This window comes from Muntiacus reevesi, chromosome 8 (assembly GCF_963930625.1).
Source record: "Muntiacus reevesi chromosome 8, mMunRee1.1, whole genome shotgun sequence".
Lineage (NCBI taxonomy): Eukaryota > Metazoa > Chordata > Mammalia > Artiodactyla > Cervidae > Muntiacus > Muntiacus reevesi.
Genome location: NC_089256.1, coordinates 59,143,692 through 59,215,780, shown reverse-complemented (window position 1 = coordinate 59,215,780; position 72,089 = coordinate 59,143,692). Strand labels below are relative to the sequence as shown.

Sequence of the window (72,089 nt, the reverse complement as noted above, 5' to 3'; positions counted from 1 at the left end):
AAACTGCATTTCTAATAAATTGCCAGATGATGCTAATGTAGCTCATCTGAAATCCACATTTTTGAGAACCACTGATGCGGAAGCATTTGGTAAAACCTTTTTGGTATACTTATAAAAAATTTAAAAAATGATTAGACTCTAATAACTGGTAACTTTTACCTTTGTCAAGTTAAATTGTTTTCAATCTTTTATTTTCAACAATTGAAAGAGAGCCCAATAGAGCTGTTAGTTGATAGATAATTTCTGATAAAAGATCAGTGTGTGAATTTTGGCATAGAATTTGGAAAGACTTTCAAGAATGGAATGGCATTTTCTATTAAAACCACCACAACAACACATAGACACAACCCCTTTCATTCCTCAGTACTTGTTTAAGTGACCAAGGTGTATTAGTTAGGGTAAGTGAAACTGCTATTACAAATAGACTCAAACATGGTTCAAACATCATCACTGCTATTTCTTAGTTGGCAGGAGTTCTGCAGGTGGTGAATCAGAGACCCTGGCTTCTCCCACCTTGTGCCTCCATCATCCTACACTATCTTATCATCATCTACATCCAACTGGAATAGTGCATGGAGGAAGTACATATGCTTTCTTAATAGCCCTAGTCCAGAACTTGTTGTTGTTTAGTCGTTAAGTCAAGTCTGACTCTTTGAGACCCCCATGGACTGTAGCCCACCAGGCTCCTCTATCCATGGGATTTCCCAGACAAGAATACTGGAGTGGGTTGCCATTTCCTCCTCCAGGGGATCTTCCCGACCCAGGGATCAAACCTGCATCTCCTGCATTGCTGATGGGTTCTTTACTGCTGAGCCACCAGGGAAGCCCAGTCCAGAAATAGCACACATTATTTCCCCTGAGAAAGAACTAAGTAACATGACCACTATATCTATCTGGATCCACTCAAGAGAGAAGCCACAAAGTAATTGGAATAGGAAGAGTTTATTAACTGACAGGAGATTGAAATAACAAGAGACTGGTCATTCAAAAGTAAACAAATAGCAGATAAAGAGCAGATACTATTCATAGAGCTGAGATGGAGTGCCCAAGGAAGGGACCCTCCTTCTTCTCCACCCCCGGGGCTGAGTCACACTTGTTGGAGAGGTGTATTTGAAATCACACTCAGGTTCAATGATTTGTGAGAAGGCCTCAAAGAACTCAGAAAGGCTATTGTACTCTGGGTTATGGTTTATGAGAGTAAAAGGATATAGATTAAAATCAGCAAGGCAAAAGGCACTAGGCAGAGACCAAGGAAGATCCTGTTGTAAGCTTCCACTTGTCCTGTTCCAGGGGAGTCATATGGACAGCATTTAATTCTCCCAGCAATGATGTGTGAATAGATTTATGAAGTACTGCCAATGACAGAAGCTCCCCTGAGCCTTGCTGTCTAAGGCTTACTGCCCACATGGGCGACCTTGGTTACTCATTCTCCAGAGGCCAATTGATACTGTGTAGTCCAAGTCTTCCCCCTACTGCCCCACCATAAGTCACATTGTTAGCACCAAACACCAGTAAGGCCCAACGTCCTAGGTAAATGGAGTTACCCTTCTCAAGCAGAATATTCCAAGGGCTTAGATATTATCTTCCAGAAGCCAAGCAAAAGTGAAACTTTTTTTTGGAATGCGCAGGGTTCAGACAATGTAAAACTGCAATAGAGGTCATGGCTATGGCTCACCAAAAGGCAGAGAAATGCCTGACTGGTGGAAATCTACTTTTGCACTATGCTATCTAACTGCCTGGGAGGGAATGATGCCAAAGGAGCTGCTGGTTCCTGGGTACTGCTGACTACTGTGTATTGCAGGACCCCTCACAGGCACTGGAGAAGCTCTGAGCATGGCAGGAGTCAGAGGCACTCTGCTGCAAAATCACCCAAGAGAAGTGGTGCCATAGAAAGCTGCTGGAAGCTGGCTACTATGGCCTGCAGCAGCTGGACACTGGGGAAGCTTGATCATGTCAGGAGGCTGCACACAGGAACTAGGAATTAAACCCTCTTCTCCTTTAATGTCACACCGGTGCCCTCTGTCGACAGAGATTCAGTGCCAGCTAACAAAGGAAAGATGTTTAAAGGGCCCAGATCTGTTTCACAGAGCAAACAAAAAGGATAAATTTGAGCTGAGAGGTAATACATTGATAACTGGCCCAGGCCACTACAAGGGATGCTGGGAAATGTAGTCCAGCCACTTGTCTGCCTGCAATCTCATTACCAAGGAAGAAGAAAACTTGTTTTGCTGGACAGCTAGCACTTTCTGTCACATGATATTTCTTAGCACTTACTTAAAATTTAAAATTAGGAACAGAACCGATGCTAAACCCTGTCTCATTCTTGAAGAAATGGAAAAAACAGTAATACTTCTATCCCAATGAGATCACTGAGTTTTTCTTTTCTGACACATTTTTACTTTTTATGTTTCATAATTGCATATCAGATTTGGCTATATATTTATGCTATTTTGATCAATTATGAACTAATAATTGTAGTAATCACTCTATATAGCATAATTTTTAAACTTGTAAAGCCTTAATACCAAAGGGAATTATTTAAAATAATGTGTCGTATACAAGGTATTTGTGTGCTCAGTCGCTCAGTTTTGTCCAACTTTTTGTGACCCCCTGGACTGTAGCCTATCAGGCTCCTCTGTCCACGGAATGTCCCAGGCAAGAATACTGGAGTGGGTTGCCATTTCCTTCTCCAGGGGATCGGATCTTCCTGACCCAGGGATTGAACCTGTGTTCAGTTCAGTCACTCAGTTGTATCTGACTCTTTGTGACCCCATTGACTGCAGCATGACAGGCTTCCCTGTCCATCACCAACTCCCGGAGCTTGCTCAAACTCATGTCCATTGAGTCGGTGATGCCATCCAACCATCTCATCCTCTGTCGTCCCCTTCTCCTCCTGCCTTCAATCTTTCCAAGCATCAGGGTCTTGTCCAATGAGTCAGCTCTTTGCATCAGGTGGCCAAGGTATTGGAGCTTCAGCTTCAACATCAGTCCTTCCAATGAACATTCAGGACTGGTTTCCTTTAGGAAGGACTGGTTGGATCTCCTTGAAGTCCAAGGGACTCTCAAGAGTCTTCTCCAACACCACAGTTCAAAAGCATCAATTTTTGGTGCCCAGCTTTCTTTATAGTCCACATAGTCTCACATATATACATGACTACTGGAAAAACCATAGCCTTGACTAGATAGACCTTTGCTGGCAAAGTAATGCCTCTACTTTTTAATATGTTGTCTAGGTTGGTCATAACTTTCCTTCCAAGGAGTATGCGTCTTTAATTTCATGGCTGCAGTCACCATCTGCAGTGAATTTGGAGCCCCCAAAAATAAAGTCAGCCACTGTTTCCCCATCTATTTGCCATGAAGTGATGGGACTGGATGCCATGATCTTAGTTTTCTGAATGTTGAGCTTTAAGCCAACTTTTTCACTCTCCTCTTTCACTTTCATCAAGAGGCTCTTTAGTTCTTCTTCACTTTCTGCCATAAGCGTGGTGTCATCTGCTTATCTGAGGTTATTGATATTTCTCCCGGCAATCTTGATTCCAATTTGTGCTTCATCCAGCTCAGCGTTTCTCATGATGTACTCTGCATATAAGTTAAATAAGCAGGGTGACAATATATAGCCTTGATGTACTCCTTTTCCTATTTGGAACCAGGCTGTTGGTTCTATGTCCAGTTCTAACTGTTGCTTCCTGAGCTGCATACAGATTTCTCAAGAGGCGGGTCAGGTGGTCTGATATTCCCATCTCTTTCAGAATTTTCCACAGTTTATTGTGATCCACACAGTCAAAGGCTTTGGAATACTCAATAAAGCAAAAATAGATGTTTTTCTGGAACTCTATTGCTTTTTCGATGATCCAGCGGATGTTGGCAATTTGATCTCTGGTTCCTCTGCCTTTTCTAAAACCAGCTTGAACATCTGGAAGTTCATGGTTCACATACTGTTGAAGCCTGGCTTGGAGAATTTTGAGCATTACTTTACTAGCGTGTGAGATGAGTGCAATTGTGTGGTAGTTTTAGCATTCTTTGGGGTTGCCTTTCTTAGGGATTTGAATGAAAACTGACCTTTTCCAGTTCTGTGGCCACTGCTGAGTTCTCCAAATTTGTTGGCTTATAGAGTGCAGCACTTTTACAGCATTATCTTTTAGGATTTGAAATAGCTCAACTGGAATTCCATCACCTCCACTAGCTTTGTTCATAGTGATGCTTCCTAAGGCCCACTTGACTTCACATTCCAGGATGTCTGGCTCTAGGTGAGTGATTGCACCATCATGATTATTTGGGTCGTGAAGATCTTTTTTGTACAGTTCTTCTGTGTATTCTTGCCACCTCTTCTTAATATCTTCTGCTTCTGCTAGGCCCATACAATTTCTGTCCTTTATTGTGCTCATCTTTGCATGAAATGTTCCCTTGGTATCTTTAATTTTCTTGAAGAGATCTATAGTCTTTCCCATTCTATTGTTTTCCTCTATTTCTTTGCTCTGATCACTGAGGAAGGCTTTCTTGTCTCTCCGGGCTATTCTTTGGAACTCTGCATTCAAATGGGTATATCTTTCCTTTTCTCCTTTGCTTTTGGCTTCTCTTCTTTTCACAGCTATTTGTACGGCCTCCTCAGACAGCCATTTTGCTTTTTTGCATTTCTTTTTCTAGGGGATGGTCTTGCTCCCTGTCTCCTGTACAATCTTTCCTTTTCTCCTTTGCTTTTGGCTTCTCTTCTTTTCACAGCTATTTGTACGGCCTCCTCAGACAGCCATTTTGCTTTTTTGCATTTCTTTTTCTAGGGGATGGTCTTGCTCCCTGTCTCCTGTACAATGTCATGAACCTCCGTCCATAATTCATCAGGCACTCTATCAGATTTAGTCCCTTAAATCTATTTCTCACTTCCACTGTATAATTGTTAGGGATTTGATTTAGGTCATACCTGAATGGTCTATTGATTTTCTTTCTTTCTTTTTTTTTTTTAATTTTTATTTATTTTTTTTTATTTTTCAGTGGGTTTTGTCATACATTGATGTGAATCAGCCATAGAGTTACACGAATTCCCCATCCCGGTCTCCCATCCCACCTCCCTCTCCACCCGATTCCTCTGGATCTTCCCAGCCCAACAGGTCCGAGCACTTGACTCATGCCTCCCACCTGGGCTGGTGGTCTGTTTCACCACAGATAATATACATGCTGTTCTTTCAAAACATCCCACCCTCACCTTCTCCCACAGAGTTCAAAAGTCTGTTCTGTACTTCTGCATCTCTTCTTCTGCCCTGCATATAGGGCCATTGTTACCATCTTTCTAAATTTCGTATATATGTGTTAGTATACTGTAATGTTCTTTATGTTTCTGGCTCACCTCACTCTGTATAATGGGCTCCAGTTTCATCCATCTCATTAGAACTGATTCAAATGAATTCTTTTTAACGGCTGAGTAATATTCCATGGTGTATATGTACCACAGCTTCCTTATCCATTCATCTGCTGATGGGCATCTAGGTTGTTTCCATGTCCTGGCTATTATAAACAGTGCTGCGATGAACATTGGGGTGCACGTGTCTCTTTCAGATCTGGATTCCTCAGTGTGTATGCCCAGAAGTGGTATTGCTGGATCATATGGCAGTTCTATTTCCAGTTTTTTAAGAAATCTCCACACTGTTTTCCATAGTGGCTGTACTAGTTTGCATTCCCACCAACAGTGTAAGAGGGTTCCCTTTTCTCCACACCCTCTCCAGCATTTATTGCTTGTAGACTTTTGGATAGCAGCCATCCTGACTGGCGTGTAATGGTACCTCATTGTGGTTTTGATTTGCATTTCTCTGATAATGAGTGATGTGGAGCATCTTTTCATGTGTTTGTTAGCCATCTGAATGTCTTCTTTGGAGAAATGTCTGTTTAGTTCTTTGGCCCATTTTTTGATTGGGTCATTTATTTTTCTGGAATTGAGCTTCAGGAGTTGCTTGTAGGTCTATTGATTTTCTCTACTTTCTTCAATTTAAGTCTGAATTTGGCAATAAGGAATTCATGATCTAAACCACAGTCAGCTCCTGGTCTTGTTTTTGCTGACTGTATAGAGCTTCTCCATCTTTGGCTGCAAAGAATATAATCAATCTGATGACCATCTGGTGATGTCCATGTGTAGAGTCTTCTCATGTTGTTGGAAGAGGGTGTTTGCTATTCTCTTGGCAGAACTCTATTAGCCTTCGCCCTGCTCCATTCTCTACTCCAAGGCCAAATTTGCCTGTTACTCCAGGTGTTTCTTGACTTCCTACTTTTGCCTTCCAGTCCCCTATAATGAAAAGGACATCTTTTTTTGGGTGTTAATTCTAGAAGGTCTTGTAGGTCTTCATAGAACCATTCAACATCAGCTTTTTCAGCATTACTGGTCGGGACATAGACTTGGATTACCATGATATTGAATTGTTTCCCTTGAAAACAAAGAGAGATCATCCTGTCATTTTTGAGACTGCATCCAAGTACTGCATTTCAGACTCTTTTCTTGACTATGATGGCTACTCCATTTCTTGTAAGGGATTCTTGTCCACAGTAGCAGATATAATGGTCATCTGAGTTAAATTCATCCATTCCAGTCCATTTTAGTTCACTGATTCCTAAAATGTTGATGTTCACTCTTGACTTCTCCTGTTTTATCACTTCCAATTTGCCTTGATTCATGGACCTAACACTCCAGGTTCCTATGCAATATTGCTCTTTATAGCATCGGACGTTGCTTTCATCACCAGTCACATCCACAACTGGGTGTTGTTTTTGCTTTGGTTCCATCCCTTCATTCTTTCTGGTGTTATTTCTCCACTGATCTCCAGTAGCATATTGGGCACCTACCGACCTGGGGAGTTTATCTTTCAGTGTCCTATCTTTTTGCCTTTTCATACTGTTCATGGGGTTCTCAAGGCAGGAATACTGAAGTGGTTTGCCATTCCCTTCTCCAGTGGACCACATTTTGTCAGAACTTTCCACTATGACCCATCCGTCTTGGGTGGCCCTACACAGCATGGTTCATAGTTTCATTGAGTTATACAAGGCTGTGGTTAAATGCAAATAATTACACTTCAGAATGTCAGAATTTACAATATACTGGAAATTATGTACTTTCAATTTTTAATAACATGATGAAAAATTTAAATGTTAACTTAATGCTAAAGGCTACCATGCTTTTCAAAATTCTTTTGTAGAATGTATAAACAAAAATATAAAAACTACTAATCTAATTCACTCGGCTTGGTACCCGATATATAATAGGTATTCAATAAGTAGCATTTGAATAAATAATGAATAGATAGGAATGGAAAATAGATGTGTAAATGTAAATAATGCCCAGTGTAGACAAAGGTTGTGAGAACCAAGTAGTCTTCTACTGATACAGATACAAATTAATACTTTTTTTTTTTGGTGAACCTTTTGCAGTACATATGAAAATCCTTAAACTGTCTCTACCCTTTGCCCAAACGATCCACCTAAGAAATTATCCTGAAAGTCATAAATGAATAAAGATACACCTTATAGTGTTAACTTGTTCAACAGATGTTTTTAAATCACCTACGTTGGAGAGAAAGTAGCAAAACTGTATGGTCCTGCCTTCATGAAATTTGTAGCCTATTGGGGAAGACAATTAACTAATCTTTCATATAAGTGAATAATTAAGAATTGTGAGATGTGCTGTGAAAAAAAGATAATGAGTGCTGGAAAGCATATAATGGGAGAAAAGAACACATCTAGGAAGGCAAGGAAATTAAACTTATTCAGTTGTTTTCAGGATTAGCTGATTGCCTGCCTCTGGGGAGACCTCAGAATTGAGATTAAAGTATGTGTGGAGATTAAGTTAGGTGGAGGTTAGGGATGGATGCAGAGGCAGTGTGACTTCCCAGGTGTGTCAGTGGTAAAGAATCTGCCTGCTAATGCAGGAAACGTGGGTTTGATCCCCAGGTCAGGAAAATCCCCTTGAGGAGGAAATGTAGCTTGGTAGGCTGCAGTCCATGGGGTCGCAGAGGACTGAGCATGCAGAGATAGTGTAAAATTTCAGGTCCAGGGAACAGTTTGCATCAAGGCTGGAGCAAGAAGGAGCAAGGTACAGAAGAAGGCTGGGGCTCTGGAGCATAGAACCTAAGGGAGTGAATTATGTAGGGTGAAGCTGAAGAGGTAGGCAAGGACTTGTCTTGTAAGGCCAAGTTAAGGATTTTGGTTTTATCCCAAGAAATGACTACAGATATTTTTCTGGGGGGGGGGGGCGGAAATTAGCATAAAATAAAATGCCCACCCATCCCTTGCTACCACTTATGCCTTGCTGCGTTACTACAACTAAGAATATCACGGTTCATTCTTTCTTTTTAATTGCTGAGTAGTATTTTGTGGTATGGATACCCTCCTGTTGGTGGACATTTGGGTTATTTTGGTAGCTAATGGGAATAAAGCTTACACAAACGTTCTTGCAGAGGTCTTTTTGTGAATACATGTTTATCTCTCTCTTGCATAAATACTTTAGATTGAAATTGCTGAATCATAGAGTAGATGCGTGTTTACTTTGATAAGAAACTGCCAAACATTGAAGTGCTACCATGCCACGTGGCTTTCGAGGAGGCACTGAATCTTTCAGTACCTAGACCTTCCCATCTGTAGAATGGGGTCAATGCCACTTACCTCACAGGGGTGTGTTGTGAAGACGTAGAAGAACAGTGTCAAATGTTTTTAATACTTGGGTAAGAGAGGTGCATAGATGAAACCAGTGCTCCATGAGTTACACAAAAATGGATATCTGGTTCTCTGTCCCAGATACCAGAAATGTGTGTTCAAAAAAGCATTTTACCAACTCAAAACATTACTTGTTTCTAGAAAAAAAGGAATTATCAAACAGATATTCAGAGTGGCTGTACCATTTCACAGTCCTACCAACATTGCATACTTGCCAACATTTCATGTGGTTAGTCTTTTTAAATTTTAGGTATTCCAGTGGGTGTCATTAAAGTTTCAAGAAATGTAATGAGTTGGGCTAAAAAAAAATCACTCAGACTACAATATGGAGAAGGGTGGGAATGGGGTAAGAGTAGATGTGGTAAGACCTGTTAAGGGGTGACAGCAAAAGTGCAGGTGAGAGATGATGGTAAATTGATTATGATAATGATGATGGAGGTAGATTTGAGAAATATTTATTAATAGAAGATAAAATTAATAGGAGTTGGCTGCTAATTGGGAACACTAGGAAAAGCTCAAATTATTATTTTTTGTTAATTTGATTTTGAGGGATGGACACCACTTGGCTTGATTTTGGATGTGTATTTGTGGTGCCTTAATCTCCAATAAAGGGGATTGCTTAAATATGTCGTATGACTTGTGAACTTAGGGATAGTATGTGGCCAGGAATTACAGGAGAATATTTCATGATGTGGAAAGATGTTTAAAATATATGGTTAAAAATAAATTTCAAACTATGTATAATATATGGTATAGCCACATTTTCCATTTGAATAACATTACAGAGAAAAGCCTTCTGAAAAGATGTAAAGTGTTAGCTATGGTCTCCATGTTGAGTTTTCAGAGTAGTTTTAAATTTGGGCTATGGTGTTTTTTTTTCTTCTGTTTTTCTACAAGGAACATATGCTAATTGTGTAATATGAAAAAAGTTATTTAAAAAAAACACTTAACATTTCAGAAAAAGAAATTTAAGAGCACAAAACAAGAATAGAGTCCCATTGGGATGGGAAAGGTGTTGGTAACAGCATCTTCATCTCTTCTCTCTTATCCTCAAATGGCTCACCCTATACCTTCTGGGCAGGATACTGGCCAGGATTCCTAAGCCTCTCAGATTTTGAGAGTTTGAGAATGGAAGGGCTTAGTGAGAGGGACTGGGCTGAACTCAAACCCAGGATTCTGGAATCCACGGAGCTTTTTTTAATTCTGCCCCCAACGGAGACTAAATGCAAACCTCCTTTGGCTCTCTAGTAGCATCAATCAGCTCTCTATTATCTCTCTTACTCCATAGAAATGGCCTGTGCAAGTCACCCATGACCTCCGTGTTGTCAACTCAGTCTCCATCTTCACCCTGCCTGACACATCGGAAGCACCTGCTGTAGTTGATCTCCTGCCCCCTGGAAATACCCTCCTGGTTATCCCTACTTCACCAGCCACTCTTCTGCAGTCTCTTCTGATGGTTCTTCGTTTCCCCGACCTCTTAGTCTTGGAGTGTCTGTGGGCTTTCTTTTTCCTATCTAGACTTATTGCCTTAGTGGTCTCATCCAGTCTCAGTTTTAAACACTCTCTCACGTAATGATGGCACTTAATTTCTCTTTCCAGTCTGGATATCTCCCCTGGACTCCAGACTTGTATATCCAAAGTTGACATTCCCATTTGGATTTCTGATAGGCATCTCAAAGTTATTATGTCCAAATCAGAGTGCCTCTTCTTCCCCTGTTCCCACCCTCCATTTGTCCTCCTCAGGCTTTTCTATCTCAGTGAATGGCACCTCATACTTGTGCTCAGGCCCAAAACTTTGGAGTCATAACTGACTCCGTTCTTCCTCTCACTCTACATATTTGAAACCTATTGGCTCTATCTTAAAAATAAATCCAGATTATGACCTCCATGTTCTGTGGTCCAGAACATCATCTCGCCCCACCTGGATTATTGCAACAGCCTACTCCTTGGTCTCGCTTACTTCTTCACTCTCCTGCAATTGATTTCAACTTAGCAGCCAGTGATCCTTTAAAATATAAATCAGATCATGTCACTTCTCTGCTCAAAATCTCTTAACAGCTAAACATTAACAGAGTAAATGCCAGAGTCCTAAAAAAACCTATAGGACCCCAGATGATACCCACACCCCCAGTTACTTTTTCGACTTTCTTACTGTGCTCTGTCTCACTCCTTCTGACCCTGTTTCACAGGCCTTACTATTCCATAAATAGTCCAAGCATGTTTAAAGTTTCGGGGTTTTGCTCTTCCCTCTGTCTACATGCTTTTCCTTCAGATAACCATCTGGCTCTTTATTTATTGTCAAGTCTTCGTTCAACTGTGAGGTCTTCCATGATCTTCCTATTTAAAATTGCAAACCACCCCCCATCCCCGCCACTCATCACATCCCTTCTCTGCTTAATTTCTTTCCATAAGTTACTCAACATTATCTAAAAAATGCTATCAGTTATTTGTCTTGTTTTTTTTGCTTCCTTCCCCAGATGTAAGATCCTTGAGAGCACAGATTTCTATTTTTCCCCCCTTCAGTAATCCTAGAGCAGTTCCTAGCATAGAATAGACACTATGTATTGGATGGTGGTGGTTTAGTCGCTAAGTTGTGTCTGACTCTTGCAACCCCCTGGACTGTAACCTGTCAGGCTCCTCTGTCCATGGGATTCTCCAGGCAAGAATATTGGAGTGGGTTGCCATTTCCTTCTCCAAAGTATTCTACTTTCAGGTGGACAAATGTTTCCCCACTAGCCTGTGAGCTATTTAGGGGGGTGGGGGGTTTCACTGGGTAGTCCCTACCCACTGGGTGGTCCCTGCACAATAGACACTTGATATATGTTTATTAATGGAATAATGGAAGCAAAGGATCACCCACCCACCTTAATTATGACGAAACGAGGACATACAAGTGTTCAATGTCACAGACCTTGATGCCTGCTCCAGGCCTCCTCAGCCCACCGGAGTTACTGCACCCTCATCACTGCTCACCACACTGAATACTTGCTCTTCTTCCCTTCCTGTAGGAAGTATATTGAAGGGGTGGCCTCCATGGGGATGACCCTTAACCAGTAAGGGCAGGAGTTGGTGGGTAAATGTCCCAGCCTCCTCAGCCTCTGGTATGTGGTCTGAATAAGACGATGCTAGTAGTGCTGCAATAGGAACTAGCAAGTAGAGCACTTAAACATTTACAAGGTCAAGAGCAGGGATTTATTTGAACATGTCATCCTTTATTTTCCATATTCACAAGTGCCTGGCATCTAGTAGGTGTTCAGGGGATGCTTAAGGAATGAACAAACATATGCCTTTAATGGTGAGGCTGAGCAACCTTCAGGGTTTGTTCAAAGATGAGGTATCTGTTAAATCTGCCAACACACACACACCCATCCCCCCAACCCCCAACCCCTGCTTTGAGTTCTTAAGGAACTCCTTTCTCCTTTACCTCCTAAGGGATCTGGGAAGTAGCAATTCATCAGGGGCCTCACTGATGTAGGAGGTTGGGCCAGGATGGCCCTCTGAGATCATCTAGTCAAACCCAATCAATCTGTGAGCTGGAAACAGAACCCCCATGTTCCGCCTCCCAGTGTCTAGCTCTCTTTTCATAGTAGCCACTGAGAACATTTTAAGAACATAATTTTGGAGGCTAACAGCCATGGATATTTTCAGATTTAATTTCAGCAAAGTGTTACCATTTAAGAAAGCCTGCCAGAAAGATAACACAGATGGAAATATACTGTGTAAACTGTGAAGTGCTATCCAAAGGTTAGTTATCTGAGGTCCACTGCCAAGGTCAACAAGACCTGGGTGTAGGGCCAGTTCTCAAATCGGAGGAGCAAAACAAAAGTTGGTCATTCAAGGGGCCCCTTCCAAATGGGACACTGGTGTCTTTGCTGGGACCAGAAGGACACAGGGACTTGTCTTTCACCCCCACAGCACAAGCATAACACACTCTTGCTGAGTAAGATGGATGCTTATGTATGTGTTAAAACAGATGATGATGGTTTTCTGATCTTTTCCCTTTTTCTTGTGCTTTAGAAGCCATACACTAAGCTCCAGCCACCTGCACCACTGGGCAATGGACCGACTCTCCAAGATTTCCAACTGTCTGTGTGCGTGAGTGTTTTTCTCTCACATTAGTTTACATTGGTTCCAGCTGCACTAGAATTTAGATGCTGTGCATACCCTGGCTCTCAAAACCACATTCTTTTGCCCTCACACTACTTCTCTGTCATCTAACCACTGAAAAAGCATTGTTTTATTGGCTTGGCTCAAGAAAGGAGAACTCGATGAAGAGTAAACTTCCCATTTTCTAGGCTTTCTTATCCTAGCGCTCTACAGAAGGGCGGCCCAGTGTTTGGTGACCTCCTGCATTAGGTTAACAATCTGGATTTGGGCCCAGGGGGATCATGATCCCATGAAGAATGGGGAGCTGATTGTTAACGTCTAATCGTGGTAAAGCTGAGTGGCAGGGCTTACTTTGTCCTGGCTCCCCAGCCTTCTCCCCAAGCATCTCTTAAGCTGTCGAAGCCAATGGGTTTATGTGGCAGGCATTCATTCCTCACGAGCTCCAATTCAAGTGGCTGCGCACTGATTCAGGCTCAGATGTTTCTACACTTAGGGCTTGTAAAACAGTGAAAGAAAGATACAGATAACTCACAGAAAGCCTTCTGTTATAGACTAGAAAAAAGGATCTACTTGTTTCTCTACTGTAATAGGAGCCTTGAAAAGCCCAAATTAAGTGCAGAAAAAGGGTGAAATAAGAGCACTAAAAGCTTAATACTGCATGGAGTCCTGCAAACTTTTCCCAAGTGATATATATGCACCTAAAATTGTGGGTTAAATTCATTTCACCTGCCTTCCCAAATCAAGGTTGTTTAAAGACCTGCATGTCCCCCGAGCAGCACATGGCTTAAACATGTTTGCTCTCCCACTGGGCATGCACAAGTGGGTGACCTTTTGACTTCAGAAGGCTGCAAACTCCACCCTCACAATATGCCTGTATCCTGGTTAAACCTGTGCAGAATTTCCATCCTGCACCTTTTCCCAATCACCTTTCCCCAGGCTCCCCACGTCTCACTCCACCCTGATGTTTTATTCCTAAGCCTTCCGGGAGGCAGTTTCCAGGCTTCTTTTCCTGTCTCTCTTTGCTGCAAACCTCGGCATTTCAGCATTTTGACTTGCTGAGCGTCAGGCAAAATGGACCTGGTTTGGTAACAGGGTTCAAACTCAGTAGAAAGGTTTTGCTTCTCTATGGCTGGAAAAAACAAAAGAGCCACGACTTTCCTAAGCTGTCATTTTTGAGGGAACTACTAGTAAAAATTTTTGCTTAAGGTCAAAATCTGGGGAGAAACTAGGAAAAGAGGTGGTCGTCTTCTGTCTGGTTTTCCAAGAATTCATCTAAGTGGCTGAGCCAGACATATCTTGGAACTCAAAGTCCTAGCCTAGTTAGTGATCTCATAATGAACCCAGGGCCTAAGGAAAGCGAGCTATGCTTTAAAAAAAAAAAAATTGAGTTGGCGAGTAGGTAGGTTCGATGGGAGGGATGGGATGGTGTCAGCTCCCCACTGACTGGGAAAACCTCTCTGCTTTCTACTTTCCTTCTACTCTTTTGGATCAAATGTTTAGCCAGAGTTTGAGAGATGAGATTAGGGGAGAGAAGCTGAGCACAAGGCGACTCTCAACTCTACAGTCATCAGGCTAGACAGCTAAGACGGGTAGGGAAGGGAGGGAGAGAGAGGTGCCAGGTGACTTCCGCTTCCTTTAAGATGGAGGCAAGAAAGATGCGGGTTTCAGGCACTTGGTAAACTGAAAGCAAACTTCTTTATTGTACACAGTACAGAATATAACGCAGCTTGGCAGGATGCAAACAGCCCTGCGCAGGGGAAAAGTATTTCAAATCAACTGGCAGGTTAAAGCCTTTCTGCACTGTAGATTTTCCACACTCTGGAAAAGAAGCAAAAACAAAAAACCGAAAAACCCCAAATCATCAGGGAGGTGCATGAGTCCGATGGGAATGCAACGGTGACGCCGCCATCCTGTGTCCCGAGACCGCACGGGCCACGTGGCCATAGCGGGGGAGGGGAGCTCAGGCTACAGACGATTCTTTTCATACTTGCTAAGACAGCATAAATCCATCAAAAAAAAAAAAAAAAAAAAAAGCCCAACAAAACCCAAACCCAGATAAGAAAGGAAAAAAAAAAATCCTATACAGCATTTACAACAAATTAACCTCTAGCCAGCTTGGGGTAAAATATGCATCTATGTATAGACTATGTGTAGGTTAGAAAGCTATAAATACCATTTGGAAAGAGTCCTTTGATTAGAATACAATGCTAATTAAGGCCCAAGCTACAGGCGCAATACCTTTGTGGGCTAATTAGCTTCCAAGAGGGAAACCTTGTATTTCCACAGCGATGAAATACACTCCTTATCTGTGACCCTCTTCACAAATGTGCTCCTGGTCACCTGGGGAACTGTTTGAGACTACAGAGCGTTCCATCAATAGAAAAACAAAGCCCTGTCCTTTGTGTATGAAGAGTAGCATGATCATCGTTTCTGTGCTGTGTCAAGGGAAGCACAGAACTCTCAACAGCAGGCAGCAAGGTGCTACCACTTTCTAATGCCTTTTCCTCTTTGAGCTTTCATGTAGCTTTAGCTGGGTGGTTTAAAACATTTCCAATAAAATCCAGCGATCAGAGAACTCTTTTGTAAAGTGGCAGAAAACTAAGGCGCTAGTACAGTTTTACCTGTTAGTGTCGCGCATACGTCTCAAACCCTATTGAATCATATGCAGGGTTTAAAGTCCAAGGATTTAAAGAAAAAGGAAAAACAAAACTGGATGAAATGGAAATTGTCATCAGTCATGCCCAGGGAAGACTCCCTAGGGTTTCCATCAGGTGACCAGGTTTCAAATGGACATGACATGTATTATGCACATATGCTTTCCAGAGAGGGCATGGGAGGGAACATGGGGACTATACACATAGAATCTAAACGGTGTGTCCAGGCTGCCCTGCACACCTCAAAAATGTACAACTCAGGTGCAAATGTTCCGTCAGGCTGTCTGGTGCAGAAAGCACAAAGCAGGCAATAAAGAGGGCTTGTACTCAGCCAAGGGGACGCCCCCAGCAAAGCCCCTTTCAAGCTGCAGCGTCTTCAGAAGTCGGCACTGCCCTGTTTAAAGGACACAGTGCACAGTTACCAAAAGGTTTGTTTTTTTTGCTTTAAATACCAAAACTACAAAAATCAGTTTATAAACTGGTTTTCCAAAACAAAACAATCCCCCGAATCAAAGCAAAACAAAATACTGTCAAAAGTGTTAATCACTTTCTCCTAAAATTAAAGCCATCCACACACAGCCATGTGACTGGGAAGAGAGAGGGGGCTTGCTCTACTTGGTGACCACATGGCCAGAAGGTTCCCAAGAGTAGCAATGGTTTATTTGAGAACCATGGAGTGGGTAACAGCTATTCATCCTTTTCCCCTTCTTTCTAGACCAAGGGGAAACATTTCAGTGAGCTGCAAGAGCTGTCCAAGTTTTAAGGTAATACTTGGCAACCCTTCATGGTTTGAGCCTCCCCAACTTAGCTTACCTTCTGTTCTATGGGTTTTGTGACTCACTTTTTCAATAAATTGTGCAAATCAGAGCCCTTCTACATAAAGGCATTTAGTAGTCCTTGATCAATGCAGATTGTCACATACTCTGTCCTGGTTTGCGGGTACCAACCTGAACAAGGTATTGCTTTGCATATATATTGTCCATGGGAAGGAGGCTCCATTTCAATCGCTTCCCAGAAACCTTGTCAGGATCAAGAGCTGAGGCACCAGCCTTTGGGTGGTTTTCTGCTCCTCCCTGTTCCCACTCCCCCACCAAAGTTTCTGTCCTTAAGGGTGCCAATCCGGAGACAGATTGGATTCTCTGTCTCCGGAGACAGATAATACTCAAAGGGCAAGCTCTAGGAACAGCCAGAAACACAAACAAAACCACTGTTCTCATTTGCCTGAATGGGAACTGCTAGCTCTAGGGTTTGGCCGCTCAGCTGCTCAGAAACTTAGTAAGCAAAGCCTTCGGCGTAGGGGAGGCTGCCACAGCGGTCCACATCCAGGAGGTAAGCAGGGTTGTCCTCAAAGTGGGTCAGTGGTAGGGTGTCCTCCTCGCTGAGGTGGCACTCAGACTCTGCCTTCAGGAACGGACGCTGGTTGTCGGGGAAGGCCATGGAGAAAAGGGCATCGGGGTCGCAGACAAACTTGTAGACGTATCGTTCCCCAGCCACCTAGAGAGAAAATGGACCTGATGAGGCCCAGCTGAAACAGGGCATGGGGTGTGGGCGCCAAGGGAAGGATGAGATATCTGTTAAGTCACCAAGCTCTTGGGCAGCCTGAGACCAAGAGGCTCAATGGTAGTTGATTATCCAAATCCTTCAATGTATTTTGATAAACCATGGGGACCTATTACCTGCTAAGTGTTTTGACACCACAGCTTAGCAGCTGAAAAGAGTATATGAATATCAAACTCAGGTTCTTCTTAAAAGAACATCCTTACTGCTAAAATCAGTCTAGAAACAACAGTTATGCTGAGGTTGGTGTTATGAGATATAAGGATCGAAAGATGCAGGAGTCAGCCCATGTGTTCAGTTTCCTCAAGTTTACAGTCTTCACAGGACAGCTTTGTTGTCCCACAGGGCTAGGAATTCAGAAGCTATGTGGGAATGTATAAGCTTGTTCCAAAACCAAATAGAACTGCTTTTTGGCTTACCTGCAGTTAAAAATGACTAATGCCATGGTTTTGCTACATTGAAGGAACTGCAAACTACCTTTATATGAATTTTATGCATTATAACATTACTTGAACCAGCTAGTCTTGATTAAGGATGGCAGGTGTATACAATCACTCATTCCTATTTGGGTTTTTTAAAAGCCAGTTTACTGTTAAATCTCTGGTTCCCCAGCCAGAGTCAGTTCACATGTGGAAGAGCTAGGCAGGAGGATACAGTGATGATAATACTAGCTCCGAAAGTCGAGTTTCGGCCAGCTTCCGGCCCTGGCTTGGTCACTAACGAGTTTCAATCTTTATGAATCTGTTTTCCCTTTCAAAACCTAAGGGTATGGAACTAATGCTTTTCTGAGTCCCTCCGCAGATCAGTATTCTACCACTCCTCTTTTATTTAGTTCTCATTTACTCATAGGTCACATAATAAAGCAATGATCTCTTACACTGGATAGCAAGTTACTATTTTTAGGACATTTTCACATATATATTACCCCTTTGAGATTAGATCAAGAATTATTAGCTACACTTTCATTGGAAACAGGCTTTGGAAGGTTGACTTTCCTTAAACCATAAATAAATGGGAGTGTTGGGATCTGAGCCCACCCAAGTCTCATTCCCATGCCTTCCTCTGTACTATTTTTTGCTTAATTCTCAGAGTTCTCTTCTTAGAAAACCTAGGGACAAGTTCATAGGCGCAATTCATTGCCGTTAGTTCAAGTTAACTGTCTTGGTTACATTCCCTTGGATTGGATCTGTAGTTGGGAATCACAAAGCCAGTGATTTCTTTTCTAATGGCCCTCCTTCCTAAGTTTAGAATTCTACCTGATAGTGTTAACACTGAATGGGGAGTGTGTGTGAAGCTTGCAGTGGGGAAAGGGGTAGTGACTGCTAATGGGTTCAGGGTTTCTTTTTAGGGTGATAAATTGTTCTAATGGGCTTCCCTGGTGGCTTAGTGGTCAGGAATCTGCCTGCCAGTGCAGGAGACATGGGTTCAATCCCTTATCTGGGAAGATCCCCTGAAGAAGGAAATGGCAACCCACTCCAGTATTCTTGTATGGAAAACCATATGGACAGAGGAGCCTGGTGGGCTACAGTCCATGGGGTTGCAGAGTTAGACACGACTTAGCAACTGAACAACAACAAAATGTTCTAAAACTGATTGTGAATGACAGTTGTACTACTCTGCATACGTATTAAAACCCCACTGAATTGTACCTTTAAAAAAGGGGGGGGAGGGAATAGGTAGGGTGGGGTGGTAACCCATTTTAGAGTATCTATTAACTATGCCAAGCGCTGAAGTCGAACCCTCAGTTTTGCCCCAAAGGAGCTGACATTCCTGTGGCAGATACTGACAAGCCAGGGAGTGATTTGCAATACAGAGAGTAGGAAAGTGATGGAGATGAACGCAGGTGCTCTCAGAAGCAGATGGGACCATGTAACTCGGTTTGAAAACTTCAGGTTCTTAGAGTAAAGAGGTGATTGAGAAAACAAGCAGGGGCTGGCCAGGCCAGGTAAGGAAGGTGTTAGGAATGTTCTTAAGTAGAATGGTAGTTTAATAGGTGTTTTTTCATTTTATAATATGTTTGATAACTTACATGACTGATAGTGTTTGTTTACCAAACAATACATATTAAGAGAAAGATGGCTGTGGTAGTGGAAGCAGACAAGTGCAAGTGAGGAAATGAGGGTTAGATGGTGCCTTAGAGCCTGTATGAAGCATTAAAGTCTGAGTTTTATCCAGAAGACCATCCATGAAGTTTTAATAATTCAAGGAGACGAGAGGAATATGGGGTCACATTACCACCTGCCTATAAGAAGATAAGCCTGGCTTTTAGCACAAGTTCTCAGCAACAATGACCATATAATTCTGAGTGGATCTACCATGTAAAGACTGCCTAAATGTATAAATGCTAGAATCTGGGTAACAGCACAGAATGATATCTGGTTAAGAAAAACCAAAGATTTGCCATCTTCATCTTCTGCTTATACATGGCTTTTAAGATTTTGGTCTTTCACCACCTATCACAATAAGGATTTTGTTCTGGCTTCCTCAAAATATGCTTCATCCTTTATTCTGCAACTTGGTATCAGGCGATTCTGCTGCCATTTTGCAAATCTTGGGTTTTTAACTTGTAGTTTCTAGTTTTTGAAAAAGATTTTCTTACTCCTAACACTTAAAAGAGTATTAAACCAACATATTTGGAGGTCTTGGTGTCTTAACAACTAAAGACCTCAACTAAGCTCTTGTGGGAGCAGAGACCTTTAAGTCGATTCTCTCCCTGGCTCCTTTATGGATATAATAGTTGGCCTAAGTATCGACAATTAAAAAATTTTTTTCTTTGGCTGCACTGGGTCTCTTGCTGTATGCAGGCTTTTTCTAGTTGCAGCAGGGTGGGGGGCAGGGGCTACTCATTGTGGTGGCTTCTCATTCCTGCAAAGCATGGGCTCTATAGATGGAAGGGCTTAGTTGCTCCACAGCATGTGGAATCTTCCTGAATCAGGGATCGAGCCCTTGTCCCCTGCATTGGCAGGTGGATTCTTAGCCACTGGACACCAGGGAAGTCCTATCTGGACATTTCCGTGAGTAGAGACAGTTTAAATAAAGCAGAGGAGGCTAATTTTCCTACAGTCTTCCGCAACCTCCAGTTTCCAGATACCCAAGAGTGTTAAAGGTGCTCTTTGTATCTCATTTTAACTCATTTTTCCCAGATTTTTCCTACCACAGAATCACGAAGCTAACATTTCCTCGAAGCCATTAGTCTTATTATAGAAGCCCTGGGCATTTTCTCTGAGAGTGCTCTTTAATTGTCTCATAATTGTTCACCTTCTGCATGATGCCCTTTTCATAGTAATAGCGTAGAGATCGGCTGAGCTTGTCATAGTTCATGGCTGGCCGGTTCTTCTGAATGCCCCAACGCCGAGCGACCTGAAGAGACAGGAAAGCAATGGAAACTCATTCCCTGGGTCTAGTGGGTTTCCTCCCAATCCCAGGGGAGTGGTCTAGAACACAACTGCTCTGGTCAGTGATCCATTTCTCTGACCTGAATGGAAAAGCACTTAATTCCCTTAAGACCAACATTCAACAAAGGTGATGATTTAGTCATGGATGCTAAGAGGTGAGACCTAGAAGTGGAAGAATCCTAGCATTTTAAGATTGCAGAGGGCTTGGCTAGCATCCCAGAGGAAGCAGGCTCTCTACTGTTTCTCCACATATGAATTATTGACCAATACCCATAGACCATTAACATGTTGCCATTAAGTGCTATGGTTTCTGTAGCAGTCAATAAGGAATAATTAGAATGGTCATTCCTGAAACATTAGAAACACACTAGTGAGTTGCTAATGGGCCAGCAGAGCTAAAGTTCAATTCTAATAAGATTGGAGAGGGGCTGGGAGATGTTTACGTATTGCAGTTCATGGAGAAAAAGGGAATCAGATCATTTCAGCCTGCTGCCATCCAATCCCCTGCTCCCAGTGGACTTGCAGAATGGACATTAAAACATGTAGCACCATTATCCATTTAATGAAAAATTAACATGGTTTCCCAAACAGTTGTGAAGTGCATTATATCTAACCCGATCCACCTGAGGTGCAGTGATGGGGGGATGTAATTGGAACTCTGGGCAAAGAAGCCTTAAAGCAAGAAAACTTACTAGTAGAGTTCAGCAATACAGTCAAGCAATTCTGCTCAAGTATCTCAACATCCCAAACCCTATCATATAAGGATGACTGTCCAGGTAGAATAACCTTGGAAATATGAGGCCTTTAAATGCATGCAAACCAGCAATCATATTTGGAACATTCTGGGTCAGTTTTAGAAACTTAACCAAAATAACTACATTCCTTTAAAAAAGAAAAAAAAGGTAAACATGGAATAAGTAGGGAGACTGCAAATGAAAAAGTGGATCATAAAGCCACATTTCACTTAAAGTATTATTCAAAAGTATCTGGGGTAGACTGAAGGCAACATCTCAACTTAGGATTCAAGATGATCTTTAATAAATATCAGAAATGATCTGATAAGGAAGAAATGCATCTGTCCTAATTATATTACAAAAATTCAACAGTCACGATCCCACTTTCCCTTGTAAGAAACTACGTGAAAGTTAAATTTCCATTCATTTGCTTTGTGCCCCACGGTACATGATACCCTGGTTCTCCGCCTTTCTCCACATTGCACCCTTTCAACTCTTTGAAATGACCAAGGCAAAATTAAGCAAAAACACATCCCCTGTTTAGAGAAAAACAGTTTAAACCAATAGAAAGAGTGGTAAGAAAGAAAACCTGGTAAATCAATACATGTCCTTTTTTTTTTCCCTCAAAACAAATAACGCCATGAAGGTATTATTGAACTGCTATTGGCCACAAGTGATGCAGGAGCCCTTAAGAGGCCCATCCTCATCATTTCACTGTATTGCAGTGGTGGAAAACTGCTGTTGCTAAGTCACTGCAGTCGTGTCCGACTCTGTGCGACCCCATGGACAGCAGCCCACCAGGCTCCTCTGTCCACGGGATTCCCTAGGCAAGAATACTGGAGTGGGTTGCCATTTCCTTTTCCCGAGGTGGAAAACAATTCTTGACTATTTAACTTCAGCTGTGACCTTTTTTTGATGTCACTTGCATATGCAGTAGCTTACTGGAGAGAGGTTTTATATATCCGTAGACTTCAAAGCAGCTCTGGTAGCCATAGTTACTGACTCATCCTCTTGGGCCAGGGCCCTGTGATTCAGTAGCCCTCACCGGGGCTGCTCCTAATGCAGTAATCATGATGCGGCGCAACTGCAGAGCAGCTGGGAATAACGGCTGCCCCATTTTTGGGGGGGGTGGAGGGAGCAGGCAATAGCTCGCTGTGCCAGCTCCTTCTTTCCTTCATCTTTCACATTTGTTACTTTGACAGCATCTTGAGGATGGAGGCCGAAGGAGTTAAAAACAAAACAAAAACCAAAACTCACATCTTTCTTCCTCTCTTTGTAAGAGCGCAGCCACAGCAGCACAGGGAGCGGCTCTTTCTAAGCAGCACGTCCTTTTAAACCTCCCCATGGCATCAGTTATCTGCCACATGTTCAACAAACAACCCTACCCCCCAAAATATTCATTAATGCAGATTCACAGTTAAAATGGCTCCAGATTAAAGCCGAGTCAGTCGTAATTGAGAGGGTGCTAAGCTGGATGACTATCAAAAGACATTTGATTAGGGGGCCTGCCAAAACGCAGTTCTAAAACCACAATTTCCATGCACAGTGTAATGGATATTATGGATAATTACCCAGAGTGCACTACTCAGCCACACAGCTGCCTACAATTACGTCCCAAACAGCTTCCTCCTCCGCTTCACCCTTCAAGCTCCCTCCATGACAACTTCTTACAGCTTTTCTCGAGGAGTTGGTATCTTCCTGACACTACCAAGAGGAGGGCCCGCCAAGTTATACAAGGATTAGAGAGTGGGGGGAAAAAATGCTGCATGTCCTGGGGCCAAAGCTCACACTGGAACAGAGCTGATCCTGGGGTTGAGGGAATGGAACATTCAGAGTTCATGGAATGCTCGGGGATTTCAAGCTGCGGTGGCAAGAAGTACTTTCTGAAGAAACAGAGCTGTTTAATCAGCTGACAGAGGTGCAAGGCCACAGGAGACTCCCCTGTGACTGGGCAGCTTGGCATTTATGTGAGCATTCTGGATTAGCATTAATTTCTTTAAGAAAGCTGGGGCCCTTTGCCATCTGTTCATCATTTTCTTTACCATTGGTCGGAGAGCAACAGATTCAATAACGGCTTTACAAAGGGTCATAACCAGGTTTACCTGCAGCTGTACAGCCTCTGCTGAGGCCCAAGGCAGTGGCAACAAAGTCATAAGAGCTCCTTTTTGTGAAATGAGATAAATCAAAAAGGGCTGCTCACATGACAGACTTGACTTTCAAAAAGCCTCAGTGAGTCTGGGCGACATGCTTTCCTCAAGTCTCATACAAACCAGGCCACGTTATGAGGAAAAGAATGTGGGGTGGATGCCTTTCACTGTGGCCGGAAACACGGCTCCATTTCTACACGACTTGGCCAAAAGACACCCTCAGGAGAACACAGCAGTACCAAACTTTGGCTCTGAGGACAGAACAAGTCTTAACAGAAATTGTGTATGTATATACACATGTATATCTTAATGGCCTTTAATGAAACCTGCCTTCCTCTACCAGTCAGGATTCTCCATAAGCCTCCATTATTCACACATTCTCCTTTGCTCATCTTAACTTTCAGGCCATTTTCTTCCTCCAAATTTCCTGCTATCAGCCCCCATGTCCACCTGTCCCCTTGGGTGTACTAAAGTGAGCCCTGGAACTGATTGAACAACATCTACAACTGCAGTTCCTGTTCAGAAGCCTTCGAGAGCATTGTTCTCATTCCAGTCACACCAACCCAAAGATATCTTTTTGTTCTTCTGGCTTAACGTGTAACGCTGAAGTCTATGCTACCAAAAGAAGCATATGTCAGACTTTCAGGGAAGTTATTTCTTTCCCATTTCTAATCTCTAGATTCTAAATCAAACAAAAATCAACCTCTTTGAAATAATGGCAAGCCCAGAGCCTGATTTAATTTGCTTTGTGATATTTAGGAAAGGGGAGATTCTATGATGTATCCTCTCCTTTGAAGAAATGGCATTGGTTCTGTCCACTGGCCTTTCTGTCAATCTGGGCAAAAAGATGGTAACAATGTTTTTCACTATTAACAAAATAAGGGAGGTTTTTTCTATTAACAAAATAAGGAAGGTTTGTTATCTCATTGTGATACTTTAAAAAAGAGACAGTAAGAGCTTGATGACATTAACTTTTGTGTTTTTGCTGTGCTGGGTCTTCATTGCTGCGCCAGTTTTTTCTCTAGCTGAGGTGAGCAGGGGCTACTCTAGTTACAGTGCTTAGACTTCTCACTGCGGGGGCTTCTCTTTTGCAGAGCACAGGCTCTAGAGTTTTCGGGCTTCAGTAGTTTTGGCCTGTGGGCTCAGTAGTTATGGCTGACTCTCGAGCACAGGCTCAGTACTTGTGATGCAGAGCTTAGTTGCTCTGTGGCATGTAGGGATTTCCCAGACCAGGTATTGAACCTGTGTCTCCTGCATTGGCAGGTGGATTCGTTACCACTGAGCCACCAGGGAAGCTTCTGTGATATTACAATTTAAAAAAAAAAAACAAAAAAACCCACTAGGTTTCTGAGATCGAGATTGACTCATCTCTGATAATATTATTTCTCTAGAGCCATTTTTTTTTCCATTTATTTTTATTAGTTGGATGCTAATTACTTTACAATATTGTAGTGGTTTTTGCCATACATTGACATGAATCAGCCATGGATTTACATGTGTTCTCCATCCTGAACCCCCTTCCCACCTCCCTCCCTATCCCACATTTTAAATATACCATAGGACAGTTGCAAACTGTATTACCAAAAATGTCTTACAATCTGTTCACATAATCTCTGACACAGGCTATGACATAGGAGGGCTTACACCAAAAAAGAGTTGGTATCACTGAAAGAACACTTGAAAGACTTTCCAAGAGGGAAAGCAGACCCTATTAGAATGTAAGTCTTCATGGCCTCCCTCCCCAGAGTTTGCAGAAGGGTTACTAATACTTTTTACGTATTTTGCAGTGGAGAACTTTGCCTGTCCCAATAATAAAAAAAGCACTGCCAAGCCCATTGGCCAGGCCAGAATCTGAATGAGCAGAGCACATCTGACACAGTAAAAAAGCTAGATGGAGAACTAAATAGGAACAAACATCAACAAACCAAAAATCAGCACCCAGTGCTTACCTCTTCAGGTTCTATCAGCTTGAATTCCATGCCTCGGCCTGTCCAGGCAATGAAGTGGGCGTTGGCTGGGTCGTCAAGAAGGGTAACCAGGAACTGCCAGAGCTGAAGGGAACCTCGCCTCTGGTAAGGGGGCCCCTCCCGATACATGGTGGGCTCCTGTTTCACTTTGCCTGTTCGGGATAAAGATATATATGCGGCACTTTAGTCTGAAGTTTCTCACCTGATTTGGGCAAATGCTGTCAATCTGGCATAAAGATGACTGACGAAGATGCTCTGACACGGCAAGAATTCCAGCTCTGCGCCAAACCAGATGGGGCTACTTACCTTCCAGTCTCTCGGGAACAACACAAGTGTCATCAAAGTACAACCGGGGATCCTTCTCATATGAAAAACCTGAAGGAGAATTTAGAAAGAACAGGTTGCTTAACATGGATCCCTTCTATGAAAACTCTGAAGGACTAAAACAGAATTTTCTACCATGTCAGGTCCTCAGTCCAATGAACTACTGTATCTATGCCAGATTGAATTTGGGAGAGAACTTCACAAGAACCTAGGTGTTCGTGTTCTGATGCAATTGCCTGCTCTGCAGTCAGAACAGCATCGATTCTTGCTATTAGAGCCGAGACTGCAGGGAGGCACTGAATCACCAGAACGTTCCTGCACATCTTACTCCTGAGGTCTGCATGGATCAGTGACTAAGCCTTTATACCTGAAACGACATCTCATCTATTTCAGCTGGCCTCACTGGGGCGGGGGTGGGGGGGGAATCTAATTGATCTATACAGGATCTTGCCATTTCCCTTTTAGCAAATATTAATTTCAATCTTTTGTACAGCTTGTCCATGCTGCCCACACACTTCATTCAATTATCAAAGAGCTTGGAAGGTAGAAAATGATGCCAAATGAGTAAAGACTGTGACAAACAATAATTTGAAAGGTAAGTTGGAGGTATCATCACCTCCAGATACTGTGGAAGGAATATGAAATGATATTCCAGCAATAACACTTATTGCACTGTTAAGAAAACAGGGGAACTGACTGGCCCAACAACATGTGTAAGTGGAAATGAAAGGAAAGCAGGGCAAAAAGTGGAAGGTGTCCAGGAGAAGGAAGGATGCTGGCTTGGCATTCTAAACCCACTAACCTGGGACTTTCCTAGTGGTCCTGTGATTAGGACTCCAGGCTCCCAATGCAGGGGGCACCAGTTCAAGATCATTGGGGAACTATGCCACACAATAGGGCCAAAAAAGTAAACCCACTAACCCCTAATACGGGTTCGGTGCTGACTACCATGTCAGCAGGCACCCTGATGAGGCCAGTGGCTCAAAGCAAAGCCGGTTGATAGACAGGCATGGTGGGACCACACCCTTGCTTGGGGTCCAGCTTATTTCAGGAGTGAGCATCCCTGTGTACTCCGTTCTAACCACATGCTTCTCAAGAGGAAGCACCAGGAGCTCCTGTTTGCATAGCAGTGCTCCCGTTCTCAGTTCTCTGGTCAACTCGTTTGGCATGTGGACCAGGCTTATGAGTGTCAAGTATGCGGTCCAGGCAGGCAGGGGAGGCAATTTGCAGTGAAGACTGAGCACTAGATTTTTAAGAAGGATTTTCTATGACTTAAACTCCCTGGGTAAAGGCTCCAAGAAATAATCTGTTCATCACAATCGGCTTGGATCAAGTTCTTCTTGGCAGGATCAGCACAATTTTAAAGAGGCCTGGGGTTGGGAAAACACTGCCCAACTTGGAAACAGATTGTTTTCAGGTTTCATATTATTCATTTTTGTTTCCTCAGCCCCAAGCATTTTTTTCTCTGCTTAACTACAAAGAAGTATATTTTTTATGTAATCCAATAGATATTTATGCTGGGCACATGTCTGTGCTAGAGAAGAGGGTAGACAGAGTAATACAGACTCGGTGCTTGCTCTAATGGAGCTTGCATCTGGTGGAGACAGATGACAAAGTAGGGAAAACAAAACAAAACAAAAAACATGGTGTAATGTGAAGAGCATGGGCCCTGAAGCCAGACTGACTGGACCTAGGTTAACTGTGTGGCCTGGAACAAATTAATCTCTCAGTGCTCCGTTTTTCCTCATCTAAGGATTGTGGAAGATAATTCCTACCTTACAGGCTTGTGAGAATTTAATGAGTTGATATATATTCTGTTCATTGACTGATTCATCCTTACAACAGAGAGCTTAAGAACAGCTCCCAGTACATAGGTGTGCAATGTAGGATAGTTAAAAGAAATCAAGATAGTAAGGACTTGTACATTGTGATAAATCTCTCCAGTTAATTAATAGCACATACCTTATTCCATCAAGGAATTCTAAGTTTCTAAAGGGTAAGGACCATATTCTGAATATCTTAGTATCCTTATAGCACCTAGTATGTAAGTGCTCAATAACTATTGGAATAAATATGAAGGAATCTACAGTTTTCCATTAAAAGATCTAAGAATGCAATGCTAACTTCTCAGGGACTTCTATAATTTTCCAGTTTGGTACTAGGAAACTGACTTATAACAAATTGTCATAATTTATATTAAGAATTGCATAATCCATCATGCTTCATATTTTCTGCCTTGGCTGCTGGGAAGCTTTGTATTTCCTGACTTTCTACATGAATTTTGCTACTCTGATGTTTTAACAACCTTAATATAAAGTCAAAAGTAAACTACAAAGTTTACACACCTGCCAAAATTGCTATATTTAGAGCTTTTCTTTGAGCATAATACACTCACAGTATATAGGGAAAAATGTAAACCTAGATTAAATTCTAGGTTTGGTGTTCAAACTAATCAGATGAAGTCCTGCCCATGAGTATCGTTCTGGTGTATTTTGTGGTTTCTAGTTATTGCCACATGTGCTTCTCTAAAACATCTGGAAGATGCTGTTGGTTTAAGTGAATTTGTCAGTTGAATTTGCACAGCAGTTGCATCAGTTGTGGTCACAACCATCTAATCACTCAAAGGTAGCAGGAAGGAAGAACCTGTTTGAGGGGCAAAGTGGAAATGAAAGATTCAAAATAGTATGTGAAGATTCCAGGTGAATGCTAAGGCAGGACGGCTATCTTAGTAATCACAGATGCCAATCAGAAACACTTGTCTCACTAACTTTCACGGGCATCTGTGGTCAAGCCTGTATAAGGAGAGAAAAACTGTGTCAGGGTAATTTAGAGCAATTAAGAATGCAGATATCATTGAAACTAACTTCTTCAATGTGTGTGGGGTCAGGGAAGAAGTAGGGGAAAACAGAAGCCTGCCAGATATTCTGTGTGTAGTAAGCAGCCCCAAAGCCTTACTAAAAGTATTTCCTTTAAGAGCATGTGCCTCTTTAAGTGTTGTAATTATGCAAAGTGTTTTCCTCTTTCCTAGTTCGCCTGTTGCAGACACATTTGGGAACCTGGGAGAGAGTCCTACACATGTGTGCCCACCACAGAGGTCCAGCAGACAGCCCTTCCTTCCCAGGGCTGGACACTCACTCAGAACATCCCTGGGTGCCTGTGGCCATCACACTTGGTCTCCCTTCCGACCAAGTCATTGGGAGGCAGCCACCTATAGAAATCACTCTTGTGAACCAATCACTCATGATAACCAGCCAATGCTTCCCAGTGCTGATTTATCAGCTCTTTCAAACTATCTCTAAAACTCTAGAACAGTGGTTGTCATCCTTGGACACAACACAATTGCCCAGGGAGCTTTACAAACTACTAATGCCCGACCCCATCCTAGAATTTCTGGTTGAGTTGCTCTGGGTGAAGCCTGGACACCAGAAGTTTTAACAGCTCCTCAGGTGATTCTAGGGATTCCCAGATAGTACGTGGTAAAGTACCTGCCTGTCAAAGCAGAGATGCAAGAGACGTGGTGGGTTTGATCCCTGGCTGGGGAAGATCCCCTGGAGGAGGGAATAGCAACCCACTCCAGTATTCTTGCCTGGAGAATTCCCTGGACAGAGGAGTCTGGCGGGCTAGAGTCCATGGGGTTACAGAGTTGGACGTGACTGATGGACTGAGCATGCATGCACGCAGGTGATTCTAACGTGTAGCCAAAGCTGAGCCTTACAACTCTGGCAGCTCTCTAATGTGAGGGTGCATTATGGTTGCCTGGAGGGCCTGTTGGAATACAGAGCTGGGCCCTACCCCTGGAGACTGATTCAGTAGGTCTGGGGTGGGGCCTGAAAAATCTATATGTCTAACAAGTCCCAGGTGAAGCTGATGCTGCAGGTTTGGAGAATCACACTGCTCTAGATGCTTACAGAGATGTCCATGACAGGAAATAAAGACATACTTCTGAGGAACCGTTCAAAGAAATCCTTCCCTGTTTCAATGTTCAAAAGAAGTCCTGAAGGTCATGACGTGGTTCCTAAGTTCCAGTTTAGATAGTGTTATCTACAGCTGTATGACCTCCTTGCATGGAAAAGTAGAAACCAGGCAGTTCACTTTCTTTCTTAAAAAGTTAGGGTCATTACTACCGAAAAGGATGGCAGCCCTCACAGATCAGGAGTGTGCCTCAAACTCTGTGTGCAAGATGACTGGGGATCACAATCAATGAGTGCATGTGTTCACAAGCTAAGGAAGGTTTGAACTATGATCTCAAATCTTAGCTTGGAAACTGAGCCACTTTGGGCTTCCTTGAATATTATAATTTCTTAAAGAGCTACTTACCTTCATGGCTACCGGAGAAGTAGCCCCCTCTCATGTAGGACTGGCAGTTAGGCACTTCTGAAAGAGAAACACACTCCTGTCAATGGTCTCTGCAGCCGAAACTGGCAGAGGGAAAGCCCTTAAACCTCCAGCCCCGAGGTCATGTCTTTCTGGCCTTGTCTTGGGAAAGGGGTACAACCTCTTTTTTGCATCGCACCGCCCCCCCACTAAAAAAAAAATCTAAAATAAGGGGAAATAAAGAAGAGGAAAGAGTTTCTAAACATGCAAGCTGCAAAATTCCCACTCTTTCCATTAATGATCTCATTTGATAAACTTGGCCTACAAGATGGGAAATCAGTGAATGTGTGAGTGGGAGTAAAGAGGACCCCCAAAGACAGCTAGAACTTTATGTTTAACTTTCTAGACAAGACGCCAAAAAGCAAACAATAGGTGTTTCAAGATGTTACACCTCTCCCTGAGTACACTGGCAGCTGAAGGACACAGGAATTTTCCCAGATGAAAGTACTGCAGCAGACTAGTGACTCCTATGAAGCAACCAACAGGACAAACTTTTCCATGGCATACCCAGATCCCATACTGCCATGACAAACCAGATAATTTCTCAGAACGCTATTCAGCAATAGAGTCCCGTCCTACGTGTGGACTCTCCTATACTTATATTGGGAGTTCAATGGGTCATTGTATCCAAAAAAGGTCACAAAACTAGAGGCAGGACTAACATGCAGAAATATCCTTTGTCCAGTGACTTTAAGATAACAGGCCTTAAAGGGCATCACCAAGACTGGCTGCCGGCAATCTTCAGGTATGGACTCAGGTATACTCAGCATGACAGACTGAATGTCTGCTGTGCTTCCTACCACTTGCATGACTTTTCTGTTCTGTATTAAGTTATGCATAAACATGTTTGCTTTACTAGCTCCTAACTTTTTTGAGGGCAAATTTTAGAAAACTATTCCCCAAAGTCCTGCACACAGAAGGCACTCAGTAACACCCAGACAAATGAATGAGATGATGAAGAAAGGAATCGTATGATGTTATGCTCACCTGAATCAACGCAGTAATCCCGGGGCTCCTGCTTGATTCCTATTTGTGACTGGAACCCATGTGCTGGGGGACCAGGCATGCCTGGGACCCCATGTTCATAGAGTGGGTCATGGTATTCTTGTTTGAATCCCTGAGCGGGTGGGGGAACCGCAGGAACAATAGGTTCTGACATTTGCCGGTGGTAATTCGGGCGGTTATCTCCAGGAACCCCTGACTGAGGCGGGAAGGGGTGGCAGGGTTCAGACAGCTGTCTCTGAAATCTGCAAGAAGAAAGGAGTTACCCTGTTTAAGTAAGAATGGGATGAATATCTACTATGATTTAAGCATTGAGGATTACAAACTCAAAGTACACATTAATGCTTATTTCTGGATATTTCATCCTTTCCCCCAAAATTATATCACACATTTTAAATCTCTTGAGTCAGGGACCGGCCAAAAAAAAAAATTACTACATCATGGTTTATTTTCCATGTGTGTTTACTTCATGCACAGTCTATGTGTATAGTTGAGCCAGATTATGTATCTGAATATATAAAACTATTTGCAAATATCACAAACATTAGGTTATGTTTGTTCATTGATTCATTCGCTCATCTGTAGACAGAATTAATTTTTAAAGACCAAAGAGTATTTAACCAGAAATTAACCAGTTAGAAAACAGAGTTCTAAAAAAAAATAAATAAATCCATATGTAATAGCAATCAAAAACAAAATCCCTAAGAAAAATTACAAAATGTGTAGGCTATACAACAAAACTTAAAACTTTTCTGAGCAACAGATCTAATTAAAGATAAAATGTTTAGGACTTGGAAAGTTTTCACTCACTGATTCTATAAAAGCAATGCCTTCCCAACCAATTCAACAAAATGAGTCTAAATTTTATTTAAATGATTAATTGTGAAATAATGCTCTACTAGATAGTGACATCATTAAGCCACAACAATTGGAATACAAAGAATGAAATGTATGTCAAAGTATCGCCTAAGTCACAAACTTAGAATAAGTCAAGAATATTCCAAAATTTTCTATTTGTCAAGGTAAGCATTTCAAATAAGTTGGGGGAAAGATCCCTGTTTTATACCATATGCCAAAATAAATTTTATATAAAGATTTCAATGTGAAACCATGATAGTAAACATATACGAAAAAATAATCTTGTGGGGGGGAACCTTTCTATATATCATACCAATAACAGAAATCAAGATAAACATGAGTATATATCCTTGCATAAACTTCAAGCACCAGAAACAAAACCTAAAGAAAAACAAACTGGGGGAATAATTCTGTAATAGTCAGAAAATACCAGAAATAAGACCCCAAATTAAACTGAAAATCTCTAGCAGCTATAGCAATGTTCATATGGTTTGATATAAGGGCCATGCTTTGTATTCTTAGTAGCCTATAGAATGAAAACCTACCCCCAACTCAAAGAATGTTGCAAAGCAAGAGAATAAAAGAATACAGATTGCGGTGAGGGAAATTAATAAAAGATGGACATGCCAACAGAAAAAAAAATGGGTAAAGAACACAAATAGGGAAATCACTAAAGAAATGCAAATGGTCATAAACAAAGTTCAACTTCATCAATAAGCAAAATAAGTCTAAAAGTCAACAATGTAAGCCTATAAGGTCTTACGCTCTACTTTTAGTTTGAATCCTATCAATGCTACTGCTGCTAAGTCACTTCAGTCGCGTCCGACTCTGTGCGACCCCATCCCTGGGATTCTCCAGGCAAGAACACTGGAGTGGGTTGCCATTTCCTTCTCCAGTGCATGAAAGTGAAAAGTGAAAGTGAAGTTGCTCAGTCATGTCCGACTCTTTGTGACGCTATGGGCTGCAGCCTACCAGGCTCCTCCGTCCATGGGATTTTCCAGGCAGGAGTACTGGAGTGGGGTGCATTGCCTTCTCTGAAGAATCCTATCAGTAGCTTTAAGCAAATAACTTGATCTGAATCAATCTGTGACATCTACAGGCCAACAGATTTCTAGAACATCAAGATTTAAAATCTTAGTGAAGAGATTCGTGTGCAGAATAAAACACTTGAAATCAGGACTCTCCCTCTGAGTCTTTACTATCTTACCAATAGCAGTATCACAAGATCCTTTATAACAGGAAGATCCCCAAACTATTTTACATACATTTATCCTTTTATACCAAAAGCATCAGGATCTGATTGATGAAATTACTGAAACAAGTTTTATGAACTCTAAGGAACAGGGGGTACTGAATGCTGTGACAGTGGACTGTCAATCAGGAATGCTGATTTTCAAGGTTATTGCTATTTCAGGAAACCCTTGCATGGTCTTTGAAGTATAAATCTGAAACTTGTGTTTAGGTTTGATATTTTGAATACAGGCACCAGCAACAGGCTGTAAACCTGATTTTGTAAACAAAATTCTGAAGGGGGCAGGAAAGTGAAGATACTCTTTAGGCTTAGGCTTATTTTCATTAAAGTACCCAGAACTTATGCCAGCAAGAACAGTAACAAGGGCACTCACTGTCCACGTCTTCTCCCCTTCTGCCTCTGCAACCTTCCTAGAACCTTCCAAGGTGACCTCCCCAAATCACTTCCTTGATGGCTCTGAGATGGCACGGAACCAACTCCGCTCTGTAACCAGAGCCAGTGCAGCTGACAGGCCCATCACTTCACTTCCGCTCAGCGCTCATCTTCTCGCTTTTCAGAATGAAACTCTAGAGTTGGCCTAGTCCGACGCCCTCAGGAAAAGGTGCTTCCATATGGGTATCAGCCAGCAACCTTCATCTCCTCCCTGCAGCATTACTTTAAGGATGTATGAAGCTTACAGGCCTGGGATCTGTGAAACACATTCTACAACTGGGATTGGCTTGTCCTGGTTTGTTTTGAGAGAGCGGGAGTGGCAAAGGGCAGCTTAAGGGTAGGTCATAAAACCAACATATTTGGAAGAAAGATTTCTCTCTGAACTTGCTGCCGATAACAGCTTTTATTTGCAGAGATTAGTAAAGTAATTCAGTTCTTGTCCTCAAAATACACTCTGTGCACTTCAACCACTGACCTTCATTTGAACCCCCTTCCCGCAATGCAATCCTTTTGAAGTAGCTGAGAATGTGTTGTATACATAGTACAGCTACAACAGAGATGCCTGTTGTTTACTGAGGCAGGCAATCATTTTCCAAGGAGGGAAGGCTTGGTTCCTAACAGACCTCTTCCTCCCCCCACTAGCCACCCCGCCCTCCACCCCCACCCGTTATCCCAGCAGAGCTCAGGCCATCATGAGCTCACAGTTGGTGAGCAAAGGGACACTTCTGACTACTGAGCAAGCCTATATTCAATAGGTTACAGATTAAGGCTTTCTCAGTGCCAGTTTATTTAAAGAACCAGTTATTTATTTATTTGTCAGATTTATATAGCGCCTTTCCTCCCAAGAGCTCACCCACGCTACCAACATTTGGTTTACATTATGAAAACCGTTAGATGCTTTTTCTGCATTTCCTTTTTGGTTTCTGCTGCCAACACAGAGTAAACACAATACTTAGAGAAAAAAAGGAGAAAAGTGTGGATTCAACGAAGGCTACACAGTGGCCCTGGGTGCCAGGTGAAGGAGTGAGCGGTTCAGAGGTCAGCTGCGATGATATGGAAAACTGGCCAAGAAACCACCACCACGTACTTAATATTCCCATTAGGGCAAAGAAAAAATTGAAAACAGCGAAGCAGCACAGCTCAGTAAAAGAGGCTCTGGCTGCAAAGCTGGCACATCCTGGGCTGAAATCCAATCTTTATAACTTATTGACTCAAGGTCACAGAGCTAGTTACATAACTGCTCTGAGCCTCAGTTTCCTCATCAGGAAAGTAAGAACAATCAGGTTACTTGTCCCAAAGATCTGTTGTAAAGGTTACATAAGACAATCCATGTAAAAGGTTGCAGCACACTGCTAGGTTCTTAGATACACGTTACTCTCAGACATCAACTATCCAACCTCCTCCCCACAACCTGCCACAAGCTAAATTCAGAAATTATGCAAAATGGTAGGGAAGAGCTTAAGGAACTGGGAGACTTTCACACACACGAGTCCCCTTGCTACCTAGACAGCCTTTAGTCTCCTTTCTCAGAAAGAGAATGCTGATTTTTATTCCAGGTTGCATCGTGCCACCCAATTTCAATTAATATTTATTTTCCTGCCATATACCAAGAGCCAGGCACTGTTGCAAAAGAAAACCCAAACGCTACCCCTAAAAGCCCACCAAACAGCTCTCAGAACTTTGTGTGAGGCCTGTAGGCAATTAGACTCAAACTGGCCCATCCAAACTGTGACAGAACACAGAGATGAGGAACCAAGTATGCCTTTTAAAGGCCTAGATATTTGATTTTTCAAGATCAAATATGAAAGGTGATGTAAATACAAGATCTTCCCAGGAGATTAGATGGTAAAAGTATTAGTTTTTTATGTACACAACATTTATGAGTCTAAAGATGAAAAGAGTAGGGGTAGAGAACTTTACATTTTTTAAAACTTTAAACAAGAAGCCAGAAGTTTCTAGGTAATAGTATCTATATCATTTTAGGAAGATTCCTTTAGTAGTTTTCTTTATGGAACATAAAGGTGATTTTTAAAACAAGATTGTCATGTCATGTTTGAGTACCTTCCCTATGCCAATGTGATTAAGTCACCCAATGATTCTGTGTTTAAGTATCTAGTAGTCTCCCATTTTCAGATAAAGAAACCAAAGCTTGGGAAAATTAAATGCCTCCCTGAGGTCACACAGATAGGAAGTAGCAGAGTTGGGATTCAATTCCAGATCTGTTAACCTGTTCAACTCCAGAGCCTATATTATTCATACAATTGTTTCTATAATTGTTTTTAAATACCTTCTTGATGACATTTAAATATCATACAGTCCAGGCAGCTAGAAAACTTAAGTTTGGAAATTCAGAAATAAACATTTGAAGAACTCTAGGATTGAAAAAATAATAAACACTTGAAACTTAATTTTTAAAATACCACAGGTCAGAACTTGTGGGGTATAGCTAAGGCACAACTCAGGCAGGGAGATTAAATAATCGATTACTTGTAACCAGGATATTTTGGGGAGTAAAAAGAAAAGCTATCAGGAATTACTTTCACAAGCTATGTGACCCAGGAAAAACTGAAGGTATGGTCACCCCAACCTTAGGAGAAATCTTATTTGGTCATGTATTTAGAGTATAAAGAAGCTACAAGTTAGCCAACCAAAGAAGCTAAAACAGAATAAACAAAAAATATAGAAAATCTCAGCAGGAGCAGAAACCAATGGAATAGAAAATATCCAATAGAACAAGCAAATCCAGAGTTGACTTACTGAAAAGACAAGTGATATAACCTCCTAAGACTAACATAGTCTAGATAAATAGAACAAAAAATGAAAAATGGATAAACAGATGATGCTATAGAGGCTGTTAAAAGGGCACTGTTGTTCAGATGCTCAGTCACATCTGATTCTTTGTGACCCCATGGACTGCAGCATGCTGACATTAGGAACAGTTTTATGCCAATCAATTGTATTTCTTCTTTATTTTAAATGCACATGGGCTTATTTGCTCCGTGGCATGTGGGATCTTTCCAGATCAGGGATCAAACTCATGTCTCTTGCATTGGCAGGCGGATTCTTTATCACTGAGCCACCAGAGAACACCATATGCCAATTCTTAAAACTCGTGAAACAAATTCCTAGAAAAAATTGTTAAATTCACTCAACTAAACAGAAATCCAGAGCAAGACCATAGAAGGTGAGGATACTAAACTAGTAATTAAAAATCTTCCCACAAAGAAAATATCAGGCCCCAATGGCTGTACTGGTAAATTCTTCCAAAATTTCAAGGAGTGAAAAACCCCAATTTCACACAAGCTATTTTCGAATATATAGAAAGGAAAATATCACTACTCATCTGGTGAGAATAACCTCAATGCTAAAACCCAACAGGGATAATATAAGAAAGGGAAATTATGTATCATTCTCAATCATAAATACAGATGCAGGAGTCCTAAATACATGTTGGAAAACCTAGCCCAGCAATGTATAAATGATTGTACATAACAAAGCTTAGCTTATCACAAGAATATGAGATTGGTTTCATATAAAATCAGTATAATTCACCACATAGAGAAATTAAAGGAGAGCTATTCATTTGATCTCAACAGAGGCAGAAGAAGCATTTGATAAGATTCAACACATATTCATATTAAAAAAAAAAACACAAAACTAAGCATACTAGGAACAGAAGGAAATTTTCTTCAGCTTGATAAAAGGTAAAACAAAAACAACCCTATTTTAAACATAAGGAAATGCAGAAAACGAGCCCTCTTAAGATGCAGAACCAAAAAAACTTCCCATACTCGAACCATTGTTGTTTTTAGTTGCTAAGTCATGTCTGACTAGATGTACACTACTCAGTCTGCTGAAGGTTCCTTTAAGCATCTATGAAACTCAGTTTCGGATAGTAAAGTGAATTTGTGCTGCCACACATAACACACTGTTAACAGGAGTGCATGGAAAGGCATGTGTCTGACGGGCTACAAGTGTGACGCACCGCCAAGTTCTTTCCTGTCTAAAAACTACAAAATGTGAAGGACAAAAATGAACAATTAGGCGTAGACTTGAAAGGAAGCAGAAGAGAAAAACCTGCATATATTATGTCTCTTTAGCATCTTTAGGGAATAAGTAGTTTTCTGTTAAATGTAAGCTCATCCTCTAAGCTCTAAAGTTTTGATCACAACCACAGAGAGAACCTTCTCAAATAGGCCATTCACACAACAGACCTTTTCTTGATGACTCTGGGGACTGGGTTCTAACTATCCATTTCAGTGTGGTAGGCTACTGCAATAACTGATGCCCTTAGGGAGCATCAAGAAGTAGAGGGTTTTTTAAAAGGGAGTTTTTAAAAAAATTACTGTTGCGTGAGAACCTTCTCCAGCTGTGAGTGAGCAGGGGCCACTCTCTTGCAGGGCACGGGCTTCTCATCTCAGCGGTTTTCCTCGTTGCAGAGCACAGGCTCCTAGGCACGTGGGCTTCGGTAGTTGTGGTGCACGGGGCTGAGCTGCTCCGAGGCATGTGGGACCTCCCCAGGACCAGGGATCGAATCCATGTCCCCTGCACTGGCAGGTGACTTCTTCACCGTTGAGCCACCATGGAAGCCCGAAGCAGACGATTTCCCCATCAGGGGTATCTTCTTAAATTTTGCTTTTTGATTTTTTGCTTCTTGCTGTCATATGAGTGTGCAGTGGATTTCAAAATTCCTGTTGAGTCACTAAGTCGTGTCTAACTTTTTGCGACTCCATGGACTGCAGTACACCAGGCTTCCCTGTTCTTCACTATCTCCTGAAGTTTGCTCAAACCCATGTCCATTGAGTCGGTGATGCTATCCAACCATCTCATCCTCTGTTTCCTCCTTCTCCTCTTGCCTCCAATCTTTCCCAAAATTTCTAGATGCTGCATTTCTTAGTGGAGTCTCTTCAGTTGAACTGTGGGGACTCAACTTGAGATGGGCTGACAGTTTTTCTTTATTCCATATCTGGCCAGTACTATGGGCATAACATAGGAAGATTTTTGTACACATTATAAATAGCACAATAAACTCCTGTGAGAGTGGGAAGGTTGAATGAGAAGCAGTCCTCCTTTTCAAGGAGCAGCTGGTCTTTAAGGATAAATGAAACATGTCTGAACATGCCAAATTATATGGCATTTTTTTCCTCTTTGGGGGGAGGAAATCACGAATATAAATCGTGGCTTTCAAATACAGTATTTATCTCCTAAAACGAATTTTAAGTCATAAAGAATTATATACTGATGATATAAAACATTAAGAATATAACTGACTAGATTATATAGTCTTAGCTAACAGTCACTGTCAATAAACAAGATATCTTGAAGACAAGATATTGAGCGAAATATGGTCTAAAGAAAGGGGTATACATCATGGTTTTTAAACCTCAAAAGAGCTTGTTCTACTCAACTGAAGGAATAAGGCACTCAGCAAAACAAAAAATAAAGGTGTGACAACATGGCTTTAGATAAATGATGTAGGAATTAAGTAGGATTTTGTAGTTTTAAGAGAAAGTCCTGCTAGTTTAAAGAAATAGACAGATAAAATTCAAGGTCGAAATGGATTTTTCAAGGTCCCTTACTTAGCTTTTAGTACAATGTTAGCAACCCCTCTCCTCTAAGCATAACCAAAGTGGGGTACTTATGTTTTTGGTTTCTAAAGGTAGGACCTGGTATTTGGCTATGTGACTTTTAGGAAGTTCTTTAGATGCTCTGAGGTCTGATTTTTTTTTTTTTTAATCTGTAAGATAGGGTTGGGTGTTTTTTTTGTTGTTTTTTTTTTTAATCTTGCCTTTGTTACAGAGCTATTTAGAAAATCTCAGATAAGACTAATTTCCTTCTATCCTGCAAAATACCACATTTTTGTTATGGGGCTAATTTTGAAGTAACATTTCCTCTAACTTAAAAGCACCAGAAAAACTCCAGTTACTAACTAATCTACTCCACTTTCAAGCAGGCATAAGTTATTAAATGTGTAGTTACTAAGCTTATCACACGTGACTGCAATTTCTATTGTGTTGTGAGTGGCTCAGTTGTGCCTGACTCTTTGTGACCCCATAGACTACAGACTGCCAGGCTCCTCTGTCCACGGAATTCCCTAGGTCAGAATACTGGAGTAGGTAGCCATGCCCTCCTCCAGGGGATCTTCCCAACCCAGGGACTCAACCTGGGTCTCCCACACTGCAGGCAGATTCTTCACAGTATGAGCCAGAATCGGACTAGGGATTTCAGTTTGTCTCATTTTCTGTGTGCAATCCTATATTTACAAGCAAAATCACTTGTCATGTTTCTGGTGTATTTTGCATCACACAGATATCATTATCTCATTAATAACAGACAAGCACAATAAGAGCAAAACTGAGTACTGGGCACTTGATTCTTAGAAAGGAAAAAAAAAAAAAAGCTGAATAGGTGTGGGGGTAGAAGACAGGGGTGCACCATGATTTCTCAAAGTACGACAGTAATATTTCCAGGTCCTGCCCCAGACCCACAACTCCACCTCTGGAGTAGAGCAAGAAGTCTACACTACTAATAATCCAACGCTGAGGACTCCTCTAGCACACCTTCAGATGTGATAATACAGTGCTCTGGTATAGAAGCCCAAGAGCACATGTTTGTTTGTGTTTTATCTATCCAGGCACCTGCCCTTCACCTCAGTTCTCTCAAGGATCTCAGTATCACTCCATGTGTGGGTGAGGTCTTGATTTCAGACCCACCACTCCTAAAGGCGGAGGGTAAGGGGAGGTGAGTGCAAGATGGAAGTCAGATTTCAGGGAGGAATCACCCCCTAAAAGAAATATCTACTTTCTGGCTCCTGCCTTTGGATACCTGAGGACAGACACTCAAATCGCAGGGATCAAATGTCCTCCTTTTGGGAGGAGGCGGGGTAGCCTGGAGACAAACCTACTCCATCACTGAGACTAAGGCATCCTATCTTCCAGGGCTGTAGGAAGATGAATAGCTACCAGCAGAATTAGTAAGAGGAGATTCTCCCCCAGTTCAGTTAGCCATTGACACAACTTGCTTACACAGGCTCCCTGGACATGAAACGGATTAAGGGAAAATATGAATAAGAGATTTAACATAAAGTGATTTTCCTTTACATATGGTATAACAAATTAAAGTTGGCTAATTATTTCAAATACAAAATATATACCCCACTCCAACCCACCTCTTCAATTAACAATCTCTGCATAAAATCAGAAAAGACAGTTTAAAAACACAAAACCGAAATTATTGAAATAAAAATGGTATCCAAGCCCGAGTTCACAAACTGGCAGGCCTTGGGGGATGATTCTGCCCACAGAGATTTTGTTTAGTCTGCAAAGTATTACTGCTGTTTTAAATTTGAATTAGTTGCCAGCTTTAAAAACAAAAACAAAAACCCTGGAATTTCTACACTAAAATTCCAAATTTCCATATTCTCTTAAAGAAGTACAACTGTTGATACAAGCTAGTGACTAGCAAAAACTTTGAGGTACCTGCCTCCTTCAGATGAAGCGGCTCCCTGTGGAAACTGAGGCCTACCACTGAGCCAGCCCCCAGTCAACACTCTCTCCCCTCAGGCCCCGTATACCATATGTGGCCCCTGGATCAGCAGAGGGATAAACACTAACCAGATAAGTGATGTGGTTCTTTATGGTGACTTTCACCACAAAGGGGGAAGGGAACTGGAACCAGAAAGGAGTGCTTGCTTTTTTCCGCATTTCACCTAGAAATAGTGACCTCCAATTAGATACCAGCAAGCATCCGGGTTGGACCAGGCCAGAGGAAGATAACTTATATATTCTTCCTCTCCTGCCTCCCTCCCCCAAGCAGAGCAAGAAAGGCAGAAAGGATAAACAACAGTCGCCCTGCAGCCATTGGTAACCACAGGTAACTACCTGCCTACAATATCACTTCATTCCAGAGGGACTGAAATAAAAAGGCCCCCAGAATAGCCTGTATTATGGGAAGGCCACAAGCATGCAAAGTTCTAGAATACCACAGATAATGAACTTCAAAGGCTGGGTCCTAACAGGTTAAGTTTGGTACTTGCAGAGTAGATTCCTTTTACATCTGAAGTTTTTCTGAGAATGAATGACTTTGGACAAGTTATTCTGATGCCTCTATTTCCTTATTAAGAATGCAGAAATACCTGGAGGGAAATCAAGATCTCTATCTCAAAAGTAGAAAATTAAAAATACAGTCCTCAGGTAATCCCCTACTGTGAAAATGTATTATAATCAAATGAGTGATAACGCCTCTGATACCTCTGATAACTCAGCAATCTTCCGTAACACTTAAGTAAAATGGTAATAAAGTATTTATGGGTAGCATAAACCAAGGTGTGATTCTAGCAGGCAGTATCCAATGAGGAGCCAGGGAAGCTGCCCTCAGCCAGGGTCAACAGACCTGAGCAGGTCCGTCTTCCTCTGCTTCTACAATGGGGGAAGAGTACAAGCTACCTCTCCCTTACCTACTTCATGAGGGTGTTGCAAGGCCTATGTCCCCTCTGCAGTACCTTAGGAGAAGGGTGATATGTTGTTCAGTTGCTCAGTCATGTCTGACTCTCTGCGACCCCACTAGGCTCCTCTGTCCATGGACTTCTCCAGGCAAGAATACTGGAGTGAGTTCCCATGCCCTCCTCCAGGGGATCTTCCCAACCCAGGGATTCAATCTAGTCTCCTGCATTGCAGGGAGATTCTTTACCATTGAGCCACCAGGGAAGCCCCAGGGTGATAATATAAACAGGTCATATTCATATTATTAGTAGTCCTATCTCACAAGATGCCTCAGTGGAATGAGAACTTTATAGGTACCTGGTAAGTATGACTACTACCTCCCCTCTCCCTGGGAGATAGAGGGGTGGGAGGAGGCGGTAAAGGAAGCCCAGATCAGCACCCACCTCTGTTCTGATGGATACTGGTTTTCAGGCATCATCTTTGGCATCTGCAAGGGCTGATGTGGCGGTCGGGGGACCGCAAAGGTTTGCTGCTGTGGTCCAGGTTCCGGAAGCGAATGAGGGGTGGGGGCGGGGCCCACACCTGGGACTGGACCAGCTGCAGGGCCATGTGCCGCCGAGGTGGGCAGAGTTGCCTGAGGTGGGGGAAATAGGGAATTCTGATGGGTGGGAGACAGGGGGGTGGTTGGAGGGGTTAATGGCTTGAACCCAGAGGGAGGCTTCCTATCATAGGCACTGTAAACAGAAAAAGAGAAGGAACCATTTAGCCGCAATGAAGCCATTAGCGTGGTCACCAGGTCCAGCAGAACTCGAGGCTGCAGCCCACGGTTGCCAGGAAATGACAGCATTAACATAGTTAAATTGCTGGCAGCCCCGAGGGAATATTTGTACCTCTGAAAAGTGACAAACACACTGCGTCACAGGGACTTGTTTAACACTTCTAGTGATTCTTCTCAAAGATAATTTTAGCCTCAGCTTCCGGTTTCCTTTTTCCCCTTTTCTAAAAGAATTCTCCATGTATGCGCATGCAGGGGTGGATGGATGAGGGGAGAAATGAGGTCCTGGGGGAGTTTTTTGGCGCCCTCTCCCAAGAATTCCAGGGTTCCCAGGAACTAGAACCTTTGGAAGACAAATTTCTGCTGTAACATCACTTAACAAAGCTTCTCCTCCCCTTTTCAGGCAGATCTATGTTTATCTTCTAGAGCAAAGAATGATTTAAAATTAAAGCTTCATTCCTGGGGCTTGGATATTCTTAAGTAAAGGGCACTGGCATGGGGATTTTCTTCATAAATTCTGATGTGAAGATTACTTCTTTGGTGCTTAAAGTTCACATTAACATATGATAGACACGAAGGAGCATATAGTCCCTCCCTTGAAGCCACAGATCAAATAGCCCAGCATTCAGGGTTCTTTCCCTTGGGAGGGCTCAGGGCCCCATGAAAATCAGTCCCCTGCAGGGCTGATTTAACAGTTCTGCACGTTACATGCAGACAAAGCCCATTTGGACTGGCTACAGCTAGAGGATCATTATACTGCCACCAGAGACGGGTGCGCCACGCTGAGCGTCTGCTGAATAATACTGGAAACAATCAACGTGCCGGCCACTTCCTGGCCAGCCTTTCTCTGGCTCCACTTACCAATAGTTGTAGAGGCACTTTTCTCCATAATTAGCACCAAGAGCCTGCTCGTGGCTACAGGACGACAGCTCAGAGGAGGGGCTGTGCAGCTCCCGTTTGATCTTGGTTGGAGGTGGGGCATGAAGCACCACTGAAATCAGAAGCGGGATGAGGGGAGGGACAGAGAGGACAGTGATTAACAGGGAGCACAATGCTTCCTTCTGCAAACCCTATTTTAGCTGATTGTTCTTGGAACTCATGTCCAGTCACACGCCAGAGGAAGCCAAGCACTTAACACAGAGCCTTCCATCTAAAACCAACGAAAAGTTCTTTAAAGTCAGAAATCATCATCTGACACTTTAAATTAGCCAAGGCTTTTTTTTTTTTTAATCCCCCCCCCACCCAAACTTTTTCTGTGTTGGGTCCACTGCCTGGAGGCTCTGAAGCCCTTAAAGATCCTGTAGGTGATGGTGCTTCAAGAAAAGCACAGGTGTGACAAGAATACCAAGGATTGCAGACAAGAACAACTCTTTCTGAGAAGGACAAAACAGCCAAAAATATACTGGTAGACATTACATGTTAGCTTATCTAAGGCTTAAAATTGCCATGGCGAAAAAAAAAAAAAAATAGAGGTGTATATACAAATTAAATATGACTTAAAAAATATGATTTTAAAGTCCTTCCTCAAGCAACTCTAAATATTAGTTCTGAGTAAGAAATACCCAATCTTTAGGGGCACTTCAAAAACTTTTAAACTTTATATTGGAGTACAGCAGATTCACAATGTTGTGATCATTTCAAGTGCCCAGCAAAGGGACATATACATGCCTCCATTCTCCCCCCAAACTTCCCTTCCAACCAGACTGCCACACAACATTGAGCAGACTTCCCTGTGCTACACAGTAGGTCCTTGTTGGTTATCCACTTTAAACACAGCAGTGTGTACATGTCGATCTCAAATTTTCAAAAGCAAAGGAATACAACGATGGACCCCGAACCACAAATGAGGAGAGGCTAGCTGCATAAGGGAGGCCTGGAAAACCTCCATGCTTGTGTCTGCTTCATGCCTTTCCAGGGCCCTACCAGGAAGGGCAGGCGCTCATAACCAATCCTTTCACAGATGGTGCCAATTACTCTTCCTAAATTGACAGTATACAGAGCTGCTGCTTTGTTTGGAAGTTGATCGAACATTCCATATGTGATGCCGAGATGGCAGAGGAGTTAAGGGTTTTTCAAATGTATCTCAGGGCTAACTCATTTTAAAGAGGGTGCTTTACCCAAAGTAGAAGGGCAAACTCTTAGAAGACACTGTACTGTAAGGATTGTCTTCTGGCTATGGGCAAGAAATGCTACTTTCTGCCGGGTGTCTGGGAGGGAGAGGGAAAGGAACGAGTTAAGCTTCCCTACTAGCTGTTATCCACTGGATCAAAGTTCTCATTAAATGGCTAACAGTGCTTAGTGCTCTGGTGACCCACTGAATTTTTCTGTTGCACTCAATGTTTACTCCTGAGCCATCTTCCAGAAATTTGGTTTTCTTAGTGATTTATATTAGGCAGAATTAGTGAAATGACAATTCTTTTCTAAGACAACAATCTTCCTGCCAACTGGTCTCTCAGGTGCTTCCTCCAACCCTGAATTCTGGACTCAGAAGTTAACAAATGAGACTGAAGACTTGGTCACAGATGACAAATTTATAAAGCAAAGTCCTGCCAGTGACTGACTGGCAAGGGCAGGTTTTCATAATTCCTTTCCTACAAAACGCCAACTGCTTTTCCCAAACACATAAAATAAGTTCGGAACTGGCAGATTATATTTAGAAGTCATTAGAGTCTCTCTCGTGATTTTTTTGATGGTGACATCATGGCAGCCAACCCTCAATTGCTATCAAATGTTTTCAGACATTCAGACACAGAAAATGGCTAAACTTGTTCTTGTTAGAATGTTGTTGGTAAACGGGAAGGGAGAGTCGAGTGTGCAGGGGATGTTCCTGGTTCTCGGCACTGCTCCTGGGTCATTGCTTCTCCTCTTACCAGTTTTCTGTCATAAAAGTTTTGGCAAGATAATGAGGACTGGTGATGATGCCCCAATGTAAGCAGCAGTTACATGTACTAGAAAGTACTTTTCTGATTTTATTTAAAGAAAATCATTTATAATCACTTCTAAGTTTGGAGAGTAAATAGTAATGGCATTGTTCAATTTTCTCCTTTCAGGCTTCAGAAACATTTTGACATTTTCATGGCATTATAAAAGTTATCAGTTCTACTGACAAGATTCATACCAGAGGGTAAACCAAAGATTTCCAGAAAGCAAACTTTTAAAATGGCTTCAGAAATACCATATACCCATTTTGAAAGTCTTAAGCTTTGGCTAATTCTGGTATCTGTGGGTGCTCAGTTGTGTCAGCCTCTCTGAGGATCCATGGACTACATAGCCCACAAGGCGCCTCGGCCAGTGGAATTCTCCAGGCAAGAGGACTGGAGTGGGTTGTCATTCTCTTCTCCAGAGGATCTTCCCAACCCAGGGAAGAAACCCATGTTTCTTGCATCTCCTGCATTGGCAGGTGGATTCTTTACCGCTAGTGCCACCTGGAAAGCCCAATTCTGATGTCTTAATTTCCTCAAATCTACACGGCATTCCTAGTGTGTACCACACCATTTTGGCTCTACATTATATGGTACCTTCTATCATACCATAACTGTCCTATACCTGGAATCTTATGCTCTCTATCCAAAGGAGGAGTTCAAGAAGTAACTGAGTGCTGTGGTTTGGATTGTTATAACCTCCCAAATTAATACGTTGAAATTCTAATGTCCTATGTGGTATTAGGGAGCAGGGCCTTTGGGAGATGATTAGATCACAAGAGCAGAGGTATCTGAGGATACAAGTGTATGAAAGGGAGCCCTCACCCAGCCATGCTGACACCATGATCTCAAACTTCTTCCTCTTCTAGCTTCCAGAACAGTGAGAAATAAATTTCTGTTGTATATTAGCTCCCCAGTGTGTAGTATGGTTGTTTAATTGCTAAGTTGCATCTGACTCTCTGTGACCCCATGGACTATAGCACGTCAGGTTTCCCTGACCTTCATTATCTTCTAGAGTTTGCTCAAACTCATGTCTATTGAGCCAGTGATGCTATCCAACCATCTCATCCTCTGCTGTCCTCTTCTCCTTTTGCCTTCAATCTTTCCCTTCAAGCTCTACTAAGATTCAGGGGTTATATTTCCAATTAATTTTTAACTTTGAAGGCAGGGTCCACATTTGCCTTTCAAGGTTAGACATGATGTTAGTCATTATATTTTTTTCCCCTTGGGAGTCAACCAATGGTTGAAGGAGGGAGAAGAGAGTGGAATATGGCAGGAATGAGATTTGGAAGTAACGGACAGGAAAGCCAGGAGGGGCCGTGTGAGGGGTAAGGAAGGAGGCTCGGTCTCCAGAGAGGTTGCTGGGTCAGAGGATGTATGAAAGAGCCTGACGGTCATATGCGTGTGTTTTAAGTAGGAAAGTAGAAGCCCAAGGAATGCTCGTAACTTTTAACCTGTTCCCTCTTTGTAAAATGAGATATATGATGCTGCCTTGAGAAATAAAGAAAATAGCACAGCACCTTGCAGATGGTGTTATGATGTTGTATAATCATACACTATGGTTTCAAAAGTAGAGTGCTTACCTTCTCACAGGTGACTTACTAAACCAGGACAGAGACTGAGGACTATAAACCATGGCAACGAATCGCAATTAAAAGAGGAGCATGAACTCCTGAAGAAGTTTAAGAAAACAAAAAAAAAGTTGTTTGACTATTTGAATTGATAGACATTTTCTACAATAGAAAATCTGAGTTTAATTAAGCTCAGTTACAGAAGATGGACCCATAAAGCCAATGATGTCCTATGAACAATTTCTGGCAAATAAGGGCCACCTTCCTTATCGCAGATTTCTTTCATTCATTCATCCATTGATTCATTTGTTGACCATCTTCCATGGGTCAGGTTCCTGAAGGTGCTAGGGATATGCTGATAAACAAAATAGACATGGTGGTCCTTTTCCTCATGGCATGCAGAATTTAGTGAGGGATCTGACTTTTAGCATCTTCCAATAAATGTAATTAGAGTTGGACTAGAGTCTCATAGTCCACTTAATTTAGGCCTTTACATTTATGGAGAAGAACCCTGAGGCCCAAAGGAGTTAAAGGAATGGCTTGAAGTCTTGAAGCTGCTGATACTGGAGAGGAAAGGAAGGAAGAGCGCCCCCAACTGTCATCTACCACATTGACAGAAATGGGTGATACTGCACTCACCCACTATGTTCATCAAAAAGAGGACATAAACCCTGTATTCAATGAAAACAACAAAAATACCACACTACACCTGATTAAGAGAGAGTGTTCTAGAACAAAAGAACAATGGATAACTAATACCTCTGGAAAAGAACCAGGTAAACTAAGAAAGAGGCAACCAGACGGATCCCTTCATTGGTTGTGGCCAGTTTACTTAACATTATTTTATCCAATCTTCCAAACCCAGTGAGAAAGCTACTTTCATTGTCTCCATAAAAGAGATAAGAAAAATCAAGGCTCAAAAGGTAAACTGCCAAAGTCTCATAGCTCTAAGTGGTTAGTATACCAATCAGTTGTCAGTCATTCCATTATATTGCCTCCCAAATGGAATCTGAGCAAAAAGAACTAAATCAAAAAGGGATTGAAAGAAATAGGGAAAGAGACGGAGTAAGAAGACAACACCAGAGAAGCAGAAAAACATTATTTGGCAGTTCTCGGGGTCTATATCCTCGTGTTTACTCTGTACTGTCCAGCTGCTGACACATCTGAAGCCACTCAAGGACTTACACTTTCTCCTGTCTCTAGGTCCCCAAAATGCCCAGGTTCCCTCCCTCACTGTTACTTGCAACTAACATCTTTTGATTCTAGCGGTTTCTACTTCTTAGTCCTTGCCTCCAATCCTAGTACTCCATCTGTAAGATCTCATTCCCCCTTCTATTGTCCAGCTAATCAAAATCTTTTCAGATAACTGCAGGCACTGTGGAAGACCTGGCATCTACAGCCAGTCACTGACCAGCCAGATGCCACACTGTTGCTGTGGATACCGTCGTGCACCCCCAAATGCCCCGCCCCTCCTGAAGCTGCTGCTTGACAATTTCCTCCTAAATGCCACCTCTGAGGCAAGAACATTGTGAGTGAGCTCTCTGGACTTCTATTTGACTATCAGAACTCTGTTAAGGATCCGTATACAAATGAGAGTCTCCGTTTGTCAGGGGCAGGAAAGATGGGTTGACTGGCTGATAAGATATGTCTACATCCGTGGGCATGCACTACAAAGTACAATGTATTGCTCTGTAGGTCACCATAACACCACTTAAAATTTAGACAGGATGTTCACAAATCAACTAACTTAATTTCATAGTTTCTTTTCTTACTAGGAAACTCCTTGGAAGATTTTTCTATCTGACACCATGATAAAAAATCAAGCCTGTGATCCTAGCCAGTGCAGTAAGTTAAGAAAAATGAATAAAAGGAAAAACGAGAAGGAAAAATAACTCATTCATTTATTCCAAGGTGGGTACATAGAAAACATGAAAGTATCCACCAAGTATGAGAATCAGTAAGCTAACTTACCAAGATCATTCACTACAAGGCAAGTACATAAAAAGAATGACTTACATACACAGTAACCTAAACAATGTAAAATTTAAAAAATACACTTACTATAGCAACATATAGCATCAAATACCCAGGAACATATCTAATACCTAGGAACACATCTAATAAAAGACATGCAAGGTAGCTAAACTGAACTATAAAACCCCAAGGAAAATCAAAGAATTCTAAATAAATAGAAGAATACATCAATTTACAGGCTGGCAGGCTGGATACTACTAAGACATTAATTCTTCTCAAATTTATCTATAGGCTCAACATAATCCCAAACAAAATCTCAGTACTCAGAAATGAGAATGAAGAAATTACAATCAAGTTTTAACAGGGACTCTCACAAAAACCCTAAAAGCCAGATACTACATGACCCCATTTATAATAACATTCAAAAGGAAACAATTATTCTATGGTGTTCCAAGTCAGGATGGAGGTTACTCCTGTCTCTAGGGGTGGTGTGTCTTTAGGGAGCACGTAGAGTCTCCTCACTCTCATAAATTCTAGGTCTTGATCTAAATGCCTGTACCATTTGTGAAAATTTATCAAGCTACTCTTGTTATGCATTATTTCAGTTGCTTCTATTTAAACAAACAGTCCTGGGACTTCCCTGGTGGTCCAGTGGTCAGGACTCCACGCTACCAATGCAGGGGCTGAGGGTTTGATCCCTAGTTGCAGAACTAGGACCCTACTTGCCTTGGGGCCTGGCCCCCCAAAAAGGCAGCTCCTGTCCTGGTCAAACAGCACCACTGAGTTAACACTAAGATTTCTTCGTTTTAGAAAATCTTTCTTCTGTGATGGTGCAGAAGCAGTCTTTCAAGAAATAACCCAATTGTTTCAAACTAGGAAAAAAGTAGATAAACTAACCCATTCAAGAGAAATAATAATTCCCTCTGACAAAATCTGTCTCCTGCCCACAAGCACAGGCCTGTGGATTCTGTCCAAGGCAGTTATGATGCCAGTGCTGGCAGTGAACTTCACTACTGCAGCGCAGAGCTGCAAAACAAAGGAAAACACTTTTGTTGAATGTTACGATAAATGACAGTTTGAGTCAAAAGGAATTTTTTTCAGAAAGACAAAAACCACCTTGTCTAATAAGCCTTTCCTTTGGTGCCTCATGATCGTCAAAGTTTCAATTCGCCACAGCCTTTATTGTGAATACGTACGGCATTTATGTAATACATACTGAGTGTTAAAGAAACTGCCGATCAGTTATACTGTGGTCTGACCGGGGCGAAACTAAGCCAGTCCTACTTCTTTGGCTTCACACAGAGGCTCCGCCTGCTTCTCTTAGGTGTTGCTGTTAGGTTTTGTTTTGGGGTTTTCCTCTCCACCTTCTTCAGTTTCATTTTCATTACCTTCATCTAGAGCAGACTCATCTGTCCCAAATCAGCGTGCAGGCCTGACCTCAGGGCAGACCTTACTTGGTTATGCCTGACAGCCATGGTCTTACTGTACACGGAAGGTTGTGTCTCATGATGGAAGTTGACCAGGACACTAATACCTGCCTCCACAGGGCACGTCCTTGCGGTTATGTCCCAGTGCCAGCCCATGTCTCCAGAGCCTCTCACAGCACTAGTAAACAAATGTGGTGCAGATATACATGGCCATGGTTGAGAGACTTCTGAGGATTCCCAGAGCCATAATCCTACAAAGAAGCTTCATCCCTCAGCTTACTGCTCTCTCTGCCACCAGTGTTGGGTCACTCTTCCTTTCTTAGACCACTACCACCTCACCTCCTTTTCCTCCGGAGTAAGGAATACGTGTAGTATGTGTAGTTCCAAGAATGGTGGCAGGGGGAGCCCCAGACACCTGCCTGTACTGCTCTTTGGTTGTGGCGGTGAGTAGAATACCAGGCAAGAAGGCAGAGGGACATGTCAATTTAAAAATGACGTTGGCAAAATAGAGCACGTGTGGCCTCTACTCCCCTGATTACTCCTAACTTGTCAGGGTGCCCACAGCCAAAGACCAGAGGGGGCTTTAGGTCACTAGATGTGGTGTCCCTTGAGTTCTGCATACAAAGAAACCCCAAAAGACCTACTTTCCAATATACTGCTGACTTTCCTTGGACAAACTCTGAGACAAACCATAGACAGACAGACAGTAAGAAAAGGATAGAGAGGCTGAGGTTTATTTAAGTTCTACCATATTACTAGAAGTTGGAAGTAAGTCTTTATTGTAGTTTACTACTACTTTGAGTAGATTAGAAACCATTTCAAACATAAAACATATTCCTAATCTTGTAATTCCTATTTCTTGTAATTGCTACAGCAAATGACAAGGACAGGAGATAATTCCCTGTTCTGGGAACCAAAAGAGGTTCAAGGGAGATTAAGTGGACAGGTTCTGGCACTTAAGGAATATCTGGAAAAATATCTGGATGCCTTTTGGATTTCTAAACCAAATAAGAGACATGCTCAAACCCGTTTGAATGGATGGTTAGCACTGTTTCTGCCTGGCAACAGTTTCCAAAAATAAAAATTTGAAATGTTATCAAATTTAGGGGCACAAGTCTAAAAGTAGAATTGGTGGAGATACATGGGACTGCCATTTTCTCTAATATCTGACAGTGCGAACCTTTGTAAGAATAAATTAAAAAATTGAATGTAGCAAAAACCACCCATAAATAGCAAAAAATCAACTATTTAGTAAGCTGTGCTAAAAACTGTAAGTCCCTCAAAAGCCTTCTCTTCAAACATGCACAAACCTCTCCATTTGACTCACTCTGTTCTTTCACCAGTGTTTCAAGGTCAATAAAATAACATGGATATGAGGTGAGAAAACCCACAACATAGGGAATGTCCAGGCCTAAATTCAGCATTTCTGTGTGTTTGTGTTTCTAAATATCCATTAAATATGTACCCTAAAAAATCAACTACAAAACAGCTGGCCAGGACTCTTCAAAAAAAAAAAAAAAAAAAAGAGAAACAGTCAGTGTTACTGGGGGGAAGACAGCAAGGTGGGCAGATTCTTGTCTGAGATAAAAGATGTAACGATAAGCTTGATGTACAATTCTTAAATCCTAGATCAAAAACAATATTGATATCAGTTGTAAAAGACAGCTGGGGAATTCTGAGTATTACTGAATAAAAGTTAATTTTCTTAGACTATGAAGAAGAATGTCCTCAATCTTTTGAGATGCACACTGAAGTATCTGGGGGTGAAATGTGATAAAGCTTGCAACTTTCCAATAACTTGGAAAGAAAATATAGAGAAATGAAGTAAATGTAGCAGTATGTCTTGAAAAAAAAAATCAATAAAATGGCTATTATATCATCTCCTCTGAGATACTTGGAGGAAAAACAACCTATCTTGTGGTTGACTAAACAGGTCAGCAGACGTGCTAACAACTTCAAAACCATGCCCTTACACATGAAGGAAGTCACCCCTGGCCTATTACCAAACCTGAAGAAGACTGTCCTGTTTATCTGTACCTTTTACCATGTTTGGATAATACAGCCCCAGGAATCTAAAATTACACAAGGACAAATGTTGTCATACTCTAACATCTAAGCCAGTGGTTCTCAAATATTTTTTTGGCCCTGGCCCACTTAGAAAGGAGAAGGGAACACCCGAGAGAGGGAAAAATAAACTGCCACTGTTATCACCATGACGACTGTCCATGCCACCTCTACAGCTGCTGGGTAAAAGGACCGCAATTACATAAGTACAAAATAGTAACAAAAGTAAAATCGACCAGCAGTTCCGTATACACATTAATAACATATTTAACAGGAACTAAATCAGAAGCTCAACTCAAGATCACAAAGCATTTTTGGCCAAAAAAAAAAAAAAAAAAAAAGAACGTCCACTCCTTGTGAATGTATGAGCATAACAGGTTTAGAACACAACCAGAAGACAGGACAACTCAGATTTCATCCCCTGAGTCCTCAGGAGGGCACCCTGCACCGACCTGTGCAGGTGACAGAAGGAATGAAAGTTCTCTTCCCCAATGTTCTCCTTCATGCTTCCCTCTAAGCAGCTGGTTTGGCTCCTTCTGTCCAAAGAGGTTAAGCACGGCCAGTGCCCAGAGAGGAGGTTGGAAATGGGTGACCTGGTCTTTTGGTGCCGTGAGCACTTGGGGGCGGGGAGAAAGGCACAAGAGTTTCTGGGGGCTCCAACTGGCCCAACCTAGCTTATTAGGATAAGGGATCAGAAAAGAGTGGAGCTTAAGACCTAAATTGTGTTAAGTCTGTTGGCTTGGGGAATCCTCTGTGCATTTGTCTTGGGAATCAAGAATGGCAGCAGGACTCTGGGCTGGAAAAGCTCTCCATATAACTCATGGGAAATATGACAAACGTCTGGTACAGCCAACACCTGGGTGAGCAGACCACATCTAGGGGCTGAGATTTCCGGGTAGGTTCATTCTGAATCTCAAACAGCAAGAACAGCTATATTTGTCCTGGGCAAAGTCCTACATGGAGAAAGCAAGGTTTCTGTTCTGGGACAGAATTTAGTATCAGTAGGCATCAGAAAAGATCTCTTCATGATTGTCACAGCAATAGTATTCCAGATTTTAAGTAATGTGTTTTCCATCATACTAATAAATTTACATAGTTTAAGAAATCAAATAAAACTACAAGGTTTATGGTGAGTAACAATAATAATCAGGGTTTTAGACTAGAGATTAATCGTGGCGGTAGGGAATTATAGTGTTGATTATTCCAGTTTATTACTTCCTTGTTTCTCAATGAGGACCAAAGGACTGAATATTAATTACCCTGGTGGTATATCTCAGGGCCCTAGGGTAAAGAATCAACCCTGAAGTAGCAGAATTCATCAATTAACAAATATGGACGTCCTCCCTATATGGCCAATACCATCTTCTGTACAAAAAATAACACAAGAGCCAAATTAGAAACTGATAAAGCTAGTTCCTAGAACATCTGGTGCCAGGAATCAGATTTCTTCCATGCTGCAGGAAAAACCTACAGTCAGCAGAAGACAGGCTTCGGGAATTGGGGTGTGGGCAAAAAAAAACCCACTCTACTTTTCATAATTTAGAGCTAGAAATTTGGGGTAATATGGTCGGCTTGAGAAAAACATCTTTGAACTTATTATCGTGACATGGACTACGGGAAAAGGCTATCAGATCCAAGAAATAGGGTTAGAATTACACAGTATTGGAACAGGAACAACCCAAGAGCAAGATTTGAATCTTGACGACTCTGCATGAAGATGGCTGTGGCATACCAGAGTGAAATAATAACCTGCAGAAGTAGAGCTAGGTACAGTGGAAAAAGAGGTGAGGGAAGAAGACACTTCTCTTACTTGGTATAACCTCATTTACTCTTATGAGTATCAATACTTGGAAATTCTAGGGCAGGAACCTTTGGGGGAATGTAAGTCCAGGAATACTTTGTTGGTGAGTTTATATAAAAAATGATAGGCACTTAATTGAAAGATGGTATGCATTGGGAATTTGGGATTAATGCATGTGTGTGTGCATGCATGAGTAGTCACTCATTCGTGTCCGACTCTTTGTGACCCCATGGGACTGTGGCTGCCAGGCTCCTCTATCCATGGGATTCTCCAGACAAGAATACTTAAGTAGCTTGCCATTTCTGCCTCCAGGGGAATCTTCCCATCCCAGGGAACAAACCTGAGTCTCCTGTGTCTCCTGCATTGCAGGTGGATTCTTTACCTGCTAAACCACTGGGGAAACCGAGAACTGGATGTGTATATACTGCTATATTTAATATAGATAACCAACAAGAACCTACTGTATAACACAAGGAACTCTGCTCAGTATTCTGTAATAAACTAAATGGGAAAAAAATTTAAACAGGATACATGTATATTTAAAACTGAATCCCTCCACTGTACACCTGAAACTAACGCTACATTGTTAGTCAATTATGCTCCAATATAAAATAAAAATTTTAACAAAGGTATGGAGACTGTCTCCAGAGAGACCCCTACCAGTTCACAAATGGGGTGGGCAGAAAAACAGGGTTAGCGGGGACATGAGATTACTTCAGAATTCTGAAAATGGAAACCTAGAGGTCTTGAATACAAGTTTAGAAATGAAAGGAAGGAAAAGGAGCTTAAAAAGAAAAAAAATGGCCCAACTTTGAAAAGGTATAAATAGCATCAGTAGAGAGCGGTATCTGAAACTCCTGGGAGGTCACCTGCAAAGGCAGTGGAATTTCTCCCGGGAGACAGGAATTAAGAGTTATTGATAGAATGTCTCCCACCTGGGTTTTAAATTAGACAACAGAATTGATACCATGAAGTTAAAACCATGCTCTGTAAGCCCCTCTTCCATTTTGTTTATCAGGGATGACCCTAAATCTCTGCTATGGACTCAAGCTGACAAGAGTGATACGGGTCTAGGCTGTGTCCTCGACAAGTACTGGGCTTGCCAAACGCTGCTGTCTCAGGGGGAAAGGCTTCACGTGGGGCTGGTGTTTTAATGACAAGAAGTTGCAATGCTCATACTGGCTCTGGAGAGTAACATGCTGCTAAATTGTGTTTGGGCGGGACTGCTGCTGCTGCTGCTGCTAAGTCGCTTCAGCCGTGTCTGACTCTGTGCGACCCCATTAGAGGCAGCCCACCAGGCTCCCCTGTCGCCGGGATTCTCCAGGCAAGAATACTGGAGTGGGTTGCCATTTTCTTCTCCTATGCATGAAAGTGAAAAGTGAAAGTGAAGTCGCTCAGTCATGTCCGACTCCTAGCGACCCCATGGACTGCGGCCTACCAGGCTCCTCCGTCCATGGATTTTCCAGGCAAGAGTACTGGAGTGGGGTGCCATTGCCTTCTCCTTGAGCGGGACTGGTGTTATGGTATTTATGCTCTTACTGTTCCCTAGAATGTGAAATATATGACACAAGATATTAATATCTTGGAGATATTAGATATTAATATATTGGAGTTCTCCATTGAGAATTCCAGCTCTGAAGATACCAAAGCTCCAGCTTCAGGAGCCCCCAGGTTGTAGCTTCTGTTGGACCTCCAAACAAAGCCCTGCCGCTAGGGTAAAAGCAGGAAAAGGTAAGTGGCAGCTTTACTTATAAAGGGATTTTAATTTCTCTGTGGAAAAGAGGAACTGACTGGACAAGGGGGTTATACTTTATAGGAAAGGGCTTTATTGGGGCATTTTTATTAGGTTGGGATCTTAGTTGAACTATAATGTTTATATTTTCTAGAGGCTTCCCAGGTGGTGCTAGTGGTAAAGAACTCACCTGCCAATGCAGGCGACATAAGAGACATGAGTTGGGTCTGGAAGACTCCCTGGAGGAGAGCATGGCAACCCACTCCAGTATTCTTGCCTGGAGAATCCCATGGACAGAGAAGTCTGGTGGGCTACAGTTCATAGGGTCGCAAAGAGTTAGACATGACTGAAGCAACTTAGCATGCACGCACGTTTATGTTTTCTAGTAAAGTCAAATCAGAGAAGGCAATGGCACCCCACTCTGGTACTCCTGCCTGGAAAATCCCATGGACGGAGGAGCTTGGCAGGCTGCGGTCCATGGGGCTGCTATGAGTCGAACACAACTGAGCGACTTCACTTTCACTTTTCACTTTCATGCACTGGAGAAGGAAATGGCAACCCACTCCAGTGTTCTTGCCTGGAGAATCCCAGGGACTGGGGAGCCTGATGGGCTGCCGTCTATGGGGTCGTACAGAGTCCAACACGGCTGAAGTGATTTAGCAGCAGCAGCAGTAAATTCATATAATGGGGAGGAGAGGTGGGTGATTTGGAGGTTTGCCTCTGTTAGGCCCAGCTCAATGACTAATTACATCATCCCACCAAGTTTCCTTCCTCTTCCACTGCCTCTTCCAGCAATAGCAACCACTGGCTGAAATACTATTGGGCAAAGATGAAAAACTAAATTTCACCCATGGAAATCAGCTTGGCAGGTCACTGTATAATGTATACTTGTAACCCCAAAGGTAGAATTGTACCACCCAGGCTGACCACTCAAAATGTGTGTGGGGTCCTCTAGTCTCCAGGGGTGCTCCAGATTCCCCCTACCTCGTTATTCCCCACTCCAGAGAGGAAAAATCATGACCCGAGTCAAGGAAGATGCCCAAGTCCTAAAGGGTGGGCAGGGGGCATAGCTTTGGCTAGGAAGACTTGGGGTCCTCGAGGCCATCTATTTACCTCTTCTGCTGCAAGGGGCTGAAAACGCTGGGAGAGGCTGGGAAGAGGTCAAAGTGATGGGCTAAGCACAGGGAAGCCTGAGTGGCCAAGGAGTCCTCAAGGGGGACCTGTGGGCCAGGGGCGAGTCTGCCAGGGTAAGGAGGTTACTGCTCATGCCCTTGGTTATCGACTAGGAGGACCAGTTTCTAACTGGAATTTAGGATATTGGCCTTATCTTTTCTTCACCTCTACTAGTACTAACAGTAATGACTGGTAACTTTTTTTTTAAGGGTTTCTATTCTAAATCTGGCTAAAATAGATGAAAAAAAACTCTTTAGTACTTTTTTATCCTCCCAAAAGAAGTGGTCATGTTAGTAAGAGGAACCCACCTTGGACGAATGTACTAAATCAGGGATGCCCTGACTTACAGATGGGAACTGCAGGTCAGAAAGAGGACCTACTATTGAACAGTTACACATCCTCAGCACAAAACTGCATCTTTCAAATAGTCATTTCTAAACAGAAAACGGGTGTTCTCAAATAGGGAAGATAATCTAATGCCACTGGTAGTAGACAGGTTGGCTTTTTTTACCTAGATGAACTAGTTTCAGATTTACTTCCTTCAAGTTCACACTCTTGCCACACTTCAGCATTATTCTTGAAACAGCTTGGATTTGTGTAGTTCCTTTTCTTCCAGCGACTCATTTATCCTAACAATTTAGGGCTGTTATTTTAGAATTCCGAAAATGGAAACCCAGAGGCCTTGAAGAGTTAGAACTGAAAGGGAGAAAAAGGAGCTTAGAAAAGAAGAGGCCCAACTCTGACTGAAGTAGGGCTTGCATATTAGAGTGGGGGCTCTGCCATCAGAGAATGTTGCACAGTATGTGTATTCTAATTGCATCAGAGTGTCACATCCCCAAACTCTGGGCCGTGGAGACACCAATATGATAGACAACTTCTTTAACTTTCACCATCAAGAGAGAGGCCTAGAGAGAGCCCTGTTCTCCCAGCTCTGTTGGAGACGAAAGGCTGGCCTCCCCTACTGGAGGCTTTCCATCAGCCACAGCAGACTCTATCATGAGGGGCTGCTCACGATGGAACACATCCTCAGGAAAGGGGGAAACAGGGCAATCCTCCTGAATAGAGAAAAAAATGCAAAACAAGCCTTCTTTAACAGCCCTTCTATAATTTATTCCCAATTCATTTGATTCTCATCCAAACTGGCATTAAAGCTGCAACAATACTTGAAGTGGGATTTAATCACTGTGGAAAATTTTACCTTTAAGTTTAAAATTCATCTTAAAAATGTGACAGGAGGAAACTCAAATCCTAAGGAAAGTGGCTTCCCCTCCGAGAGAACCATTCCCCTCTATCTACAGCTCTGCTGCTCCTAAAGGCAGAAATGTATCAACTGTGTCCAGAGTGCCTACACTGTGACTTCACCCCTCGCACAGAGTCTTACTGGGGTACAGCGTTAGCTGCACAAAATCTAGAGGCAGCCTGCGAAGAATTGGCTAGTGAATGCACTTTAAAAGAAGAATCAGAAAATGAAAAATGGCCCTAGCTCGTTTTTTTTTTTTTTAAACCTATTCATCCCTAAGGTCACCCCAAGGACTCTTAGAACTAATGTTACAGACTGACTTCCCTGCAGGCTGAAGGCTGGTGTTGGGGGTAGGGAGGGAACAGAATAGAGTGGTGGTGTGCAAAACACATTTCCCCAAGGGCTGGCTGCGATCAGAGAAGGATGCTGTGGCTCAGGCAGAGGTGAAGAAACAAAAGACAGGGGTTCTCTGCTTTTGGACGCCGACAGCCTAAGAGAAATTGGTTGCTTCTTGCTTCAACAGGAATGGAAATTGAGAAGCAGGGACTATGTTTAATATGCCAAAATACAGACTACGTTAAAGCCCTATGCTGCTATCTCCTTATTCCCCAAGAAATAAAGATTTCAAGACTGGTGGGAAAGGAAAGAAAAGGAAGCTGGGGAGGAGCAGAAATGTTCTGACTCTGAGGGTACCCCCAGCACAGTGACATGATCACCACTGAATTATTCACTACTAAAATTCAGATTAGGAAATCTGGGGTAGGCCTTCCAGGATCTGGTCTTTACTGTGGGCAGCTGAGTAGAAGAGACATCCCCCCTCTCCTTCTCTTCTACCTTTTCTATGGGAAAAGGATAAAAGACCCTCATTAAGTGCCCTTTCAGGCAATTAACAAAGCATTTCCAGGCACTCGACAGAAAAGTGTTTATGTAAGCTAAGTCCTCCTCAGCCCCTCTGGAGAAGCAGCACAAACACCAGCATCCTCTTACACAGCAGATATCTAGGGTTACCTCCTGAGAGGTTTCAAACTCTCACAAAAGGACACTCTCCCCAGGCCTGTTTTTTTTTTTTTTTTAATAGGGAAAGGAAGACATCCTTGGAAAACCAATTTATAGCAAGGGAAATATTTCAGCAAAAAAATCCTTACAGCAAAACACAAATGCAAATAGCCTCATTAGGTTGTGAGGATGAAGAGCAGGAACTAAGAGATCTAAGTTGAAAACCCTGAGAAAGTGACACCGGATCATTACTATAAAGTTTTGTTTTTATTTTTAATGGACTGTCCTTTATGCTTATCAGACAGCCATGGTCTAGCCCACACAGTCCTTTTGGGGGTGGGGGTTGTCTGTGAGCTGTTAGCCAAGAGCCTGGGAGATGTTTCGGGTGGGCAATACTGAGGCAAGTGTACCTCTAGAAGCTGGCCTAGTTTTGGAGTGAGGAGGCCACTCTGATTTGGGGGTTCATCAGAGGCTGGGTTCATTTTAGCACTTCCTGAGATGTTCATTTGACGAGGCAAGGCATTTGAGTGCCCAGTGGGAGAGTTTACCTGAGAAGCAGTCTGGGAAGTGTCACTTTAAAATGATATGTTTCTGGCCACAGAGGGAAACTAAATGGGAGAGAGACTGCCAAGGAGTAGAGAAGTTATAGCTGGGTCTTTCCATGTTAAAAGGTACATGTGAAAAAAAAAAAAAAAGTACATGTGAGTGCTGTGGCACGCAAACGCCCCACTAGTTCTTCAGGACTGGAATAGACTGGAGAAGAGGAGGCAGGAATCTTTGGTGGAGAGATAAAGCCACAGCCCCAAGGGAACCAAGAGATAAAAGGGTAATGTCCTCAGATCAAGTCTCAACACCTCTCTCTCCAGGGAAGCTAAACCACCCTCTCCTATTATCACTCCCTTTAGACAGCTTCAGTCTAAAACGAGAGACAAAGGGCTGGGGGTAGATTGGAGGGTCAGTAACAGCCCTTCGGCCTAAGCCCAGGCCACTAGCCCGGTGGTTGGAGGGTTAAAAATCAGCACTTAAAAGAAAACTCAAACCCTATTAAGCCCAGGCTTGGAGAACAGGGAGCAGCAGGGAAGCCAAAGGAAACTAATTTTGGAGGTTCTCCAAGCTGCCAATCACAAGCATATTTCTAACAGTCCCAGTGTTGTTTGAGTTGGTTGTTTTTCCACAGGCTGCACAATGGGGTCTGGTTATTCATTGAAAAGTCTGCAAGGGAGCCCCGCCCTCCATTCACAACCAATTTGGAATGCTCCATTCAGGCAAGGGGGGTGGGGAACTCAGCAGCTCAGCTCGCTGGGGCAGACGGAGCAGAGCCCAGCTGTCGCCGCAGGGATGCTTGCTCGCCCAGCGCGCAGTGTTTATGTAAGAAATTCAGACACTGCAGGCGCCTGCCTGCTCCACACTCTCCCTAAGACTCAGACGGCCGAGACCCTGGCTGAAATCTGCAAGGGTGTGCAAGTCAGCTCCAAGTGAGGTCGGCAAGTGCCCTCTGGCCAAAAGAATCTATCTTGCGCTGCCCACTTCAGAAACTGACTGTAGCTACCAGCTGAAACAGACTTCAGCGGTATTTCTCCTGCCCCCAGGGGTGAGCTGGTTTGCATTAGAGGACAGCTCTCTTTGGAAGCCAGCCTTTCCAGACTCCTTGCTTTTCCATTCCAATAACAGTATTGGGAACCACCAGGTTTCCTCCCCAAGGGAATGGGTCTCTGGAGACACTCACTACAGGAGTCTGACTGCAAAGGGGGGAGGGGTCAAGCTACCTATTATGAACAGTTTCACAGTTCCTTTTCCTGGCTTTGCATCCGGTCTGAAAGGTTTATAATACCCCCCCACCCCCGCCCCGAATGCTCATGAGACATCAAAAGAGAAAAGATCTATAGTCTGTGGGTGAAACCTACTCCAAGGGCAACATAAAGTACAAGAATAAAAACTGGTTGGGTTTCTCGTCTCAAACCTTCAATAATCACCCTAAGGAAGATGTTATGAAGCCAGTCTAGTGTAGACTTTGTTTCAAGGGAAGAATATGCTATTTCAGGAAACCAGATCCAGGGGATAAATTTTAGCACATGGGTTTTCCCTCTTTTTCATAGCATATTGGACTATTCAAATGTCTTATGTGGACCCCCTCTCACTGCCTCTCCCCACTGCCACAAGCCAGTGAACTCAGATGTTTGACCACCGGAAGCACTTCTCTGAATCTAACTAGCCAGGCTCCCCATTCAGTGCCTTGGCTGCTCTGCAGAGCAGTCTGAAACTCCTGGCCTTTTTAATAGCTAGATCATATCCTGCTCCCTGGAATCTTCATCCTCAGCTGCAGCTTTCGTCTAGATGCCTCCTCCAGTTAGGCAGGGGTGCCTTTTTGCTAGGAAGGGCCCCATTATGAAGGGACTCTTCTCAACTGTAACATCTGAGTTTCTGAGTTGCTAGTCCACTGTCATTTACCTGCCAGACTTAAAGGTGGACTTAACCTTTTGGTTACACACTCGCATACTCATGTGCACACCCACCCGGACACACTAGGGGCCTAGTGTCTTTGTGTCTCCTTTATTTTAAGCTGAGTCTTTTACAGGAATGGGACAATGATAGAAACTGACGACCAAAGCCTCTGTTAAATGAGCTTGATGAGTTCACAAAATGAATTTTTAAAAAAGAAACCTAATCCGGTACTGGCATCAGCATGCCTGGCGCTTGTCCAAGAGCTGGGAGCTGCAACATGACAAGACTCTGAGCTCCTTGGATTGCAAGTGGAGAAGCGCTATGTGCCAGGGCACAGATGGGGCCCAGGCTGCCTCAAGGGCAGCCATGTGCCTAAGGGGGGGCTGTCAGCATCTGAGCCCAGATGCGCTTTATCACAATTAAAACCCCAGAAACATGTGGAGGAACAGTCGCTGGGTAGAGGATTACACATCCGACCCTACACCACCCCACCAGTGGTAATGTTTTTTCTAGGACTGAAGTTAAAACAGTGATACTAGATGGGTGAAATGGCAGATAATAGAAATTCTCAGCTTTATCAGACTACCCACATCTTAATCTTAAGGCAGAAGAATGCTGAAAAACAGGGGACAGACTGTAATTTCGTGATGCTGGGATTTTGTTACCTCTGGAATCTACAAAAATGATCTGCCCAGCAGACACAGGTGTAATCTTCTATCCCAAGTCTTTTTCACTGAACATGGAAGACTGGAAAGGTTACTGGGTTTTATTAGAGGATTGAGAGCAGAGAGACATAGAAGAGGAAGAGAAAGTCTGTTGTTTTTAATAAACCTAACTGAATTAAAGTTAGATGAAAACAGATTTTGTGTAAACACATGGCTCTGTTCAATAAATGGGAATGCTAGGGCTTTGGTTCTTAGGAGTCCTGCATTATAAGGATTTTGGAGGCTATCAAGGATAGGATTTCAAATCATTTAACCCTTTCTCAGTGGTAAGGTAGGGAGTGTGCTAGCTAACAAGGACATTGAAAGGTTTGTAAAACTTGGGAGTCAAATAACCTCTAGCGTTCCTGCTCTTGCTTTAGCTCTCTTGTTTCTTCTACCTTCAGAGTTATAGGCTCTGGAAAAGGATTAAATAAGAGCCTCAACTTCCTCAAGCCTCTTATTTTTAAAGTGCCTACTGCTGTCTTTTTCACCTTGGGTTAAGAAAGACTTTAGGTTGCTCCTTTCATACAGAGATGGCCCAAGAACAGAAAGCAAGTAAATGCAGAGTTTGCTACAGTATGTCTGGGGCCAAATGACCGCCCTCTCCCAAAGGAAGGCACCCCTCCCCTCACCATATCAACCTCCTGAGCAGTTAAAAAAAATCCAGATGAATAATCTCATATTGAAATGGGATTAAGATCAATATACTTCAGGTTCAAGGGCTGCCATAACAGTTAATCCTATTTCCCCAGCCATCTATTGCAAATGTCTTTATGAAAAGTTGATTTTATCAGTTAATTAGCCAGTCTTAGGAAATTACCCTTACTTCCTCCAGTCAGTCCATTCTTTCTGAAGCACAGATCTAAAAAGAACACTTCAAGGGGAAAACATGGCCATTTGGATTTTAAAGCCATTCTTTAATCTATATTTGTTTAGAGATCATGTTTTAACATAAGATTTTACCATGCCTTCTCCTCAATGTAAAATATTTTAGTTCTTCAAAACGCTGACAGGTATAACAGTCACAATATCACACTGAAACAAATGAGTGAAATTTTAAAAAATCAAAACTTAAATCTGCATTTAAAAACACTATGTATATATGCTAGAACCTAGTAATACCCTAGGTTTCCCTGAGGGCTCAGCGGTAAAGAATCCACCTGCAATGCAGGAGACGCAGGTTCAATCCCTGGGTCAGGAAGACTCCCTGGAGGAGGAACCAGCAACCCACTTCAGTATTTTTGCTTGGGAAATCCTATGGACAGAGGAGACTGGTGGGCTACAGTCCATGGGTCCCAAAGAATCAGTCTGAGAAGAAAGAGTAATACCCTAAGATGCCCAAACAATCAGTTCAGAAAACTGAATATTAAGGTGTCCAAACAAACAGTTCAGAAAACTGAATTATCAAGTCCCAGCCCTAACCCAACACTAAGCACTCTGACTTTCCATTGTTATCCTGGGTTTCGATTTGCAGCTAATTCTGTAAGAGGTAGTGCACACCTACTTACTGGCCCAGATTCCGTGGCTCGGTAGCTCTGCGTGTTACTGCACACGTAGCTAAACACGTTTATAATATAGGATACATAGTGTGCACACACATGAATGGCTTTTGGAAAACATATCAGTTTTCTGATTTTTCTGTTTTGTCATTTCTCTTTCTTCCAAATCCTATGCAAAAAACTCAAAGCACCAAGGTACTGAAAGGTTTCTTGGGACTGTAGAATGAAGTGAACTATGGGTTAGACTGGGCAGCCCACCCTCAACCAGGCTTTCCCGAGCGCCAGCTCCAGGCATCTGAAATCATGAGGCAGCCTCTGAGTGTGACAGTGCCCTTGGCTCTGCAGCTTTGTGAGAGCTTCTTTAAGGATAGGATTTTATACACTTTTCCTCCCTCATTTCACTTAACCCCTCCCGGGAATTTGCCCCTCATCACCAGTGTGTCTCCAGCTGTCTGGACCTTATATTATCCCCTTAATAAAATGAAAGGGTTAGGCAAGACCATCTCTAAAAGGGACTTGTAGCTTAAACAATCTGGGATCTTCAGGGTTATTTATCAGGATCAAGGGACAGTGGGTGGCAAAGGCAGAACCCCTATGTCTATAGGTGGCACTTTTTATTCCCTTGAACATGACCTTTAAGAGATTCTAGGGGGGATACTTAACTAACTACTGTATTTGTGAAGTAAGGGGAAATCTATACAACTAGAAGTAGGCTGGGCATTTCTATAAGACTTAAGAAATGTCTCACGTCTCTTTTAACTCTTAAGAACAGTGGTTTCATTTATTTAAAAAAAACAAAAACAAAAAAAAAACACTTATGAATGGATGCCTATGGGTAGGAACCCAAATCTGGAAAATATACAAAAATCTCTTTAGAAGTTGAGCTGATAGCGTTTACCAAAAAAAGTAAGCCATCATCTTCAAACCTGAGCTTCTAAAATAAGTTACCCACATTACATGGTATTTCTTTTTCTCTCACATGCATACAAAAACTCTCACATACAACATGGAAAACTAGTCAAGTCAACAGTAACAGGAAAGGTAGACTACCACTCATGGCAGGTCACATGAGAGTATTTGTTACAAATATTTCAGCCACTCTAGGGGAGGGATTTGCTTTAAAGGGCAAGTGCAAGTTTGGTTTCCAGTTCATTGATCCAGTGATTTAAACCAGTTAGTAAGATTTCATTAAATTTGCATGAGCTTCTCCTACTTCCCTGGAACAGTCAGGGCTCTTCCAGAAGGGGGCTGGAGTGGAAGCTGATCCTCAATAGGAGATTGTGAGATGCATTCACAGAGAAAGGGTCTGCCCAGCCCTGGGCTCTGCCAGCTCCCGAGAGTCTACACTGCCTGTCTCAACTGCAGTGAAAAATCACACATATAACAGCAAGGAGAAATAGTTCAAGAATACACCTCCCCACATCTGCGTTCCTGCCTAACCTCTGTCTAAATCTATCCTTCTTTCTGTTCCATCTCTAGAAAGAAGAGTCAGAGAGGGGGGGATAATTCTCAAAGACTCTCTGAGGCTACTCAAACATCTGCTTTATCCTTAAAAGACAGAAAACCCCAACCTTAAGAAGTTAAAGCAAAAAGCAAACAAAGAAACACATCACACTTGGTAAGCAGAAACATCTCCCAAAGCAGTTCCATTTTAGGTATGGCACTTTAAAGAATTTAGCACATTCTATTTGTCGAGCAGGAATTATTTCTAAGGAGCCAGAACAGAACACATTTATTGATTCCTTTACTGAAGCCTCTTCCTGCAGATAAATATCCAAATATTCTGTCTGCTGACATCTTTCTCTAAGGAACCTACCTCTGCTTCAGCACATGAAATCTATCTGAATGCAGTTATCTCACCTCCCTTCTAACTCTTTTGGGTTATAGAGAAACAAACACAAGTGTCATAAAAGCATTTCAAAGAACCTCTGCCAAGAAAAGCCTCCCAAACAGACTGCAGTTTATGCTGCTCTGAGCAAGAACTGGAAAGGCTGGGCCAAACTGTCAACACAGAACAAAGCAGGATTACAATCCTGTCTTTTATCTTGCAAACACATGCGCGCACACGCACACATGCGCGTAAACACACACTCACACACTTTAGGTTATCTTTCTTTAGCCCTTCAGTGGCAAGTTTCCCAATCATTTGAAAGCAATCAGAGGGCAATAATTAACATGCATTTACTTTCCTATAGAAAACATCCACAGCAAGCTGTGACAAAGCTAAGGTAACCCCACATCTGTGAGTTACAGTTTGTTCCCTTTTAAAGTTTTCTAGCGTCTCCCCACGAATATGAGGCCTATCATTAAAGAATGTTTAGGTGGTACCTCTGGCCTTTCATGTATTGATTTAGAACACACAGCTTTTACTTAGATCCAAAGATATCCTCAATCCCAGTGGCATTTTTACATACACACACACGAGATAAGACAAAGCTAGGAAGAATGTGTTGGTGCAAAATGAGAAATCAAATCCTTGCCTGGCTCAGGTGCTTGCTATTATAAACTATGACTAAGACACAATTTTTTCTGTGATGCAACTCTCAAGAGGCAGCATTTTCTCCAGGCCTCTCTTCTAAACCTGCTCATTCGCCAGTGACTAATGCTCTCTAGAGCTGCCCTGTGCTGCTCAAATTTCATCAGCCAGCTTTGTCCTTGATAGCTCTGCCTGGACCATAAAAGCTCCCAGACCTGTTGAGGACAGCCCCCAAAAGACCAGTGCAAAGCTAACTATGCCCTTGCCAGCACCCTAGAGCTGTCTTCTGAGCTTCCACGGCATTTGTTATCTCAGTGATATGAGCACTTAAATACCATTTTAAGTAAAGGTTTTTACTCTTCTCTGAATGATAGTCTTGACAACTACATGAAAAATAAGTGTAAATCAGATCACTCTGTGACCACTTTTTGGTCAACTTTGAGCTAGAAAAGAAATTGACAACATGTTGGGTGAAGCCACAATTAACTGGAATCTTCTATTAACTATTTTCTGCACCTTTAAAAGAAAAAAAATGTCAGGCTCATGATTTCTGTCAAGGATTTAATTTATAAAAACCCCAAAAAACCACTGGAAGAGAATGTCTGATTAATGGATGCTTAGTCCAGTAACTTATATAATATAACTTTAGTTAACTTAAAAATTAGGATTTTTTGAGCTTGAAGTTTTGCAAAATTCTTTAGGCAAAAATTTTAAGATAAAATCATGTTTGGTAAACCTTACCCACAATAAAATAAAAGCACTTTAGAAATAACTTCAGTAAGAAATGAAACAAGAGTTTGGGGAGGTGGTTAACTTTGAATTATTAAAAGAAACTAAACACATGGCAAACCCACTCCAGTATTCTTGCCTGGAGAATTCTGTGAATGGAGGAGCCTGGTGGGCTACTGTCCATGGGGTCGCACAGAGTTGGACACGACTGAAGCGACTTAGCATGCAAACACATACCACTGTCCAAAGAGGCTGGCTACAGCTGAAAAGTATTCTAGACACGGATGATCGAGGACCAAACACTCTCAGAACACATGTGCCACCACCAGAAAGGTACTTACAGTTATCAGACTGAAAATCTGGGACAAACTGTTCATCATCAGGAACTTGTGCTAGAAAAGAGATTTTTATTTTAGATCTTGAAGTTTTATTAAAAAGCACAGTAAAATGTTTTATGTGGAAAACAGAACAGCCAAGAAACTTGCCTTCAGCTAACCAAGCCTCTTGAAGTTGACTGAGATCCTGAAACAACTCTGGAATTGAAAACAGAAGACACCAGAATGAGGAGAATTCTCCTAGGGGGAAGAGGGAAGAAGCTGGCTGTGTGCTGCAGTTTTCACAGGGAGCCACATGAACAAGCCACAACAGAGGGGAGAGCTGCACTACCTTCAGAATCGTGAGCCAGATCTGTGTCCAAAAACTTCCTCTTTCTGTCAATCACAGGCCGCCCTCTACTCTCCTCTGACCGAGATTTCTGAAAGAGGCCAAGAGACAGTTAAGACGTCAGTGTAGTAAAGGGGTCTGAAGGGGGCTGTGCCATAAGACTCACGTTCGAAGAAGGAAGACAAAACAAACCAAAAGCCATATAAACTTACCCCTGGGACCATAAAAGGGACTTGTTGATCATAAAACCCATCCATGGTGCTTCCAACGTCTCTAATATCACTTTGGAAGGTCTCAGCATTGAGCAATTTCGGGGGGGAAGGGGTCCTCCTGTAACAGGAATTTGGGAGATTTTAGCCCAGGTGAGGGGAAAGAAATGAAGTGGTTTATTGCTTGTTCTTTTAGCAATGTTCTTTTCTGTGGGAAAACACTCACTTTGTCTGAGGTACTTAAAGACCACCACTCAAGGTGTAAGCTTTATAGACTGACCTGGGCTTGATTAAGGGCATCAAAGATTCATGGTATACTCAGTACCAGATCCATTCACCTAGTCATTCTTTTAATCTTTTTTATTTAATCACTAAGATGATAGGTTTACTACCATCTGTCTCCTACAAAAAAAAAAAAAAGGACCTTATTTTCATTTAAAAAGATGATTTTAAGATTCTCTCTGTAAGAAGATTCCCCAGGGTGTTTGTAGTGTTATAGCTTGTTTTTTTTTTTTTAAGACAATTTAATTTTTGATAGTACAGTGACAGGAAGTAGTGAAACTCGGTTTAAGCATTCCAAATTATTTGCAATTAAGAATCTGACATACATAGTGCTTCTAAAAGTATTTCGTAGGTCAGTGATAAAAAACTATATATAGTTCCAGGAATACAAGGATTCAGAGATATACTTATCTTCAGATACAACTCTTCATTAAAACTTAAATCTTTTGTCCAAACAGGTATAGTGTTTGTAATGTCACAGATATCTCCATGGCAACTCACAAAGAAAGCTGTAACATTTCCAACTTTTAAAAGAATAAAATAGCTAATAAAACTAATGCCTAAAGTTAACTAAATTCCATTGCACATATTTTAAATGCATCTCTATCACAGATCTTTAAAAATCATTAAAAGTAAAAGTATCATGGAAAGAAAAATCTGTTTATTATAGTGAAATCAATTTTTCTTACATGATTTAGAAAATTAAACTGTTTCAGCACTGTCAAGTATTGGGTTTTGGAAAGAGAGGCTGGGGATCCAAATGGACAGGAGGGAACTGTTTCTAATTTGGGAGGTATAAAATAATGTCAGGAAAGCACCATTCTTCAAATAAAAATGCAGTTAGGTCAATAAAATGGGAGAAATATTAATTTCACTCACCCCAGCTCTAAGCAATTCAAAATAATTAAGGATAAATCTTTTTAACTAGTATACAAATTTTAAATAGGGAACCTTTTCTCAGTGGGCAATGGCATCTAATTTGTTTTTCACACTGTGTGAAGCATATCAAATTTTTGTATGTTAGTATACAGGGAAACCCCTCACCGCCAACCTCCCTTAGTCCAAGTAATAAGTAATAACATATTTTCAAAGTCAGAGGGAGAGGAGCAAAACTATACACTTCATAACTTCCTAGAAAAACACTCCAGGTAGCTTGCCTGCATGCCTTCCAAACAGCGCTAAAAAGTTCAACATAAAGTTTTCTTCCCAAATGTCACCAACCCGTAAACAAAATCCGAAGAGGGCATTAGTAGCGAGTTGAAGGGCAAGAACACGAGTTCTCTGTAGCCTTCAAAAATTTGTCAGTTTAAATCAATCATGGCCTTAGAAATTCTGTAAACGTCTATAGGAGAAGTGGACAACGGGTAGGAGATCGGAGGGGGAGATATTCTCAGAGATTCACAATGAAATACGACGCAAAAATACTTCACCATGAAGAGCAAAAATAGTTTTTAAAAAACTAAAGAAGCTGTTAAAAGCAAACCCAAAATAGGAGGTATCGAAGGTCTTTAAAAAGCAGCTCTCAAAGTTCAAGGGCTAGAAAAATCGCGTTCGAAGTACACATATTTTTTTAAGCTTGAAGGGAAAGCTCGAGTTCATCCAGGAGTTTAGACCACTTCCTTTGTGCCCCCCCCAACCCCCACCTCCCGGTACCCCCAGGAAAAACTTTAACACAGCTTAGCGGCGCGATCGAGGCCCCTCCCCCGCGGCGCGCAGCGGGCCCAGTTTTATGAATGAGAGAGCGAGCCGCGGCCGCCACATCAGGTAAAGGCTGTAACTGGATCCCTCGCACTGGGCCCCATTCACAAAACAAGACACACTTCCACCCAATTCCCAGCCTTCTCCATTCATGAAAACTCCTTCAGATGAGCCCCCGCCCCCACTCCCAACGCGAGCCCTGCCTCCGACGCAGGCCCCTCACCCCAGCGTTTTAGGAAGAAAGCTCAATGCTTCATTCACAAAAAAAGGAAAGAAAAAAAAAAAAAAAAAAAAGCCGCAGGGAGCAGCGAGCCAACGAAAGAAACCCGCTTCATTCATAAAGTCACCCACATTCATAAAAACGAGCTGCGGCGCCGGGAGCTACCAACCGCTTCCAATCCTTCCCCCACCCCAAAACCCTTCCAAACATCTCTCCTTGGCACCCCTCCTCAATCAGGAGTTCGGCTCCCCCCTAGAGGTCCCCTCCCCTCTGAAAATTCGGTCAGATCCCCAACCCAGCTCGAAGCTCCATCTCTCCATCCCCTTCCGCACCCATCTTTTTCTTTTCCACCATCCCCAGGCCGCGGTTCTGATGTTCCCTGATTTCTCCAGAATCGCCGGCAACCTGACGCCCTCAGTCTGCTGGGGGTGGGATAAGGGGGATTGAGTGTACGCTTTCCACAACCTGAAACTTGCAAGGCCTGCATAAGTTCCTGGCCGACCCCCAACACCACACGCTGCACATGCCTATGTCACTTAACCCCTCCCGGTACTGGGGTGGGGGTGCATCACCTCTCAAACATTCCCCCTAAGCTGCTTTCTGCCCCCTCCTCCCCACTGCAAAGATCTGCGGAGTGCCTCTTCTCGCGAGCCTCCAAGTCCCCTCGAGGTTCTCAGATCTCCAGAGACTGTAAAGACCGCAACTCCGCACCCCTCCCTCCCCACCCGAGAGCCCCCGCACCTCGCGCTCCCGCCGGCCTCCCCCGCGACGTGCGGAAACCCGTTCTCCTCGCGCTCCGGAACCGTTAGCCGCCCCCGTCCAACACCTCCCAGGAACCGAACCGGACCGGGCCCCGGGAGGGTAGGCGGGCGGTCAGCTCCGCGAGGGAGGGGGGCCCAACCTCGATTTAAAAAGTGCACCCCGACTTTGAGGATTCTGAATCAGCCAGTGAACTCTAGCCAGCTGGGCCATTCCTGGACACCCCCCTCCGAAGCCCCCGTTGTCCACTTGACGCCCCCTCACCTGAGGCGGCGGCTCTCGTCCCCTTGCAGCGGCCCCGGGGCGCAGGCGCGCTCACGCACGCGCGCACCGGGCCTGGGAGCCTAGGCTAATGGCTGGGCCGAACCGCTCCGGGGACACTGAACCGCTCCGCGCACCAGCGGCTGGACTCTGCGCCGCAGCTGCCAACCAGGCTGGAGCGCTGGCCCGGCCCCCAGCGGCCTGCCGCTCCGCCCTCTGCTATTGGCCCGCGGCTGTAGGCCAGCCGCGTTCTCATTGGCCCTAGGCCGCCTAGCGGCTGTCCATCGCTTCTTGTTTACCCTGTCTGCGGGCAAATCCAGCCAAGCCGCCCCATCAACTCCGGTTCCCATTGGTCAACAGCGCGTCCCTCCCTACCCCTCAGGGGTCTGTTTTGCATAATTTATGCAGTGGGGGCCATTGACCAATCAGCTCAGGCTTGTTTATATAATGAATGTAAGGACGTTTTTCATTCATAAAAAACGCGACCTGAGGGGGAAGCTTAGCTGAGTCAGTGAAGCACTTAAAGGGGCAGAGAGCCTCGAGG

General features: G+C 42.7%; 1 protein-coding gene across 3 annotated transcripts; it reads right to left on the bottom strand.

Annotated features, from left to right (window-relative positions):
* Positions 1 to 14,468: 14,468 nt before the first annotated feature.
* On the bottom strand, positions 14,469 to 71,817 carry ETV5 (ETS variant transcription factor 5). 3 transcript variants are annotated; one of them, XM_065943033.1, is made up of 13 exons: positions 71,549 to 71,817; positions 68,329 to 68,446; positions 68,120 to 68,207; positions 67,939 to 68,028; positions 67,795 to 67,845; positions 43,566 to 43,695; positions 42,373 to 42,663; positions 30,932 to 31,191; positions 29,888 to 29,944; positions 25,553 to 25,621; positions 25,229 to 25,398; positions 20,262 to 20,363; positions 14,469 to 16,940 (listed from the first exon to the last, which is right to left on the bottom strand). In XM_065943033.1, the coding sequence occupies exons 2-13, from the start codon at positions 68,371 to 68,373 to the stop codon at positions 16,719 to 16,721; spliced, it is 1,575 nt and encodes a 524-aa protein (XP_065799105.1). In that variant the 5' UTR covers positions 68,374 to 68,446; positions 71,549 to 71,817; the 3' UTR covers positions 14,469 to 16,718. The 3 variants fall into 3 exon arrangements, with proteins under 3 accessions (XP_065799105.1, XP_065799106.1, XP_065799107.1); XM_065943034.1 differs by having other exon boundaries at positions 67,939 to 67,986; positions 71,549 to 71,815; XM_065943035.1 differs by lacking the exon at positions 20,262 to 20,363.
* Between the last annotated feature and the right edge of the window lie 272 nt (positions 71,818 to 72,089).

Excerpts from the sequence above, each read along its gene's own strand:
- ETV5 (XM_065943033.1), bottom strand. The coding sequence starts at position 68,373 with ATGGATGGGTTTTATGATCAACAAGTCCCTTTTATGGTCCCAGGG. Across the intron at positions 67,846-67,938 it reads AGAGGCTTGGTTAGCTGAAG|CACAAGTTCCTGATGATGAA; the intron begins GCAAGTTTCTTG and ends TCTCTTTTCTAG. Across the intron at positions 31,192-42,372 it reads CAGTATCCATCAGAACAGAG|ATTTCAGAGACAGCTGTCTG; the intron begins GTGGGTGCTGAT and ends TTCTTCTTGCAG.